At 32.8% G+C, this 72,089-nt stretch overlaps 1 protein-coding gene across 1 annotated transcript; it reads right to left on the bottom strand.

The window, feature by feature from the left end:
* Positions 1-37,244: 37,244 nt before the first annotated feature.
* Positions 37,245-39,592, bottom strand: LOC125753347 (N-acetyltransferase ESCO2-like). The gene is given in 2 exon segments (XM_049099370.1): positions 37,245-37,679; positions 37,777-39,592. Coding segments are annotated over 2 exon segments (1,818 nt in total). The 5' UTR covers positions 39,462-39,592; the 3' UTR covers positions 37,245-37,546.
* Positions 39,593-72,089: the final 32,497 nt, after the last annotated feature.

The following is a 72,089-nucleotide window of genomic DNA, read 5'->3' as shown; positions in this document are numbered from 1 at the left end:
TATACAGTAATAACAAAGTAGCAGCAAGAGAAGAAAGTTATTCCATTTATTAGTGCACCTAAAAGAATGAAATACATTTCAACAACATGTGAAAATTTCAAATTTAATAAAAATATATATGGTCAGTATTTTAAATTTACAAAACAAAAATTAATTGTACATTATCAATATATTCCATAAGGTTATTTTGGTCTAATTATAAATTTTTTTATGAATTTGTAGGTTTAGTTCACTTTTACAAGGCACCTTTAATGGGGCATTTGCATTAGTTAATTGCTTTGAAAAGGCTATTCACCTTATAGAATGATAATTGAACTGTCAAATTAATTTTACCGATTCAAAAGTTCTGCAGCATAAGTGAAAACTTCTTACCGTTAACGTAAATTTTAAATTCTATGTAAAGTTCTAATATATTTTAGAAACAAACTTACATTCCAAAATTATTGTTTTAAATTCATTTAAAATTATCTATCATATTACTTCAAATATATGAAAATTAGTGAATTATTTCTTTAATTTTCTATTCTTAATTGAAGACCTGCTTACATTAATTCAAAGGACTTCTGATTAGAGTGAATTTTTAAAAGATTTGACCCTTATTAACTCACTCATATATTCATTCATTCATTCATTCATTCATTCACAAATGGAGTACATAACTTTGATCACTAAAAGATGAAAAATACAGTGTCCCGGACTTCAGAAAAGTATATGGATATATTATATACATTTATTTGGTTGCCTAATGTAAATGTTTTATTCTCCTCACATTAATAAGACAGTGTCATGAATTTATGCCTTAGATGTTCATGGCCTACTACCTCTGCAACTCCTTTGTTTTCTGTATCCTTTGGACTCCTACTGAAATGCTACTTCCATGTGGCACCATATCCTAGGCAGTCACACCTGAGCCTTATAGTTCCTGTGTCTTCTATCTGCTAATTCCCCTATATACTTGTCTGGTTGAAACCCACCAGTTTTGGGCATCCACAAATTAGGTCACATTTGGTTTGGGGAATATAATAGACTTTTTTACATTAATATCACAATTATAAAAGTTAAAACATACCTCACAAAATAATATCTTATCAGTATAGAAGTAAAACATGAGATTTAAAGACAGTTTTAAGTATAAGTTTAAAAGTTTGTTTTGTTTTACAAGAAACCTCCAAACTATCTTTCAAAGTAGCTATATCATTTTGCATTCCAAATAACAATGAAAGTTTTTGTTGCTCTTCATTTTTGCCAGCATTAGGTCAGTATTCCCTATTTGGCTCTTCTAATAGGTGCATAGTGGCTATATAGCTGTTGTTTTGATTTGCATTTCCCTGATGACCTTTGATATGGAACATCTTTTCACATGATTATTTGGCATCTTTTTGGTGAGATTTCTAAGGTCTTTGACCTATTTTTCAAGTTGGTTGTTTTCTTACTGAGTTTTCAAAAGTTCTTTAAAAGTTTGGATAATATTCCCAAAACATCATATGTGTATTTTTCAAGTATTTTCTCCTAGTCTGTGGCTTGTCTTTTTTGATATTGTCTTTCACAGAGTAGTTTTTAGTTTTAATCAAGTCCAACTTATCAATTATTGCTTTTATGAATCATACCTTCAGTGTTATATATTTAGCCATCATCATACCCAAGATCATGTAGATTTTCTTGTATGTTATCTTCTAGGAATTTTTTAATTTTACATTAATTCTGTGACCCATTTTGAGTTAATTCTTGTAAAAGATATAAAGTTTATGTCTAGATTCTGGTTTGTTTGTTTTTTGCATGTGGATATCCAATTGTTCCAGCACCACTTTTTAAAGATTATTTGTTTATTTATTTATTTATTTATTTGAGAGAGAAAAATGAGAGAGAGTAAGAATAGGGGAAGGGGCAGAGAGAGAAGAGAAGGTGACTCCCCACTGAGCAGGGAGCTGTTGCTGGGCTGGATCCCAAGATCCTGAGAATATGACATCAGCTGAAGGCCGATGCTTAACCAACTGAACCACCTAGGTGCCCCTCCAGCACCATTTGTTGAAAAGACTATCTTTGCCTTATTGCCTTTCCTTCACTTTTTTTTTTTTTTTTTTTGCCAAAGATCAGTTGACTGTATTTTATGTGGATCTTTTTCTGGTTTGCCTAGTTTGTTTAATTGAACTATTTGTCTATTCTTTCACCACACTGTTTTGATTACTATAGTTAGTTTAAGTCTTAAAGTCAGGTAGTTTCAATCCTCCAACCTTGTTTTCCTTCAATATTGTGTGGCCATATTGATCCTTTTGCCTCTGCATTTAAGCTTTAGAATCAGTTATATATATATATATATATATATATATATATATATATATATATATATATATATATTCAGAAAAATAACTCTGCTGGGATTTTGACTGAGATTTTATTGAATCCCAAAATCAATTTTGGAAAAACTGCCATCATGACAATATTGAGACTTCCTAGCCCTGAACATGAAATATATTTCCTTTTATTTTGTTCTTAGATTTCATTAATCAGAATCTTATAGCTTTTCTTGTATAGATCCTATACATGCCTAATTATTATTATTTTTTGGTAATGTAAAAGTACTGTGTTTTTGATTTCACATTCTACTTGTTTATTGCTAGTTTAAGAAAGTGACTGATTTTTATATTAATCTGTATCCTACAACCTTGCCATAATTGATAGTTCCAGGAGTTTTTGTTTTTTCTTAATTCTTTCAGATTTTCCAAAGAGATGATCATGTCATCTATGAACACAGTTTTATTTCTGCCTTCCCAATCTGTAAACATTTTATTTCCTTTTATTTCCTTATTGTGTTAGCCAGAGCTTTCAGTATGATTTTTTAAAAATATTTATTTATTTATTCATGAGAGACAGACATAGGCAGAGGGAGAAGCAGGCTCCTGGTAGGGACCCTGATTCAGGTCTCAATCCCAGGACCCTGGGACCACGATCTGACCCAAAAGCATCACTGAGCTTCTCCGGTGCCCCTGTATAATATTTAAAGGGAATGAGGGAGGGGTGAGTGGCATCCTTACCTTTTACTTGATCTCTGTGGGAAAGCTTCTGATTGTCCACTATTAAGTGTGATATTGGCTTTAGGCTTTTTGTAGATAGTTTTTTTATAAATTTGAGGAAATTCTCTATTCTTAGTTTACTGAGAGTTTTTATCATAAATCACTGTCAGATTTTGTCAAATGCTTTTTCTGCATCTTGATGAGTATGTGATTTTTCTTCTTTAGCATGTTAATTAATGGATTATATTAATTGATTTTCAAACATTGAAAAATCCTTGCATGTTTATTCCAACATACTTGGGATAAATCCTACTTGATCATGGTATATTCTTTTTATACATTGTTGGATTCAATTAGCTAATAAGTTGTTGAAGACTTTTGCAATTATGATAAAGATTGGTCTGTAGTTTGCTTATAAAATCTCTGTCTGGTTTGTATATTAAGGTAGTACAGGCCTCAAAGAATGAATTAGGAACTAATCCCTCTGGTTCTGCTTTCTGAAAGAGATTATAAAGAATTGATATGATTTCATCCTTAAATATTTGCCAGAATTTTCCAGTAAACAATCTAGGCATGGTACTTTCTATTTTGAAAGGTTAATTATTGGCTCAATCTCTTCCATAGATATAGGCTTACTCTTTTTTTTGAATTTGAATTTTGGCAAATTGTTTACTTCAAGGAATTGATGCATTTCATCTAGGATAACAAATTTGTAAACAGAGATTAGTGTATAATATTTCCTTATTATCTTATTGATGTCAGCTCTTTCAGTTGTACTGTTAGTAATTCATGTCTTCTCTATTTTTTTTCTTAGCTTTGGTAAGGATTTATCTAATTTATTGATCTTTACAAAAAATCAGCTTTTGGTTTCATTGTTTGCCCTATTCATTTAGTTTTTAAATTTCATTTATTTCTGCTCAAATTATTTGTTCATTTCTTCTGCTTACTTTGGATTTAATTTGCTCTTCTTTTTCTAGTTTCCCTAGGTGGCAACTCAGATGACTTATTAGGGTCTTTCTTCTTTTCTTATATACATATTCAATACCATAAATTTCCTTCTAAGCACTAATTTTACTGCATTTCAGAGATTTTTATAACTTATATTTTAATTCTCATTTCATTTAAAATGTCTTAATTTCCCTTGAGATTTCTTATTTGAGCTTTGTGTTATATTGAATTGTGTTGTTTAATCTCCATGTATTCAGAAATTTTCCACTTATTTTTCTGTTACTGACTTCTAATTTAATCGCATGTAGTCTGAGTGCAGACATTGTATGAATTCTATTTTTAATATTTTTTAAGGTGGATTTTTATAACCCAGAATGTGGTGTGTCTTGGTAAATGTTCTATTTAAGTTTGAGAAGAATGGAAATTTTGCTAATGTTGAATGAAGTAGCTTATAGTTGTTGTTGATTATACCCAGTTGATGGTATTGTTGAGTTCATCTGTGCCTTTACTAATTTTCTGCCTGCTGAATCTGTTTATTTATGATAAAGGGGTGTTGAAAGCTCCAGGTATAATAATGGTTTCTTTCTCTTTGTATTTCTATTAGTTTTTGCCTCACATAGTTTGACTCTCTGTTGCTAACATGCATACACTCTAAGGATTGTATGTCTTCTTAGACAATTGACTTCTTTATCATTATATAATGACATATTTTATCCATGATAACTTTCTTTGCTTTGAAGTCTGCTCTTTGAAATTAATATAGCTACTCTTAAAATTTTCAATTAGTGTTAGTATGGCATATTTTTCTCCATCCATTTAATCTATATATGTCTTTATATTAAAAATGGATTTCTTATAAAAAACATATATTTGTGTTTTTTAATACATTCTGGCTATCTCTTTTTTAATTGATGCATTTAGACCATTGACAAAGCATTACTGATGTTACTTAATTAACATCTAACATATTTGTTACTATTTTATATTCAAAGCCTTTACTTTCTTTTTTTTTAAGATTTATTTATTTATGATAGACATAGAGAGAGAGAGGCAGAGACACAGGAGGAGGGAGAAGCAGGTTCCATGCCGGGAGCCCAACTCAGGACTCGATCCCAGCACTCCAGGATTGTGCCCTGGGCCAAAGGCAGGTGCCAAACCACTGAGCCACCCAGGGATACCCTGCCTTTACTTTTTATTCCTATTTTTGTCTTCCACGTTTTCTCTGCCTTTTATGTTTTTAGTTGGACATTTTATATGATTCCATTTTTCTCCTTTCTTAGCTTTTTAGTTATAATTTATTTTTTTGTTGTTACCTTAGAGTCTGCAATGTACATTTAAAACTAATCCAAGTACATTTTCAAATAATACTACACTACTTCATACATAGTGTAAGTACCTTATAATAATAGAATAATCCTAATCCTCTCTCCTATCCTTCATATTATTTTCATTAATTTCACTTATATGTAAGCATACAAAAGCATATATGTGTGTGCATATGTATAGTACGTGTATAAGCATAAATAATTAAATACATTGTTGGTATTATTATTTTGAACAAACTTTAATCTGTTAGATCAATTAAGAATAAGAAAAATATAAGTTTTAATTTTACCTTCACTTAGCCCTTCTACACTGCTCTTCCTTGCTTTATGTAGATCTGAGTTCTAACATAAGAATGTTATCACTATTCTTCTAAAGAACTTCTATTTAACATTTATGCAAAACAGGTCTACCTGCAATAAATTCGATCAATTTTTTGATTATTTGAGAAAGTTTTTCTCTTTCAGTTTTGAAGGATAATATTACAGGGTAAAGAATTCTATATTGGTATTTTTTTAATTCTCTTAACCCTTTAAACATTTAATCTTTTGTTGCTTGCACAGGTTTCTATGAAGAAGTCAGATGTAATTTTTATCTTTCTTTTATAAGTAGGTTTATTCCCTTTTCCAGTTTCTTTAAGGATTTTTTTTAATCTTTGATTATTTTCCTAGTGTTGTGCCCAAGATTGAGAATCCGAGGAACCACCAAGGAGCTGACACCTATGCAAGCACACGACACCGATGCAAGCACGCGAGGGTTTATCAGCAAGCTGGAGCTTGGGTCTAAGTATACCCGACACAGCGGAGCAGGGACTTGGACCCTGAAGTGGGTTACAGCTGGGTTTTTTATAGGCTGGTCTAGGAGATTTTCAGAAGGGATGGAAGAATTTCTCAAGTTCTGTTAACATTTTGATATGGGGCTTTCAAGGGATTGAGCTCTGTTCTCATTCTAAGATGGGACTTTCTACCACGGGTGTGGGCTCTGTTGTCTTTCTGATATGGGATTACCTGCCGAGGACATTGAGGACATTCTGCAATTTTTCCTGTAAAGTTCAGCTCTTATTCACAGGGACCTAAGATGGCTGTACTTGTGCTGATGCTAAACTTTAGGTGGGATGGCCTTAATTTTTCTCGGCCTCCACACTAGTATGAAAATAATATTCCTAGTGATAGAAGAGAACTTGCTTCTTGTCTCATGGAGTCGAGAATGAATCTCTCAGACAAGAGAGAGTGAGTAAAGCCATAGAAGTTTATTAAGATACAGAGAAAGCTCTAAGAAGTGAGAGGGGTCCTGACATGGTTGCCACTGAGGGCTTGTAGGGTTGGTCTTTTACTGAAAGCCTCATCAGAGAACCTAAATCCTTTTAACATATCCATTGCTATCACCATTAAGGACTAGTGATAACATCTTTAATGGCTTACTTCCTTTTTAGAGTCTGATAATTTTTTATTGGTCACAGATGATTGTCATAAAAAAGACACCCTCCTCACTCACACCTCGGGCAGGGTAGTCCAGCTTGTTCCCTTATCTCTGGTTTCTTTACACATCAGCATTTTTGGGATTTGTGTAAGCCTGCTTCCATGGCCCCCTCCCTAGCCCTGTCTAGCCTCATTTGTCCCTAAGTCACTAGTATAGTGAGATTTTTTTTTCTTTTTTCTTTTTTTTTTTTTTCTTGACATTTATTCTGCTATGTGTTCTCTGAACTTCCCAGATTTGTGGTTTGGTGTCTGACATTATTTTGGGGAAATTCTCAGCCATTATTGTTTCAGATATTTCTTCTGTCTTTTTCTCTATTCTCTTTCTGGTATTCCCATTACACATACGTTGTGTCTTTTGTAGTTGTCCCACCCCTTTTCAATGATTGTGCTTTTTAAAATTTTCAGTCTTTGTTCTATTTGCTTTTTAGTTTTTGAGGTTTCTAATGACGTATCCTTAAAATTGGAAATTCTTTCCTCAGCCAATTCTGAAGAAAGTCTACTAATAAGTTCATCAAAGACATTTTTCTTACTGTTACAGTGTTGTTTAGCTCTAGCATTTTTTTGGTTCTCTCTTAGAATTTCCATCTCTGTTTATGTTGCTCATCTATTCTTGTATGTGATCTACTTTATCTATTAGAGCCTTAAGCATATTAATCATAATGATTTTTAAATTTCTCATCAGATAACTCTAACATCTCTGCCATATCCGGTTCTGATTCTTTCTCTGTCTCTTCAAATTATATTTTTTACCTTATAGTATGCTTTTTTATTTTTTTCTGGAGAGCTATAAATGATGTATTCAGCAAAGGAACTGTTGTAAATAGGACTTCAGTAATATGGTGAGATGTCGGGGGAGAGGAAGCATAACATGTATGGTCCGATCCTATTACTGGGACTCAGTCTTCTGTGAACCTATGCCTCTGGGCTTTGAACTTCACAAATGTTTCTCAGTTTTGCCTCCCCTGTACCCCAGGTGGGACCGGATGGCTAGAGTTGGTATTTCCCTTTTTTCTGGTCAGTAAGGCTCTGATTAACTAGTTTCTCCAGAAGGCAGGTATTGTTAAGAAGATCAGTATGCTCTGATATACTTCACAATAATTTCTTCTCCCCCCCACCCCACCCTACTCCACCCCCGCTGAGAACAAAAAGGGATTTTTCTTTGATATTTACATTTGGAACCTAATAGAACTCCTGGAGGTAAATCTCATAAAATTGTGAGGGCACTCAATGATTAGAACCTTTTAAGAGTTTTTAACTCTTGGGGTTGTCTACATTGAGCCTCCAGCAATGTGCCAATTATAGTTCAGGATATCATACCCCAGCACTGCTTCCCAGGGTGGTTTTTGTCTGTATGATTCTGCCCCAGTAAGCTGTGACTCATTTTATTCACCGGTCTGTCTCTTCAGTCTTGGGGCAGTGGTTTGCTTTGTGTCCTCCTCTCTCTTAAGAATTTATGAAGCGATCATTTTTTAATCTGTTCAGCTTTTTTACTTGTTAGGATAGAGAGTTTGCTAACCAATCTCTTAACACAGAGAACCCCATCATACTGTTTTTATTCTTTATACCCCAGAAAATATACCACTTTTTGGATGCCATGTTTTCTTCCTTATTTTTTTTTTCAACCAGAATGTGTTCTCATGTGAAATTTTCATTAGGCAACATTATGAAAGAGTTATACTTTCTGAATCTATGTATATCTGAAAATGTCTTCAATTTATCCTTCATTTGGTGGATATTTTGTTGGAATTATAGATCCAAAATTTAGTTTGTTCACAGTTTTATAGCTATGATTTTATTTTCTTTGGTTAAATTGTAGTATTGATGAGAAATTAGATATAATTCTCACTTTTTTTCTGATAGCATGTTGTTACATGTTTTTCTTTCGAAACTTTACAATATATGTTGTTCAGACTTCCTGCCTTTGAATACTGGATTTGCTCCTTCTTGGAACTATCAGTTTAAACAAATTATTTTTACCTCCTCTCAAATTAATTGAATGTACTTTCAATTTATCAGGCTTTGTGGTGTAACCACACCTCTCTCCTCTTTTTACTGCACAATTTTATCCAATTGAAAGGATTTACTTGATTCCAAACACTTAGATGGACTTTCAATCTTAGGCATCTTAAAGCTTTTGATATCATGTATATTGATCATCTTAATTTGATTCTCCACATAAGGATGAGTTTTAATCTGCGTTTATTGATCAAAGGTGTTCTCAGTTTTATTTGTAATTAGTTGAGGTTGAGAAAGATGAGAAAGTTGTTTACTCTAACTTTTAAAGTTCTAAATCTTGGACTCTCTCCATTCCTTTTGTTTCTTGTTTACAAAATTACTGGTTCTTTTCTGATTCTTCATTCAGTGCCTTGACAAACATAGCACATTGAGATGAAAAACATTTAGTATATACATCAGTGTATAGCTTTCCCCAGTTGCTTTAGCAAACAAATTCTATAACAAATGTCTCTTTGCAAGCAATAAGTAACAATATTATTGTTACTAAATTACTGATGTACTATATCTAAAATTTTCCATAAATAGTAGATACATATTTTATAATCAGCTAACCTTATTATCACTATTTTTAGTAACAGAACCTTTCTTTACTATAGAGAATAGATTTTTTTTTTTTTTTTTTTTTTTTTTTTTATAGTTTTGGGGATAGAGCTCAATGTACTTCTTTCTATTAGGACAAAAGGCACCTCATGTTATCCTGCACTTGCCAATTAAAGAATTTCATCTCTCTGGCTCCAAGTGATAAGTTCACTTGCAAAGAAAGACCAGACATGGTCAAGTCATCCATGCAGAAATGAGAATAAAATCTTATTATATGTTTTTAAAGTTTTTCATACTAAGTTAATTCTGGTCTTTCCAAGACAATAATATACTCTTTGAGAATGTAATAACAGTTTGTTGACTATTTAGCTTAAGAAACTTGACATAATAGCCAAAAAAATTATTCAAACTCTAAAATCACAAATATCTACTATTTGTTGTTTTTGCTAGTAAGCAAATTTCTATTATTTTTCTATCATTTTATATACATTATCCACTTTACAATCATTATTTCCTTTTTATTCTGAAATGTAGACTTATTACAATTTTACTGATGAATTTTTTAGGTAATTGCCCATATTTGCATAACTTAGTAATAGGCAGAGGCAGAGCTTAGAACCTAGATTTCTGAGATATCAAATTATTTACTACACATAAGCATACCATGTTTGCTTCATTAGTCTATATTTAGTGTCATCTCCATTTTATCTGAAAAAATGTGCATATAACCAATAACCTCCAGTGTAGTCTCACAACCTAACATCATATTTAGTAAAAGCTGAATATTTTGTATAAAGATTAACAATCCCTAAAGAATCAAAAAGATGACTTCTAGTCTATCTGTAGATAACAATATTCTAGGACATGCAAAATACTAAAGAGGATATATTAGACATTAAAATACAAGGAAACAAGGTATGGATGAACTATGAACTTTGTGGAAAGATTCTATGAGAATCACATTAAAATGGCAGATCTGAAATTTTACTAGTATAAAAGAATGCATAGATTTGGCTAGAATAGATACTATTTCTGTGGCTTGTTATATATATGTCTGAGAAGTTAATCTTTCCCATCTTTATATTAAAAGAGAATGGACATATTATAAGACATTACATATTTATTATTTCTATCTATTTCCTTCATCTTTAGCAGTATATTTTCTTGCCCAGGATAATTGAAATATTTGTAAGTAAACCCTTTTTAATATTTATTTATTTATTTATTTATTTATTTATTTATTTATTCATTCATGAGAGACACTGAGTGGTATAGACACAGGCAGAGGGAGAAGCAGCCTCCATGCAGGGAGCCCAATGTGGGATTCAATCCCAGGATCATGCCCTGAGCCGAAGGCAGACACTTAGCCACTGATCCACCCAGGCATCCCTAATATTTGTAAATAAAAATGAACATTTCCCTAATAATAATAAACACTAATTGTGTGCCTTTTTCAGGCTATCAACCTTTCTAATTATTTTGGACATTTAGTTCATTTAGTCTTCAAATCAACTACAATCTATATATTTTAATCTCTAATTTATAATGGTACAGTAAACTAGAGAGCATAAGTAATTCATCCCATCTCAGAAATAGCAAGCATCAGAGATGGATTGGTAGCCACACAATGCACCTCCAGACTCTAAATGCTTAACCACTCTTCTCTATTTCCATGTCATTACAACAAATAGAGTGGTTTTAGCATGATATTGTTTTGAGAAAATTAACTCAGACTTCTTGACATCGACATACAGAGCAAAATGACTACAGATAAAAGTAACATTTAACCATGTTACTCAGAGTCACATATATAGTGGTAGAAAAAAATATAATGAAACACTGTATTTATAACTAGAGACATAAAACAATGGCCAAAATACTATTTTCTTGTTTAAATGAAATCATCATGTGAAGAAACTTAGTTTGAAACATATTCCATTAGATCAGATCTACAAGTTAAAAGCTGAGAAATTATATGTTATGGTGCTGGACCATAGATTCAATTACTCTTTTCTACTCTAAGAAAATTGGCCACAGATCTAAGGCTACTTTATTCTTTTACCCATTGCAATAATCCTGTAAACTGTGTTAATTTTAGGTTTTCCTAGTGTAAGAAGAGAAAGCTAGATTTAAATATGTGAGAAAGAAACTTTAAAGAAATAAGCTTTCTGTGCAAAATAAAATGAACAAAATAACCTGCTTTTTAAGCAAAGACACATATAAGCATTGGTGATGTTACTAACAAGAGAAGTGGCAGACTTTTTATTATCAAGATTTGGAGGAATTACAATGATGAATTTGTGCAGCTCCTTACAATTTATAGAGCACTTTCTTATATATCATCTCATTTTATTTAATCTTTACACCTTTCAGAGAGACCAGCCAACCACATTTTAACAATGAACTAGGGCAGTCTTTATAAAAATTGGAACAATAGTCCTCTCTAGTTTTCCTAAGCCAAACTCTGTAAGACTAACCAAGGTCCTGATCCCAAGTAGAATTAGGAAAGGGTGGCTTTTTATAGTTAGATGCCAAATTTACCATTATGAATCTTTTAATTTTGGAAATTTATGTTTTCTATGTACTCCGTATTCTTTATTCTTCAGTTTCCATGGTGCTACAGCAACCAGTTAAGCCTGCTGTTACTATGGAAACAATAATGTCTTTCTTTCCATTTCATACATTTTGGTACATTCTTCAGATATTTTCTTCACTTGTACATTCATTTTTTTATGACAAATATGTAATTAAAAATTGTGACAGTGCTGAAGAAGTTAGAGCAACTTGAGACAAGCTACTTATACTTTTAGGACAATAGAGAATTAATAATGAATAGTAATAAATGAATATGTACATATGTATTAAGTGTCATCTTGCTATTTAATCTAAAATTATCAGCTTACCCGTTGTGCATTCTTTGGAGACAGAATTTATTTAATTAAAATGTTTCATGAAAAATTACATTTTTTCTTGGTGTTATAAAACAAAATAAACAGCAATATATTTATTAGCAACATAAACTGGAAAATATGTTGGAATAATGCATGTGATATTTATTCTTTGAAAAGAATAAAGTAGGGGTACTTGGGTGGCTCAGTGGTTAAGCATCTGCCTTTGGCTCATGGCATGATCCTGGAGTCCTGAGATCGAGTCCCACATCAGGCTCCCTGCAGAAAATCTGCTTCCCCTTCTGCCTATGTCTTTGCCATTCTCTCTGTGTCTCTCATAAATAAATAAATAAAATCTTAAAAAAAGAAAACAAAGAATAAACTAGGGTGCTGGGGTGGCTCAGTTGGTTAAGTGTCTGCCTTTGGCTCAGGTCATGATCTCAGGGGTCTGGGATGGAGCCCCGCATTGGGGTCACCTCCAAGCATTCTCTCTGTAACACAAAAAAGCCAACGAAATATATGAATACATACATTTTCTACACATATGATTTCATTAAAGAGATTTCTGAAAAATTATATTTTGCTACTATTGGCATTATGCTGTGAGTTATACCAGTTCTGCATTCAGACATCTCCTTAACATATACATCAAAGAACATGCTCTTTCTGAAATTATAATCCTTTACCACTTCCAAAGAAATTCCATTTTGACTAGGGCAAAGCAGTTATTTTTGAGGGAAAACTGAAACTCAAGATTTGTAGTGAAGCACATTGTCTAATAAGATAATCTTTCTATTTATGCTTGCTATGTTTGGGAGGCCATAATCAATTTAGAAATATTTACAAATATTGATACATCTGTAGATGGAATGATATTTTATTCTTTATAATTGAAAGCATATTTTTGAAAGCATACTTTTAACATAGATTTCAAATTGTTCAAAAAGATATGTAAAACTAAATATTTTAAAGTTTACATTATATTTTATTACCTATAATTGGTTTTTAAAAACATTTTATTTTAAATAAATGTAAGGGAAATCCCATGCACCCTTACTCAACCTCTTACTATGGTAGGGTCTTGCATATGATAGTAAAATTATCAAAGCCAGAAAATTGACCTTGGCATAAAATTTATTTAGATTTATTTAGATTTACCAGTTATACTTGTTGTATTTCATATGCATGGATGTGTGTGTACTTCTATGCAACTTTATTACATGTTTAGCTTCCTATAATAACCACGAAACTCAAGATACAGAAAAACTATACCGTTATTGCAAGACTTGGCCCTAATATCCCTTTATAGTCACACTGATTCTGCCCCTCTAAAACCCTAACACCTGGCCACCACTAATATGCTCTTCATTTCTAGAATTATATTATTTATTGAATGTTATATGCAACTGTGAATTTTTGACATTGGTTTCTATTCAGCTTTTATGAATATCCATGGACAAAGTTTTGTCAGAAAGTACGTCTTTATTTCTCTGGGATATATGCCTAAAAGTAGAATGACTGAGTTGTACAGTGTGTATGGTGCTAACTATAGGTTGTTTTTTTTTTAAATAATATACACATATATATTTTTTTATATAGATTTTATTTATTTATTCACGAGACATAGAGAGAGAGAGGCAGAGAAACAGGCAGAGGGAGAAGCAGGCTCCAAGCAGGGAGCCTGACGTGGGACTCGATCCTGGATCTCCAGGATCACACCCTGGGCTGCAGGCGGCGCTAAACCGCTGCGCCACCGGGGCTGCCCACTATAGGTTGTTTGTAGATACTTTTTATGGTATAGAAAAAATACCCACTCTATACTAGTATTTTGAAGGTATTTACAGTAAATGGATAATGACAAATGTAAATTACATTTATTGCTTTTCAAAGATTAAATCAATCTTGCATATCTGAAACAAAGCCAACTTAGTCATGTTGTACTATTCTTTTTATACATTGTTGAACCCAATTGCTAAAATTTTGTTGAGGGTTTTGTATCTAAATTCATGAGAGATTGGTCTGTATTTTGTTCTACTGTCTTTTTTTATTTGGGTATAAGATAGTTCTGGCCTCTTAAGTTGGTTGTGATAAAACTGACTTTTAAGTCCCTTGATTTCCTTCTCTGAATCATCAAAGGAGTAGATTGGATTTAATTCAAAATTGCTGCTCTTTTTGTATTTAACTTATGTTTTCATTTTATAGGAATTGCACATTCTATAACTTCAAATTTTCCTAAAATTAAATATAGTGTATTTAATATATTTAACACATTCCATTATTAATAAATATAGCTTTTATTCTATTTTCCATACCCCAAATTGCACAAAAAATGATGACCATACTCTTACCTGTACAATTGTGAAGTGCTTTTGCATATGAAGGTGATTTCCATGGCCTTTCTGTAGCAATATAATTTGCTAGAGTGAACCTGATCTGAATTGTGAGAGGCTTTCTTCTTCTTTCCATGCCTTATTTTTTTTTTTTTAATTTTTATTTATTTATGATAGTCACAGAAAGAGAGAGAGGCGCAGAGACACAGGCAGAGGGAGAAGCAGGCTCCATGCACCGGGAGCCCGATGTGGGATTCGATCCCGGGTCTCCAGGATCACGCCCTGGGCCAAAGGCAGGCGCCAAACCTCTGCGCCACCCAGGGATCCCCATGCCTTATTTTTTATATCATTCTGTCACTCATATCAGATTTTTTCAATATGCGGATCTTCCTTGACTTACAATGCAGTTATGTACCAATAAATCCATTGTAAATTGAAAGTATCATCATTCAAAAATGCATTTTTTAATTAAACAAACTTTACCCTCAAAGTGGGGCTCAAACTCCTGACCTCAAGATCAAGAGTCACATGCTCTGCTGAGTGAATGAGCCAAGCACCTCCAAAAATACATTTAATATACCTGTCCAACCAAACATTACAGCTTAGCCTACCCTAACTTAAACATGCTCAGAACACTTAGCCTACAGTTGGAAAAAATCATCTAACATAAAAGCTATTTTATAATAATGTGTTGACTATCTCATGTAATTATTGAATACAGCACTGAAAATCAAAAACAGAGTGGCTATATAGGCACAAAATGGTTTTAAGTATATCAGTTGTTTGTCCTCATGATCAGGTGGATGACTGAGAGCCTGGCTCACTGCCACTGCCCAGCGTCACAAGAGAGTATTAGATTGTGTCTCACTAGCCCAGGAAAAGAGCAAAATTCAAGATTTGAACTATAGGTTCTATTGAATGCATATTGTTTTTGAATTATTGTAAAATTTAAAAAATGCTAGCTTGAACTAGGGTAGTTGGGGACCATCTGTATTAAAATTCATTGCAAGTTACATTTATTAAAAAAATCAGTATTACAGTGTATGTTTAACTGGAATTTAAATAAAAACTTTTGCACCAGTCTTTCAACATATTTTTAAAGTTAAAATATTAATAAGTTTGCCTATATATGCACACTCGTACATGCAAGAATGCTCTCATTTGTATATTGCCTGAATGAAATCGTTAGAGGAATACAACTTTGAAGGAGTGAAAAATATAAGAATATATTCTGGAAATTATGCTATTTCTATACATTATTTACTAGTTATTTTAAACAAGAACTTGGGCAGTGATATAGTAAACTTATTTTAATATTATTTTAAGGCCTGCTTTTTTCTTTTTTCTTTTCATACTCTGATGGCTGGATAAATTTGCAAATAAAAGGGTTTCTGAAAGACTGTATTTAAATAAGAGTAGGTAGGTTAGGTGAATTATATATAGTGCAGGTTTCTCACGTGAATATCTTAATGAACTTTGTTAGGTGAAATGCTAGAGAGTAATCTTTCCATTTTTCTTGCTTAATTTTATTTTTGAGGCAATGAATTTAGTAGGGTGATACATACTTTCAGTATTTCCCAACTCTTTTTCACCTCAAACCATTTTATTGAACAGTTGTCACAGGATGCTATCAGTTTATTTTCTGGGAAACTTGTCTAGGTAATCTAGTTTTAATCCCTGGAATTTGTTGGATGGTCTGGGTAGAAAATATAATCTTGCTTATTAAGGCTGAGCCTAGTCACTTACAGACTTTTGTAGAATATAGCTGGTAAATTACAGTCACTTAGTTGTTAGGGTGTCATCTCCCTCTTGAGCTTGAGTATCATGTCATTAAGGGTGATTTCTGATCTGAGATCCATCCATCCATACCATTTCCTCTGAGGCAGATATTGAGGCACCCTTTAGTTATGCAAGCTGATACTGTGTGTTTATCTCACTACTACCCACCCTGGCAAATCTCTGGCTGCTCAGTTTGGCCTACTTGGGACTCTCAGAAATGAAGAGGAATTCTGAAGCCAATCTGCTATATTGCAGAGAACATCCTCACACTCTTATCCTCCCATGCCATTGTGGCAGTACAAGACACATAACAGCATGGTCCAGGCTCACTCTGGAGCCTGATTCTTTTGCCTTCTACTGATTCTTTCTTTAGCCCAGCAGAAGAGAGGTGAGAAGGAGGAAGAAAAGACACAATTTATTTTATAGTGAACTTCTTCCTTTTTTTCTTCCTGTCTTCCTCCCTCCCTCCCTTGCTTCTTTCCTACCTTCCTTTCTTCCTTCCTCTTCTTTCTTTCCTTCCTTTTTCCTTCCTTCTTTCCACCCCTCCTTCCTTCTTCTCTCCTGTCTTTTCCTGTCTTTTTTTTTTTTTTAAAGATTTTATTTATTTATCCATGATAGTCACACACACTCAGAGAGAGAGAGAGAGAGAGAGAGGCAGAGACACAGGCCGAAGGAGAAGCAGGCTCCATGCACCGGGAGCCCGACGTGGGATTTGATCCCGGATCTCCAGGATAGCGCCCTGGGCCAAAGGCAGGCGCCAAACTGCTGCGCCACCCAGGGATCCCTGTCTTGTCCTGTCTTTTCCTCCGTTCCTTCCTCCCTCCCTCCCTCTTCTTTCTTGTGTTCTTTATTAATTAATGTTATACCTGGCACAGTGTTTGAGACATATACTCCAGAAAATTAAAAACCCTTTTCCCCCTGCCTTTTTGCTGTGAACGTCTTTTATTGGTGGTATAATGGATGTTTCCTGTCTAGAGGCACAATCCACTAAGGTGTGTGTATGTGTGTGTGTGTGTGCACGCACATGCATGCATAGACATATTGGGGGTCACCCAATGAACCATACATATGGGATTACCTACAATTAATTTTATAAGTATGCCTGATATACTGCTTCACATTCTCTTATAAATAAAAATAGAGGTTATAAATTTTTGGTTGTGGTCTTGTCTTGATATTTTTAATAAAAATAATTAAAATGTTAATTATGAAAAATGAAGCCTGTAGGATAAAATGATAACTATTCATAATTATTGTTAGTTAACTTTTCTATTCTTCATTTGCATCATCTGTAAAAATCTATATAGTGTAAAATCTATATCTATTTTGCAACCTCCTAGTAAAAGTTAAATATGTTAATGCATGCAACATATTATAAAATAAAATCTTAATATTTTGAAACTATTGTCATTATAGGGGGTATAAACCTGAATCCACAAACTGAGCTGTGCAGAAATGTCACTTTACTTTATATTCTTCAAGTCAAGTTGAATCAAAATCTAAACCACTATTCTGGGACGCCTGGGTGGCTCAGTGGTTGAGCTTCTGCCTTTGGCCTAGGGCATGATCCTGGAGTCCTGGGATAGTCCCACGTCAGGCTCCCTGCATGGAGCCTGCTTCTCCCTCTCCTGTGTCTCTGCCTCTCTCTCTCTGTGTCTTTCAGGAATAAATAAATAAAATTAAAAAAATAAATAAATAAACCACTATTCTTCCAGAAAAATGATAAATACAACCATAGGCACTGAGGATTCTTCCTTTCCTCTAGAACTGTACAAAGATCTTTGGAAGAAGAATATTAGAGCAACAAAAGAAACTGATATCTTTGGTCTTTGGTCCACATTTTGATTATGGGAATGTGTGTCGCTCAAGGTTACATAGTGCCTAGATGTCTGCTCTCTTCTTTCTGTGCTAGTCTGATGTCATGGGATTATTTGGCATTACTGGGCATCCTTTGATGAAGAGCTTTCTTGTATTTTTTTGTTTGCTTTAACAAACAAATTGTGTCTTCCAATTGCCTACTGTATTTCAGGTCCTGCCACTTTCCTGAAGTACATTAAAATACCCAAGGTCTACTCATCATTCCTTACTGAGACCCAGAACTGCATTTCCTACATAGTGTGGGGAAATCTTAACTTTCCTTTTTTCCCCTCTGTCTGCCTCTCATCTCAAATGGATGTACCCTCCTCTTTGCTCCTAGTATAAACTTTGATGGTTAAAGATTTGAGGAGGAGAAACGCTAATTTCAGGTAAATTCTGCATCAAGTCAATCAGAACTAACTTCTCCTGAGGCAATGAAGCCAACAATTTCCATGGTGACTCAGATAAGTAGAAAACATTGCAGAAATTAGACATCAATTATTATCTTAAGAAATTAACTTTTCCTGTTTTAATTGTAATAATTACATAATAAGAGAGGACTTTTGGCTTTTTTTTTTTTTTTAACTACTTCTTACAAAGGACTATAAAAGCAGATTTCACCAAAATTAAACAGCTTTGGAAGATTTTATGTGGGTCTATCGTAATAGAAAAAGAGACCAGACACGATCTGAACCCAACTCTGATGAAATAAAGATCATAGGAGAGTTTTTAAGAACTAGGGTTCAGAGGGGCACCTGGATGGCACAGTCAGCATTTGACCCTTGGTTTCAGCTCAGGTCGTGATCTCATGGTTGTAGGATTGAGCCCCACATCAAGGCTACACTCAGTGCAGAGTGTGCTTGGGGTTCTCTCCCTCTTTGCCTCCCACTAGTTTTCTCTCTCTTTCACTCTCTCAAATAAATAAATAAATAAATCTTTAAAAAGACACAAAGAACTGGGGTGCAGAAATCATAGACCACCTGATTTTAATTGGCTTTACCTGAAGAAAAGTAAACTTTTTTCTAACTTTATGAATGGAGGTAATTTTATTTTAAGTTGGAAACAGGTGCCCACTGAAGATTGGGAGATAGCAGCTCTATCTTCCTTCATGTTTACATTTCAAAGAAATGACTCCCAGGGCCTTGAGAAAGACATTCTTGGGTTATAAGACTAGCAAGAGGCTTTTAAAAGGATTTATCTCTCAAAAGGATCAGAGAAAGAATTTACAATTACAAGTTTCCTAAAGAAAATGCTCTAAGAAGAGGGAGGTCAGGGCCTGGAGTCAGTAAGAAACTTGTCTAAATTTAGTCAAGCTCAGGGAAACCTTCAGACTGTCTCGGCCAGGGCCTTGTGAAAATCTGGTCTCATGTGATTAAGAAAAAGTCTCCTTTTGGTTTGCTCCAAACTGTCTTTCTTCATCCATTTATTCTGCTGCTCTTCTTTATATACTCCATGAGATTCCGAGCACAGGTAGAGAAACTTTGTCATCCCAGTGTCTTATTGCAGATAACTAACTGTTTGCTAAAACTTACTTATCTCTTCTCTGCAGTTGACTTTACTATAAAGATGAGCATTTTCTCAATTGTATTAGAAAAGATTGCTTCCTCCAAAAATCACACTATTGCTAGTTATTTATTACTCTGAGGGGTGACCTTTCCCTGGCTGTGATTGAACCACTGTAGTACTTCTCTGCTAATCTAAGCGAAGGCTCTATATTCTGTCCTGCTCCTCTCTGTTACCTAGGCTGAACAAACACTGTTCTGTCCCTTTTGCTCTGGGGGCTTTATCCTCTTTCTTTTTGCTATGAAAGAATACCAGGCTAAGGCCTGAGAAGAGAATAAATCGTAGATGCTCTGATAGTACTTGAGTAGTCACTAGACCATTCTTCACTATTGAGGCAGTTGGTCTGCATATTTAGGCCACAATTGTCCACTGACATGTAGGCTATAGTTTTAGTAGGAAATGCCATTGCGAGAAGGGAGAAAGAACTATTAAAAAAAGTGTGACCGTTAAAGTTCCAGAAACCCATGGCAGAGATGACATATTTTATTACTTAGAAAAGGAAAGAAATACTCAAAATCCCAGTTCTTATTTCTTTTGTTTCTCATCAAAAGTTTCTTTTTCTTTTTTTTCTTTTTTCTTTTTTTGCAACTGGACCAATTTTTTGGATAGAGGGATCTCTATCCCTGCACTTTTGTTAATTGTTCTCATGACCTTAGTCCTTGCTCTTCTTTCTTTCCTAGACAAATCTTCTCAATTTTTAAAGACTTGCTTCAGCTTCTCATCTAATTGAAACCCACTTTTGCCTTTAATAATGTTTTCTTTCATGGAATACTAAGAACTGTTTAAAGAGTATTCCATCCATTTGGAAATATTCATATAGATCTGAAATAGACTAACTGTAGCTCATGGATGAAATCCAGCCAAATACCTATATTAAAGTCTTACTGAGACACAGCCATACCTATTTTTCCCCCATTTTATGTGTGTGTCATATATATATATATATATATATATATATATATATATATATATACGACACAGAGAGAGAGAGAGAGAGAGACACCTTGCAGGGAGCCCGTGCAGGACTCAATCCCAGGACCCTGGGCCACGATCCGAGCCAAAGGTAAATGCTCAACCACTAAGTCACCCGGGTGTCCCCATAACTATTTTTTAATATTACTTGTTAAAACACTTTATTGGGGAATGATTGACATGTAAAAAGTTGTAAATATTTGCTGCACCTGACTCGATGAATTTGGGGATAAGTATGCACCTGTGAAACCATCACTGTCATCAAGGCCACAGACATATTCGTCATATCCTAATATTCCCTCCTGCCGCCTTTACTATGTTACTTATGTTTTGTGTATGTGTGATAAGAACACTTAATATAAATTCTACCCTTTTAGTTAAAGCTACACCTATTTTTGAAATATTGTCTATAGCTGCTCTTGTGTTACAGTAGCAGAATCAAGTAGTTGTTACAGAGACTATATGGCCCAAAGAGCTGAAAATATTTGCCTTTTTTTTAAGCCTTTTAAATAAAACCCTTGATATTGAGAACTATTTAAATTTTTCTCCTGTAGACACATATCCTATGGTGAGGTGTGTGGGTGATAGTGCTTTATATTTTCTTGAATCTCTCTATAGCTCATCACACAGATCCTAGTACTGACTATGACAAGATACTGTCTCAAGGAAATACATTTTTTATACAAGTGTAAACTTACATGAAAAATGTAATTATATTTGTTATGATTAAAATATAAAAAAACTACTGTATCTTTCAAATAGACTTTTAGCATTGAAACTTATATTATGATGATTTTATTTTGATTTTATAATATAGTACAGAATTAAAGGAAACAAATAATTAAACATAAAAAATAACACAATTTTGTGTTGTTAGAAGTTCCTTGAACACAGAAAGCTAGGTTTATTCAGTGACACAATCTATATCAATCTTTGTCCCTTAAAATGTGATAGATCCATTCATACTTCTCTTAGGGCTTTTTCAATTTTTTCACAATCTGACAGTCTAAATTGTAGTTAAAAAATATTTACCAACCATATAGAAAAAAATGTTGTTAAACTTTATAAAATGTTCCCTAAGTAGGGAATTATTTTCTTATCATGGGAAATGTCCTCCTGTACTTCTCTATAATTCAGAAATTTTATTTCAAATAATTAGCTTAGTAAGAGAGAGTTACACATGATTGTGGGTAAAAACAAGTCTGTGATTGTTCAGGCTTCCATTTCTTTGAAACTGCTTCAGATAGGATTTTTCTTCAGTAGGATTCTGCTGAATTTTAGGGCTTACAAGTCCATTGAATTATTTAAAAATATATTTCTTTCCTCTGATATTGAATATGCTTTATACTTTCCAGCATGTTTACTTTCCTCACCTAATTTTATCTAATTGGAAAACAATTATTTATCTCAGAAAACCCAAATCCTCTCCTATTTCTTAAAATATTTATTTATTTGAGGGAAAGAGAAAGAGAGTATACAGGGCAGAGTGAGAGGATGAGAGAGAGAAAAATCTCAAGCACACTCCTCCCTGAGCATAGATCCTGAGGTGGGCTTGATCCCATGACTCAGAGTTCATGATGGGTGCTCAAATGAAAAGTCACATGCTTCACAGACTGAGCCACCCAGGCATCCCCAAGTCCTCCATTGTTACTCAGTATCTAACATTGGTCTTATCTTTATGAGTTCAACTAGAGCTCTGAAACCCAGGTCCAAAGAACACTGCTATATTGTCATGGGGAAAACAAGTGGCTGCTGTCTTAATCAGGAAAAGACACCAAGTTTCCCTTTGTAAAGCTGATAAAAGCTGCTGTAAAAACATGTGATTTCCCTCAAAATCATATAGCTGCAAGATTTCTGGTGAAGCATCTGTGTAACTATTATAGGGTCTTAGATTGAATTAACCTATTGAATTTTGGCTATTTTGGCTCTTTGAATTTATTATACACTTGCATATATATCATGTAAATTTTCATTTGAGGCATTTTATAGCGAATTATACTAAAATTCATAATTTAAAAATTATAAATTGTTATAGCCATTACATATCATTAAATTTTAATCAAATTAAATTTAAAATTTAATTCATTAAGATTATTTTATGCCCCCAATATTCATATGCTTAAAATATAAATAATATAATATTCAGATGAAATAGGATAAAGTAATAGAGCTTTAGTTTACTGAAGAGTGGTTAGTTAACACTGTTTATGATTTCTCTATGATAGTATTGTGACTAGTGTGAAATAATATACCCAGCACTTTATTACTTTGAATTATGTAGAGGAAAACACTTTCATTTTAGTACCCAAACAAAATTTAAAATTTTACATAGTGAACATTCTACTGAGCCTTACCACATTATATTTTAGATTATTATTATTTCAATGTTTATCTTAATATAAATAACCATATTATTTGCTCTGATGATTAACTTTTACCCTTAATCTGTGGTAGATTGTTTGATTGTTTTTATTTAACAATTTGGTCATATACAGCCAAAGCTGTATAGATTAGGCAAATATCTTCAAATATTTAAAAATCTGAAAAAATAAATTTACAAAAACAAGACAAACCCTACTATAGAAAGCATGTTCCTTTATTTATTTATTTATTTATTTATTTATTTATTTATTTATTTACATGTTCCCTTATTTATAGTTAATGGCTCTAATGACTGAAAAATTGTTTATTTGAGAAGCTCTTCTCATTTGTAATATTTTTGGAGGCTAAATTATTATTTATTCCATGGGTTTTTTTGTTTTGTTTTTCACTTGCTCTTTGGGGAAGGTATAAAGCACTTATTTCTTCATAGAGGTCATCATCATGGATCACCTCAGGAGGTAGGAAAGCAATTCATATATTTCCTACCCAAACAGATTCTTCAGAGACCTCCCATGGGTATAGCTCAGTTAAAATATGCTTAATTTCATCCTCAGGTGGTTTTAGCAAGGAGACACTTTCATTTCTACACAGAGCTATCAGAGCTATATCTACATTTTAAAGATAAATTTACAAGGATAATCAATCTTACATTGAGATATGTACCCCTGTGTGTCTTTTAATTTCAGAATCCTACTAAACAAAGTAATCATTACTGAAAATATATTTTATCACAATTGAATTCTGGTTATAAATTAAGCAACTCAAAAAAGTATCAGGTAAACAAGTAGCTACACAGCTGCACATTTGGAAATACTTCAGTACAAATTCTTCTCATTCACAATCAATGTGATTATAAAAGTAACTCTGTGTGTATGTTCACTTACAAAACTTTTCAGAATTCTAGGATTTTAATGAGGGAAGATGGGTGAAAGCATTCAACACTGATTATCCAGAATTTCACTTAATTCTCCTCTCTGGAAAATTCCCTCAGCTTTGCTTTGGACCTACCTGTTCTGAGTCCCTCTAATTTGCTCTCTGAAGAATTAGCTTCTAATCTTCTGCCTGGGTGAGATAAGGTGGTTACCCAATTATGAGGAACAGGAAAGGTGATGTGGAGAAAAAAATTATATATTTATTTTTTAGTTGTAGCAATCTATTTGAAACATTGATTCATGGGACTTCTGGGTGGCTCAGCAGTTTAGCACCTGCCTTCCGCCCTGGCATGATCCTGGAGACTCTGGAGTTCTGAGTTGGTCTTCCTGCAGGGACCCTACTCTCTGCCTTTGTCTCTGTGTCTTTCATGATTAAATAAATAAAAACTTAAAAAAAATTGATTCATTATTCTCCTGCATGTGTATGTGAACTATTCTTGAGACTCCAGAGGGTTCTTGTGAAAGGTACAAAATGTCATTTTTATTTTTGTTTATTTTAAATTTTTAAATTTTAAAAATTGAAACATAATTGATATGCAGTATCCTGTTATGTGTACATCATAGTGATTCAATATTTTTATACATTATGAAATGATTCCCACAGTATATCTAGTCAACCATCTGTCTACTTCTTAAGCAGAGTTGCAGAAAAAAAAAAATCTTTGTTATGTTCAGTGATCTTACCCTAGTTTTTTGATATTGGCTTTTTGTAAAAAATTAGCTTGCTTCTTTACATTTCTGTGCTAAATTGATGAATAATTTATCCATGTTCTTTCCAGTTTCTCTTTTAACTGCTCTACAGTTCTGTCTCATTTGTGTGCTGTTCTGGTAATATTAATTGAGTTTTTGGAGGGAGTATAATTATGTTCATTTAACCATTTTAGTTGATTCTCTGTGCATCTTAATTTGGATAAGTTGCTTAACCAAACATCAATTGTGTCCTCTAAAATTAGAATAGCACATACAAGTTCTTTTAGCTTCATTAGACTTAGAGGCAAATGATGGTTGGGCAAAAAAATTTCCTTTTTTGTTGTCATTTATTTGTTTCCTTGTTTTGCTTTCTTTTGTTTTGTTTTGCTCCCAGTGTCCATTGGGCACTGTTTTTTTTTTTTTTTTTTTTTTCCATTTAGGCTGCACCTATTTTCATTTTTGCCTTCAGTGTCCACATATGTAAGACTCTCTTCTGTTTTCAATTGTGAAATACTCATTCATAATAACTTGGTTCTTCCCTCAAGGAAATTATATTATAATAAAGGAAAAAGGCCAAAATGATTGCAGTGCAGTTAAGAGAAAAATCAGTGAAACTAGATGTAGTAATAAATTACACAGGGACAAAGTGGAGTTGTGAGTTAGAGAAATTCTAAATTAGAGCAGGATTGATAGGAAATTCAGATGTTTCCTGAATAATCAAAACATGAAAATTCAGTAAGCTATATGAATGATTTTTTTCATATTGTAAAATATAAATACTAAGGGTATAGCTGGAAAATTGAATCTGTTAAGTTGTATTGACAATTTTAAATCTGTTAAGGATTAGAAATTTCAAGACGAAAGAATATCTTGGTCTTCTCTAATACAATGACTAAGAATAGGAATCACATGATTCCTTAAAACTAATATCTTATACACTATCTTTTTCAGAAGTCCCTAAGATGAATATTACTCAGTGTATTTTTAAAACACATTTTATGTTTGTCATGCAATATCTTTTGGATTTCTTCAACCATATAGGACTAGGCAGTTTTTAATTTAATTAAAATGAAAAGACCAACATGGGATGTCAGTTGTGTTAATTAGATCCAAAATCATATGCATTAAGTCTAGTCCTATTATCCTGGGATTCTGAATGTTTATTAATTCAGTGAAAATACTGATATTGTTACTATAGTGGAGTCAGGAATTTAGGAGTCAGGAATTTCATAATCTCAGGTTGATTGATTTGAAAACTGTTGTGCTCAGGGAAAACTATCCCCTAAAATTTCCAAGATATAAGCAGATTAAAATGTATAAACTGAAGTAATAAAGCAAGATAGTTAATATTATAAAAATAGATAGAATATGAATTAAATACAGAAGTTTAAGAAATGTTTTCTGTAAAAATTATATATATCTGAAATTATGTATTATATAGTATAATTATATATACCACATTTATTAAAATAATTAAGAAAAGCAAACAAAGACAAAAGGAAAACATAAAACACTGAGACACAATCTGTGCCCTGGTATTTTAGTAATGTGAACACATTGTAATATTTTCTACCAGGAAAACAAAATACACAAATAGGAACAACATAATTATTTATATTTCAAAACCAGCAGAAAGCTTGAGGTAAATAAATGAAACTGATTTTTCCTTCATTAGTTATTATGTTCTCTTCCAAGTGATATTAACTATTTTATAATCATATCCTTACATCCTGCTCCTTATCTGTGCTCTATAAGTGTTGTGGATTTAATGTTTGTGCCCAGAATTCATATGTCAAAGTCTCAGTCCCGGTGTAATAGTATTTGGAGGTGGGATATTTGTGAGGTATTTAGGTTTAGATGACTTCATGATGGTGTGGCCGTCATGGTATTAGTATCTTTATAAAAAAGAGGAAAGGATACCTCTCTCTGCCATGTGAGAAAACAGGAGGACAAAATGCAGCCATCTGCAAACCAGGAAGCAGGTTTTCGCCAGGAATCAAATGTGCCAGTACTACCTTGATTTTGAATGTCCCAGCTTTCAGAACTGGGAGAAATAAATTCTGTTGTTTTAAGTCAGCAAGTCTATAGTATTTTGTTAGAGCACCAAGTTGACTAAAACACTGAGGAAATTAGTTTCTCTCAAAATTTCCTGTTTAGCGTACTAGTTTTCATGCAAATGAAAACAGAGAGCTTACCTTTATTCACTCCTTTTCACCTATTTCCTGTTGGATCACCTGGATGAGGTACATTAGTATTTGTTTAGGCAGACTTGTATTGAATTATAATGCTGGTTAGCCATATACACTGGTAGCTTACATATTTCTTAAATCATATCCGTGTAGCACTCTGATGATCCTACTAGTAAAATAAGAAATGTTAATAAACTATCTTTCTTCTCTTCCTTAAGTAATAATTTCCTCTTAAAATATAAATTGTGCCACTTGATTATGGCACCAATTCTTGCTTTTTCATTGTGCCTTATTAGTAATAATTTGTTGGAAATGTAACAAAAAGATGAACAACTACTATTTTATTTTGTATTTTTGTGTAAAAATATACTTTTAAATATTTTTCAATAATTCATTCAGTAATTATTTGTTAAATATTAAGCTTGCTACTCCTGACCATATCACCAACCAAAACAACACATTTTCATTAAAGACTGTATCTAAAAGACTAAGACTTTAGACTTAAAGTCTAAAGTACCTAAAAGACTCTATCAGTCCCTAAAAGACTCTATCAGTCCCTAAAAGTAATTATGTTAATCAGAAAAAAAAAATGAATGCTTACATTTATTATATTTTTCTGACACCTCTCCAGCAGTGAAAGTGAGGTGGGAGGATGTAACCTCATCATTTTTTATAGAAGTTCAGGTTCTTCGCTTGACTTCAGTTGACACCCAGCAGAGGAGGACTCCTGTTACTGCTGAGCAGGGCCTGGAGTTTCAGATCCCCACATGGTCTCCATCTCAGTCTGGTCTGTGTGGCTTTGTTCCAGTTGGGCAGTGTTTGTAAAAGCCTTGCCTCCCCACTAGGCCTCCTCTGATGCCATCCAGGCATGGAATGGAGCAGTATGTCTTTTCTACTGGATGAGGGTGGGATTCCATACTCCCCATGAGGTCTTGTCACCTTATATAGGTGGAAATGAAAATCCTGGGTCCCTGTTTAGGCTTTTCTGGGACTAGGATGGCAGAGGTTTTAGATTCTTTGTCACAGCATGGAGAGTGAAATCTTATCTCCCTCATTACCTTTGCTAGTGTGTGTATGGGAACGGGGTGGGCAAGTTTTTTCTGTGGTGTTTGGCTAGAGCAGAATGACTATTACTGAAACATTTTTTTGTGTGTGTTTCTAGGCTGCTCCTTTTCTGGACTTTTTTTTTTTTTTTCTGGACTTTTGAATAGAGAGAAAAGACTTTTGTTGTACCTTTTATTATTTAAAACTGTTGGAGTTAAGGAGTTGCCAGCTTCTTCAGCTCCAACCTTGGGATATATGTTGCAAACAGAAAATCCAAGGAATTTATCACTATGTCAATCTCCAGATCCTAATGTCCGTAGCTAGACTGCCTTATTTTTCTCTACCTTGTAGAGTCTTTTTATATTCGTTTTATATCTTATGTGACCATATGTAGATATAATTAATGATTAAAGAAAAGTACATCAACTGTATCTACATTTAAAAATATGCATATTTAAAAATTTTAATTACAACTTTTTTATTTCTGTAAGTTTTATGTTTCATTCAACTGTTTTCATACTGATCTTTTTCATGAAGGATTTTTTTTTAATACTTTCTACCTGCATTCATTTTAAACATATTATTTTAGTCACTATCAGATAATTCTATTGTCTGGAGTTTTGGGCTTTCTAAATTTTTAATCCATTCTGTCTTCTGACTTTCACTTTTGAATGATTATATTGTTGACGGTTTGCACTTTTTATTTTAAATTTGTTTTTAAATTTAAATAGTCTTTAACTACGGAAAAGCTTTGGAATCTTGTGTGACAATCTCCACAGTGGCTTTACGTTTGATTCTGTCAGATACCCATATGGTATAACCAAATGTAATGATGTTTTAGGTTAATATTTCTGTTCGAGTTTTATTGGAAAGTCCAGAGAACATATAGATAAACCTCAAGTGTAAAGGATGTTTGCTGTCTTGTTATGAATAAAATATGAAAACGTTTTATACTGGGTCTTAGAATTAGAGAGACAAATCTCCCATGTTTCTGTGCTGTTAAGTACATTTATTTTCTTAATCTAGCCATTCATTGAGGTTGTAGTGCTTCATTGTAGCTTTGCTGTTATACTTACATGCAAGAGTACCATGTTCAATTCTCACTTATATGGGCCCAAGATGATGCCCATTTTTTTTGTGTTCTATAAATTCAAGCACTTTGGTTACCCAAATATATCCACCCCAACAAGTCAACATTGTCACAATGTCAGTACTTTATTTTTCTCAATTATACTGTTACATTTCCTTTCCTTTTTGTGTGCTCATATCTTTTAATATTTATTGAGTGGGCCTATTTCTTGATTATCTAGTAGTAAATACTGATGTAAATAGAATTCTTCCTTCTCTTTTTCACCTAGAATATCTCCTGCACTTCAAAGTTCCATTCATGGAGGCATATTCTCAAAATACATTGTTATCCTGATTCTTCCTGATAGGAAAGGTACATTAATCAATCATTCTACTTGAGAATAACCTCTTTCTACATTTTTCACTTTTTAGGATAAAATATATTTTAACATATATCAGTGCCTCATTAGAATGTGAACTTTTTGCCAGTTGAGGATGTTAAGAAATCTAAATATCAGTTAGAAGAGAGCACAGTTACCATGGTAATAAAGATTGCTGTGACTTCCCATTAGAATGTAAGTTTTTGAGAACAGGTTGTTTTATATGGGTCAAATTTTATGCTGGGTCTTTATCATAATGCTTTTCACATAGTAGTGGATGAATGACTTTAGAAGGAAGTAAATGAAGGAGAAAAGAAACAAAGAGGGAAAAGATAGATTGAAGGAAGGTTTTTTTTTTTTTTTTTTTTTTTCTGGTGACATTTTGTATTTAATGTCTGTAAATTTTTCATAGTTTTAGTTATTCTTTGTTTTATATTTATTAGATTTACACTTGATTACTAAAACCCTTATTCACCTATAATTATGTGTTTAAATATCAGACTGTCTTCCCTTGATTTTTTAACCTAACCATGCACCTTCTCCTAATATCTTTTAAAAAAATTTTCTACTTTAAAAAAAAAAAAAATTCTTCTTTGTGGCACTTAGCCACAAACATTATAATATACATTTCTTTATATGATTATTTGCTTAGTATATGTCTTTTTCTCCTAGACTCTAAATTCCATAAAGCATATTAATATATTCCTTTGTATCCTCATCCAGTGCTCTTCATAGGTTTTCAATACTATTTTTTCAATGGAAGTATTAATGAATAGATGGATTTTATATCATGAAATTGTATTCCCACAACAACTAAATCCGTGCATATTAAATGCATAAAGGACTGGATGATTCATAATGGATCACAAATATTTCACAAGTGAAAAGGGATGTTGAGGCAGAGGCACCTAACATACCATAATTTTAATCCAGTTTGTATTCAGAAGAAAGTTTATTGTTAATCAATTAAAATGTTAATGATTTGATATTTTAAAAAGTGTTTGAAAGAATTAAGAGCACATTTCTGAGATTGTAATGAAAACATCAAATATTAGAAAAAAATAAGAAATTTAGTTATTTCATACTTGATATGAATGGTTAGGTAAAATTTGAATGCTTTATTTTTTAATTTATAAATATAGTAAAATCAGTAATGATTTTATTGTATCCCATGTAAAGTTTGTAGTGGTTCAAGTGAAACAATTCTTAGAACATTGATTAAAATGGTAGTACCCATTATCTGCCTGTAATAGGAATCTTCATTCATGTTCCCTGTTGTCTTATCTGTCTGCTTGTTTGTGTGAATATAATGTGCTGAATTGTTCATAAAACTTAGCTGATGCTAGTTTAAAGTTACAATCTTGATCAGAGAATTGAATTAAGTGTTAATAAAAGAACAGAGCTGTGGGAACGGCAGACCCAGATAGACAAAGAATAAGAAAACTGAGATGAATGCTGACTAATGTTATTGCAACTTAACTGTTTTATGTATTTAAAAAATCAATAAGCAGATATGTTATATTTTCTTATCAAAAAGGATGAAAAACATTTATCTAGTTAAATTTTAATTGATTGAGCTTTTATGGTTATCTTTTTCTTTAAGTAGCACATTATTTTCAAAGCTGTATGTTGTGTTCTTAATAAAACTCAAACTTAATTCAAACTCAGTGAAATCTAGTTTTCTCTTAAACTCTGTTCTGATGAATAATTGCTATTTAAAATAGATCATGTAATGCCATCTTGGTATGAACTAATGATTAGGTTGTCATCTTTTTGAGGAAAGAAATTATATTTAATCTTTGAAAAATCCTCCAAGGGAAATTGTATGTGTTCTGAAATGCTAATTACATGGTGTTAAATAATTTATATATCTTACCAGTTTTATGGCATGGATACATACTGAGTGACTACTTATATATATGCATGCATATTTTATATGCATATATTACATATTTTCATATAGTTTTACTCATCTAAAGAAATAAAACACACCACAGACTCTATGATTATAATTTTTTTCAGACACAATATCTGAGTTTTATCAAAATACGTGATAATAGAAAATGCTTTGTTAATAGAACCCAGTTTTGCTGCAGTTAGTGTGTTATAAAATTTTTTTAAAAGACAACAGATGATTTTCTCTGTATGATTCTTCTTATTTTCTTTTTCCAGCTGTCAATATATTTATTTTTATATTAATAGCCTTCTCTTTACTGATCAAAAAGTCACTCACCTTAACCAAGACCCTTAGACTTCCATCACATACTATTTTCAGCCATCCTAATGAGTGCCCCAAACTCTCATTAGACTTTATGTATAGAAAGAATATAGAAACTTAGAAACATAGAAATTACATAGAAATCAAGAAAATTACAGAGTTTAAAAGAATAGTCCTTGCACTCAACCATATTCCAGCTGTCTATCCATAAAACTACATATTTTAAATAAAATAGTCACCACATTTATTGAGCAACTTTTATGTACCCAATGAAGTCCAGGTGTTCAAGATACAACAGAAATAAAGTAGGCAGAAATCCCTACACCTTGAGAATTACATACTTAGTATATTGTCTATGCAGAATAAGTATCCAATCTCTGCTGCATAAAAGGAGTTTCCAAAGTTCCTCTTGTTCTACAGGTTTATTTAATTTTCCAACTCATCATGGTTATTCTTTAATTTTAACCTGAATTACTCTTTATTTCAGTTATTTAACTTCTCGATTGTCATGTCTCACTGTGAGAAAAACAGTAAATTACAGATCTACAGAAAACAGGTTGCCAGTTAGTATACTTAAAAGACAATTTATCAGGGGCACCTCGATGGCTCAGTTGGTTAAAGCATTCAATTCTTGGTTTTGGCTCAGGTCATGATTTCAGGATCCTGGGATAGAGTGCTACCTCAACCTCTGCACTCAGTGGGGAGTCTGCTTGAGGATTCTCTACCTCTCCCTCTGACCTTCCCTTTTCCCCCTCAAATAAATAAATCTTATTAAAAAGAACAATTTATCAAATGGATAGTAGTGGACTAAAACATTCAAAATAATTTAATAGCACATTCCTATTAGAATTATTCATATTATTTTTCCTTTTTACTTAAAATAATGAAGAAAAAAATAAAACTTCAATATTTTAAATGGTTATTTATCCTAAGTGATAGTTTTTATAGTGGTATTGAATTGGCATGCTTTTCTTGTGACTCAAGAAAGTGGTTTGAAAAATTGCTTTTCCAGAAATCTTTGGAAGACCAAGAATAAGGATTCCAATAACTAGGGGTATGCAAGGAAGGTAATAATGGAAATGTTGATAGGCCAATCCAGACCAAAAACATGTTTTCTTAAAAAATTTCAAGATAAATTTAATTGGCCTCTTTCAATTTTCATTTAAATTCACTAATATAGCATTTATTTAGAAAAATTCTCATCATTAGATTTCTATACTATATTTCTATACTATACATACTATATGTGTGTATTAAAGGTCTAACAGTGAAATATGCAAATAAGGGTGATAAAAGTAATATTGTAGAATGTCCATATACTCATATTTAGTTTTTAAGTTTCAACTATTTAAAAAATCAAACTACAGATAGATATGGGAATATCATACATATTTTTTACATTTAGAGCAGAGGTTTGTTACGATTGTTAGAATTTATGAATGATGTCTAATCTCCTTTACATAAGCACAAGCTCATAGCCATGCTTCAGAAACATGTTTTCCTTTAACAAAGCAATAATAAAAAAAAAGCAATTATATACACAAAGTACATGATCAATGGTATTTGTTTTGATATTCTTTTTGCACAATACTATTTTGCAGGAAGTGTAATATATATAGATCATGAAATCTGCTGTGTTGTGCTGAATATATAACAGTATATTTAGTTCACTACTGCTTCAGTGTCATTAATAGCACTCTAGAGTATATAAGATTTAAAGTATATTCTTAAGTCCTTAACTTACTACCAGGCACTGCCTCGGGCCACAGGGAGATAAAAATCCCTTTGGCGTGATACTTCAAAGGTCACTAGGAACCATCATATTTTAGGAAATCCATTACAAAGTTCCAGGTCCTTAAGATGAGAATGATAAGAAAGAAAATATTAAAGAAAGCAAATGAAATTGTTGGATGCCTTTGGCTGACCTTACATAATGCACACAATACAACAAAATATCATTGGATAGTGTTGAAATCAGAAGTGATAGATGATGAAGGGAAAATTAGATAGAACTGAGAATAATGTCCATGTGTAAAATGAATGCCATTAAGACCAACCAACTGTGCTGATTAAAATTATGATAACAATTTGATCCTAGCACTTTAAAGACAAAGGGAAAAAAGTTAGCATGAGTAGTTACATGATCTACCATGTTCCTTAATTTCCTATTGCTGCTAAAACAAATTACCACAAGATTAATGGTTTAAAATAACAGAAATATATTGTTTTATAGCTATAGAGGTCAGAAGTCTGAAGTGGGTTTCATTACTCCAAAACCATTTTTGGTAGGCCTGAACTCCTTTTAGAAGCTTTATGGAAGAATCAGTTTCCTCATCAATTCCAGCTTCTAGAACTTCAGTCATTAGTCAGTATTCCTTTCTTGGACATCTTTAAAGCCAGAAATGTAGCATCATCAAATCTCTCTGTGTTTCTTTGCTTCCGTGATCATTTCTCTTTCTTCTCTCCTGTGGTCAAATTTCCCTCTGTCTCTCTTTTTGAAGGACACACATATTACATTTAGCGTCTGCTAGGATAATGCAGAGTAATCTACTCACATATTCAAAATTCCCTTTGCTATATCAAGTAATATGTACAGGCCTTAGGAATTAGAATCTCAATATCTTTGGGAGCCATTATTCAGCATATCTACCAAACTCCAAAATAAAATCATTTACTCAAGGGAAAAAAAAAAAAAAAAAAAAAAAAGCTCCTACAATTGAAATTAAGAAGATTTATGTCATTCCACAAGGGGAAGACTTAATAAAAAATATACTGATCTCTGACTTGGAAATCATCCAAAGAGTAAGGTCTAAATGATGTAATTGCCCTTTTATCTAAAAATTCAATTTTGGTACAATGACTATAGAATAGCAAATAACAGTATAGTTTTTTGAAAGTCATCTTAAAGGTTTCCATTTTAATACATTATTCTCTTGTAGTTTGGCTTAATTCAGAGATGGATTTTGATGGTATGAAGCCTTTCCAAAAATAAATTTATGTCTACTACAATAGAGGAAATCTATGTCTACTATACTACGGCCACATACCCTGGAATGCATGTGTAGTCAAATCTAATTTAGTTATACTTAATTTTTCTAATCGCAAATAGATATTATCACTCAAGTATATAAAAAGAAATGAGTGTATTTATTATAACATTCTAAAAGCAGAAGGATTGTAGAAAAAAGGACAAAATATTTTTCTAGCTAAAATACAATTAAATATTATACATTATGAATGCATTATGAATCTAAAGATAATTTTTCTTCCTAAAAATAATCTAACTTCAACGCTCTGGAAAAACAATAAGTATGGAAAATATGTCATATTGCATGTCATTGTGACAATGGTAGAATGTTCCCCAAACTTGCAAAAATAGGAAATATTTGATTCATTTATTTTTCTACTTTCTTTTTATGTTGGATTTTTTTACTTAATATAAGTTATATTTTCCTATGGTTGATGTGTTAACATGTGTTGGGAGTAAAACATCCTAAGGTTAAGGCTTATTTCTCAAAGAAAGATCTAGAATAATAATATATCCACAATTCTGGGTTTTTCAGGCACCCTATTGAGATATATTTTCCATATAGATATATTATTGTAGACTTTCTCTTCATTTTTATTTACCTGCTTTAAATAAAATTAAAATCCCGAATTTTAAATGGCACAATATAGGTCAGTTCCATTCATGAAAGATTATACAAACACCAGTCATTAAAGCCATATTTAAGGAAGAAAAGGGCTGTGTGTTCCACTGTGTGTTCCATACAAAGATTGACAAGGGAGTGTAAAACTGTATCACTTCATTCATAGGTCATCACTATTCTAGCAATTTGTTATAAAAAGTGAAAATCATAGACAAAAATCTCCCATTTCTGTAGTTTATATTCTACTTAATGAGGCAGAAGAAATAAAAATTAAATAATATTATGTTATTAAAATAAGTACCATGAAAGAGAAAGGTCAAGGAATTAGAGGAAGGATGAGGAATATGACTTATGGTTAAAAATTGAAACACTATGAACCTTGTACCTTCAGGCCATCCAGTTTGAAAACCATTCCTCTGCCTCTTAGTTACTCTCAGTTTCCAGGGGAAAAGTAATTGTATCCTGAACATTTTTGTATCCCTGATAGGTAGTGTACTGCCTGCTAAAAAACAGACCTTCAAAATTAAGAGTTAATGGATTGAATGGATGAAAACAGAAACTTGGTAAAAAAAAAAATCAAGGTAAATGATTCTTTAGTTAGCAATTCACCAAGTTTGTTTAGTGAGGATAACTATATTCTTTCTACATTCTACATTTAAGCAGAGTCCATTATTATTTTTTCGTTGGAATGAAATTTATATAAACTTGAGATTACTTAAATTTGTTTAATTTATTGGAACAGTCCTGAAAAGGAAGGTACAATTGGCTTGTTCCCTAAGGTTAGTGATTATATTTTTACATCAAAGTATTTTCTGCCATGGTTCATCAAATTAAAAAGCCAAGTTTCAGTAACTCATAGGAAAATGTGATCCCTTTCTGAAGCTTACTTCTTTTGAAGTTTTTTTTTTTTTTTTTTTTTTTTTTTTTTTTTTTTTTTTTTTTTTTTTTTTGACAATTGAAAGGAATTTTAATCGACTCATCACAAAGCACTGAGCAAGCAAAATAATGTTAATAGAAAATTTTAAATAAAATATTTAAAACAAAAACAGCAGTGCAGAAAACAGCATTAAAATGTTGGCATAATCACACACATTTTAACACTTCCACATTCTTTTTGGAATCCAGGCTTTTAAACTTGGGGAACATGTTGACTTATAGGAAAATAAAAGAATGCAGATGAACTGACTCTACAGAGTCACAACACAGAAAATTTCCCTAGAGTCCTATTGCCAGATAAGCAGTTATATGAATTTTAAAATCAAAACAATATGAATAATTCTTTGCTCTTTAAAGTAAGTATCCAAGAATTATACTAGAAAAATGTGCACATACTGAGCTGTATTTATATAATGTCATTACATTCTCTGGCCCATCAGGCTAGATACATTTATTTACTAACCTCAGTTATATATTACTCTTCACTTTGTCAGAACGTTTGCCAGACTTCTCAGAGCAAGATATATCTTAAACATTCAAACATTTAAAGAATGTAACCACAGGAATCATCTAATCCAACTGGGGATCCATTTTGTTAATGACACTGATCCTCAGTGACAAGCGCACTAAAGGTGAGTAGCACAATCAGCATTTTCACACACTGAAATTCATGAAATGACAATAGTGCAACTATTATGTTTAACTGTAATTAAGTCTGAAGACAGGTATGTTTTTCAAAAGGATTAAAACCCTAAGCTACAGAATTGTGTTACATAAAAGGATATGGAAATCTTACTCATTCTTTACAATAAAGATGGGAGAGTCCTCTTAAAAATTAAAAATTCAAGACACTTTCTAAATACTTTCAAACTGAGTTGCTCTTGCCAACACCTATAAAGTGAGAATTTTGTGTACAGAATTCAGGAATTACCTTTAAAGGCAGGGCATGGAAATTATTTGCCTGTCTTTAAATTTTGCTATTTGCCTCTGATTGGGCATGAGATAATCCTGGTGCCAAAGTCTGCTTTATAAAAGATAAGTGGTCACATATCTGTGGAAACCACCTTGTTTTGTCAATGTTTTTATGTAGTAGGCATGTCATTTTCCAGTTATAGCTACAAAGTTTCATAATTAAGGATTCCAGTGCTGGACAGAATTTTTTTTGAATACCCAGATAATTTTCAACAAATTTATCTCTCACTTTTTAATTCATAAGGAACAAAACTGATACAGGTTTATGTGTCTCTGTGTGCATCTTAGTATTTTTGTTTTGATATTTGTTAAATAGTTCACATTTAACAAATGTGTCTGAAGTCATCCACATAGTAACTGTTCTATAGTAGACACTGGGCTCAACTATTAAAATTGTATACAAGGAAATTAGGGGTGTTGCAGTATTTTGTTGCAAATAACTTGCCATCTGGTGTTGGGTCAGAAAATGCTATTTCGTCAGTCCTGAGAAAACAGCCAAACATGAAGCGGTTCCTGCATTTTAACAAGATCCCCAGGTGATTCATACAGACTTCTAAGTTTGAGAAACATCAGACTAGACTGGTGGAACTAGGTTAGATACTGGTATTACCCATGCCAAATTTATGCATTCCTGAGAGTATCTACCAATCGTCTTGCGATGCGCTTTCTTCGTTTCAACCTGAAGACCCAGATTCTACTTATTCCACATACTGCAGGCTGTGGCACATCTGAACATTGCCAAGCCCGGTGACATTCTTTAGAGCTTGCAGATTCTGGACCAGTTGGTTCAGAAAGGACACGGAAGGCCTGTTTGATGGGCTCTGCAATTAAACACCCAACTACTTTCTTATCATCAGATATGAAGAGAAAAGTCTTGGTTTTGTTTGGACATCTGGGAACAACTTGGTGGAAGCCCAATTCATTATCAACAAGTTCTTGGACATCTTCTACCTTTCTGATAGCATAACTTGGATCATGTGGCAGGACCAACACAATTTTCCCATCCCAAAACTCTGCTACAACACGTTCTTTTTTCCAGCCTGTGTATTTGATTCCCTCCAGAAATCTGTGGTGATGCCTAACATGCTGCAGTTCATCTTCAGGGTTGGAGGCAGTATAGATCATGCCACAGGACTTACACACAGTGGTTCCAAAATGTTTCTGACCTGCATCAATGATGAGCTGGTCTTCTGTTTCTTTATTTGTATCCCTGGCATTAGTACTTTTCTGCATGTTGATCTGTTTCAAGTTAGCAGATATAACGGATCCCACAGAAGACTGTTCTTCAACTAAAGATCTTTTTGTATTGACTGAAGACACACTGAAGATAGGATAGACAATGGACTCAGGAGAAACCGCCTTGTTTTTACTGAGAGAATCCTCTGAAGGAAAACACGCATTTTCATTAGGTTTACATTCTCTTAAAGAAACTACTCCACCAAATGAGTCCTTTGTTAATTTCTCTTCATTTTTACTTCTTGTATGAAGCAACTCAATGTTTGGTTCTTTTTCTAGTAACAAGCTCTTTGGCACTTGCCTTGCAGTCTCTGCATAAGAATCTTTGATCACTTTTGATATATTCTTTTCTGTGAGTTCCAGTAATGGCTTGTTTTCCAGAGACAATTTTCTAAGACAGGGCTTTTTTCTAACAAAAAATGCTGCTCCACCCTGGAGTGTAACTTGTGGTTTGACTTTTTGGCTTAGAACCCGAGGAGCATTCAGATTATCTTGAGCTGAATAGTAATTATTCTCTTTCTCTACAATTGGCTTATAGGCCACTCGATTTTGCTTGGAACTTTTAGAATTTTTTGATTGAGGCTTGATGCATTTGTATTTTGGTTGACATTTAGAAATTAAACTCTTTTGTGGCCTTTTAATCATCCTCTTGGAGCAGACTGGTTTTCCCTGAATTTTTTCTGTCACAACAGGAAAAGATTGGTCTTCATTATTACTTTTTAGACAAGTGGGTCGACTTTCTTTTATCAGCTTTCTCTCTAATGGGTTGAGGTACCACTTATCTTTCTTATAAAAGGATACAGTAGACATAGTAGATTTAAGTGGTGAACCTTGACTTGCAGATGGCAATCTGGTTTTAGTTGTTTCGGATGGATTTGAAAGGAAATGACTTTGCTGAGAGCAATGAACCTTCTTTTCATTGCTATCACTGTAATTTTCATCAGGTGATGGAAATGTATTTTCAGCAGAGTCCAAAATTAATTTCTTCGATGGAATGTCTGATAATAAGTTGTCACAGTTCAAAGGCTGTTTCCTTTTTCTCAGAGTAAAAGCTGACATCTTCTTAACTGAACTCCTCAGAGTGCGGAGAATCCCTTGCGTGGCTTCGGTCTCGAGCTGCTGAGGCGCCAAGCCCTGAGCTAGAGCTCGTTTTCCTTGACGTTCACCCCCACGTTCCACAGAATCCCCCGTGCTCCTCCGCCTTCCGCCCCACGCCTCCACCCCGCAGCCCCGCGCAGCACCTACCTGAGTCTTCTTTTGAAGTTTTGATAGAAAAAAACATAATTCTTCTTATACCCATTACCAAGTGCCAATTTCATGATATTTATATCTAGCAGATTTTTTCTTTTTTTGTAAAATATATCAAATAAGAAATTAGGGAAAAGAGAAAAGAAAGAAATGAGTTATTCATATATATTCTACATTGAAGAACTCTTGAATATTTTTCATAACTTTTGGTAGAATAACTTCCTACTAATAAATGAAACAGTAAAATATTTTATCTCACAACTGTCAGAAATTTAACCTTTTCTCATTCCTCTGCAGACCACTCCAAACCTGAAATTATGTACAACATACATTTTTGGTAGCACTGCATAATAGGAGGGAAAAGAATTTAAACTCAGCATAATATTCTAATGTTTGCTCTGCTACTAATTTCTATTTGAAATTGGGAAAGTTATTTAATATGACTGTATTTCTTCAATGTAACATGACAATTATGATAGTATATTGGGAAGTTTTATAGACTAGGATGACAAATGTGGTTATTTAGTATGTATTAAACTACAATAATACATTTTCTAACTGCACTTCTATAAACTCGATCAATTTGGAAGCGACTTATATGAACTTGAATATCCTTTTTTTTTTTTTAAGAAAAAAAGATTTTGTTTAATTGAGAGAGAAAGAGAGAGCTAGAGAGATCATGAGCAGGGAGAGGGCAGAGGAAGGGGGAGAAGCAGACTCCCCGCTGAGCAGGGAGCCCAACTCGGGGCTCAGTCCCAGGACCCTGGGATCATGACCTAAGCCCAAGGCATATGCTTAACCCATTGAGCCACTAGGTGCACCTAAACCTGAATATCCTAATACACATTTAGTAGTTCAGTTTTTGTATTATTACATTAAATAGTTAAGTATTTTTTTTTAAATAGTTAAGTATTCATTGGCAATCCACCCAATTTTTAGAAAAAAATTACTATTGTATTTTCTTCTTTTGTATTTTAATAAATATTATATATATATTTGTTATATTTCAAGATATCTGTACATATCTATAGATATTTCTATATTTCTATATATTTGTTATATGTGTATATCAGATATAATGTTGCCCATAATAGATGATAATGTATTAGTTAGATATATAATAGTGAGAATCATATACACATACAAAATCTTAGTATGTTTGAAGGTTTATACACCTAAACAAAGACCTCACAAATACAGAACTAATGAAAATTAAAATAAAAAAAGACTTGTGTTCTCATGTAATACATTTATCCTTCTGATCATTGACTTTATTTGTTTTTGGGTGGGGGATGAGAGATACTGAGAAACTCAGTTACAAACTGAAAAACTTTTTAAGAAGGGATCTGGACAATAATTTCTGATCATCTAAACAGTAAATATATTTGATTATATTATGTGAGAGTTCATGTGTTGAGAGACATCCTTAGTATTCATGTAGAATATTATGAAAAATTTTGTGATAGAATACATTTCATTTCATTTTGCTCATTTTATTTTTTAAAAGATTTATTTATTTATATTTAGAGAGAGTGAGTACAGAGAGAGTGAGTACACACAAGTGGGGGAGAGGCAAAGGGAGAAATCGGCTACAAGCAGACTTCCCACTAGCGGCTCAATCTCATGACCCATGAGATCATGACCTGAGTGGAAACTAATACATTAGTAATATAATTGTAATAGTGTACATTATCACTTTACAATATAACAAAAGATTTTTGTATGCTGAGTATAAACACACAAAGAGATATAAAAACAAGAAAAATCAAACGGATGGAATCTATAAATAAAACATTTAGCTTGCATTTGTTTGCTTATCAAATGACCACTTCTTCTATCTCATTTATATTTTTAATTCTATTTAATCAAAACACTTCCCCACATTCAATATTGAGTAAATCTCCACTTAATGTAATTTATCAGACATCGTATACATTTTTAGCGAATTCTTGTAAAGTACTTTCAAGTTCTAAACTACACTCTGGAGATCAAGAGTATACACAATGGATATAGCCTTGCTCTCCTCTAAACTGCAGAATTGAGAAAGAGGATGCTTTCAGTTCAAAAGGGGCATATGAGTGCTTGAAACTCAGATTTAGGAAGTGATAGAAAATTTCCAAAATTAAAAAAAAAAAAAAGTTCATCTTAGAAGGGGAGTAGGCATTAACTAGCTAAGGTAAGGAAAGGGAGAAGCATCCAGGTAGATATGGAGCACGTACCATGAAGAAACAGTGAGGCAAGATAAATACTATTGTGTTTAGGGGACTGGAAGTAGTTCAGGTGTTGAAATATGAAATGCAAGAAGTGATGGGGGGATGGAAGAGGTTTGGGAGAAAGGAAAGGCCAAATCCTGAAGGACTGTGTGGCAATGTCAGGCAATTTGAGTTTAAACATTCCAAGTAGTAGGATAAAGTGCTAGTTGGTTGGGAAAATGTAAATTTTGCTTTTGCACTTGTTAGTGAAGTTAAGTAAAAAGTCTTAGTGGAAAATTAGGGTAGTCTGTATGTGGTGATTTGAATAAATGTTCTAAAGGGATTTTCAGTGCCTCAGATCTTGGTACACATTGTGTCTAGACAATGCAAAAGGATTGTCCTGTAGCAGATACAAAGGCACTGAGTATGTGGAAACTACTTAGGTAGTGTGTTTTCTTTCACTTAACTGTGAAACTGTATTAAGAATAATTTTAGTGGTAAACTAATGGAATACTTCACATAACGTGGGGTTCAAGTGATATGTTACAAATATCTAGAAAAATAAGTTAGTATAATTTGTTTTATACTAATTTTTAAACTGATAGTTACATATATGACTCTTTAACTTATATTTAAGTGATTTTTCTTTTATACAATATGTGCATAATATATTTTCACCTGAGTTTTCTATAACAATCTATATATTTCCTTTGGTGAGAGGATAAAAAAGAGAAGAGAGATGATAATTTTCCATTATAAAGAAAAAAATCTTACTCCCTTGATTTACTAAAAATATTCTAGCATTTGAAATTAAAACCCAGCAATAAAGAACTTGCTTGGGGTTTTAAGGAAAATGAATCTATATGTGAATTAAAATTTTGAAAAGTTGTTCTTTTTTATATTTAGAGAAACTGTTTTAAGGCAGTTTTCCTGTCTTTAGAATCTGATTTTAGAAACATACAGAGAAATTAAGAAAATCCCCCAAAAGTTTTCTACACTGATGGCTTCCAAAGTTTTGTTTGTTAAACATGTGTATCTTGTATCATTTGTCTTATAAATTTGATAGTTGCAAGTTAACAAAACATGAAATGTTTTCATTATTACGTGAAATTCAAGTCTAAGAATATGGATCCCATTTAAAATATTCATTTGGTTTCTGAATATTTACTTAATATTTATTGATGACATTCTTCTGTTGTGTAATTGATTACAAAGAATAAACTGTGTTATTTTATTATGACTTAATTGTGATAATCAACAAATATTTATTGAATGTTTCATAGATATTTAGAACTATCTTAAGTATATAATTAAGTTAAAGGTCTCATATTATTTATAATAAACCTGCTTAGGGAGACAAGAGTAACAACAATGAAAAAAAGGAAAATAAGTCTAAGCAGTGTTTAAGTTCTAAATTGTAGAAAAAGTCCATTGTTTAGTCTCTGGTTGCAACTAGAATTTAACTTTAAAATAATTGCAGACTAGACTTCTGTGATAGTTTGCAATATAAAAAGTACAAACTAAACCCCTGAACTTCATATTCTATTCACAAAACCAACAGTATCAGAATTTGAATTATATAGTTCATGTTATATAATGAATACATAAAATATTGCATATATTGATCAAGCTTAGGAAGGTTTTAAACCACTAAAAACAATACATGCTGTAAACGTATATAGGTATATACATAACTTGAATTTGTTCTGCTATAAATTACAGGATATGAAAAAATTATATTTCAGGGTTTTTGTGATTATACAGTATAAGATTATTTTTGTTAGTGGCAACTAGAACTACTTGTAAAATTACTGGAGTTTTTATATATTATCCACATAATTCAAAATATTGGAACTGTTCAATTTAAAACACTACCTGAATCTCATCTTATAGATTATCCTATATAATTTATACTTTGAAAAATTTCAGAATTATAAAATAGATGTCCTAAAGATGAAATTTTCTTTCCTATTTTTATGCCTTGTAAACCTGTTTAATGATGCAGTTTTATAGCATTCACTGAATTTATACACTTTAATAGTTACATGACATTCCATGTCATCTGCATTGAAACAATGTACTAATATGAATTTGAAATAAGCTACAATTACTGACTTACTTTTTTTTTTAAGATTTTACTTATTTATTTGAGAGACACAGAAAGAATCAGAGAGAGAAAGCAAGCTCACAAGCAGAGTGAGGGATAGAGGGAGAAGCAGACTTCCACTGAGCAGGGAGCCTGCTGAGGGACTTAATCCTGGAACTCCTGGACCATGACCTGATCAGAGGCAGGCACTTAACTGAATGAGCCACCCAGGCGCCCTGATTTAATTAAAAACATTTTTTTAAAAAATATCACTAGAACATAAAGATATGTATATGTTTCCACAATATTATTATTAATTACTCTGTATGTTTCTAAAATCAGATTCTAAAGTCAGGAAAACTGCCTTAAAACAGTTTCTCTAAATATAAAAAAGAACAACTTTCCAAAATTTTAATTCACATATAGATCCGTTTTCTTTAAAACCCCAAGCAAGTTCTTTATTACTGGATTTTAATTTCAAATGCTAGAATATTTTTAGTAAATCAAGGGAGTAAGATTTTTTTCTTTATAATTGAAAATTATCATCTTGTTCACTTACCTCACCATCTGTCCTTCTGTTTTGACCTATTCTGCTGGTCATTTGGGCTCTGTTGAGTTTCTTTCAGAAGGCATCATAGCTGTATACAGATGAGGGTTAGCTTGAAAATCCCAACTGCAGCTGTGTTCAAACAGACCATGACATATAATGTCGATAAATCCCCTCTTTTACAAATTCCATGGCATTTTGATGATTCTGATTAGAGCAGCTGCTCCTTGGCTTATACTTTCATGAAAGTTTTACATTATTGTAAATGAAAAGTATTATTCTAAAGTTCTAAATGCTTTTAAAAAGTAGGCATTTTAATTTCTACACTGATGGCTTCCAAAGTTTTGTTTGTTAAACATGTGCATCTTATATCATTTGTTTTATAAATTTGATAGTTGCAAGTTAACAAAACATGAAATGTTTTCATTATTACGTGAAATTCAAATCTAAGAATATGGATCCCATTTAAAATATTCATTTGGTTTCTGAATATTTACTTAATATTTATTGATGACATTCTTCTGTTGTGAAATTGATTACAAAGAATAAACTGTGTTATTTTATTATGACTTAATTGTGATAATCAACAAATATTTATTGAATGTTTCATTGATATTTAGAACTATCTTAAGTATATAATTAAGTTAAAGGTCTCATATTATTTGTAATAACCCTGCTTAGGGAGACAAGAGTAACAACAATGAAAAAACACAATATTATTATTTCTCAAATAGTGACTGTTTTAGTACTTGCAACATATTTTCTGAACTATATAATTCAAATTCTGATACTGTTGGTTTTGTGAATAGAATATGAAGTTCAGGGGTTTAGTTTGTACTTTTTATATTGCTAACTATCACAGAAGTTCATATTTTCTGTTTTCAATAGTTGCAAACATCTACCTTTTGAGAAAGCAAAGAACTTTGGAGAAAAAATCATCAGCTCATTCACAAGTTAAAACCAGAAATTAAATGTTTGGTAGAGCATGGAATTTGACTTGTTTTAGCTGTTCTTTAGCTAATCTGTTCTTCTATCAGATTAGTTAGATTATTCTCTTGGCATTGCTGAGTTTCTATTTCATTATTTCATTTCATTCATATCTATTTGATTCATCATATTTCTGCCTCTGTCTTTCATGAAAAAATAAATAAAATCTTTTTAAAAATTATATAGTTATTAGGAGGAGACATTTCCTGTTTTGTTGTAGCAAATGTCACAAATGATCCACAAGACCTGAATGTACATCATGCCTTCAACTGATTTCATTAAAATTGCATAGGATAATGGCAGAATGACCATGGAAATGAGCATCAAAAATAATAAGACACCTGAGAAGTAAGGGGGAAGCCTTTTTGAACATATGTTTGCCCATTTCTTTGTTTTTTTAAGATTTTATTTATTTATTCATGAGAGACACAGAGAGAGGCAGAGACATAGGCAGAGGGAGAAGCAGGCTCCCTGTGGTGAACTCAATGCAGGACTCGATACCAAGATCCTGGGATCACACCCTGAGCTGAAGGCAGACACTGAACCACTGATCCACCCAAGCATCCCATGTTTGCCCATTTCTAAATATGATTAAAATATTATTTATCGAATGGGTTTGTTGTGAGAATTAAATATGATATGAATGAATGTAATTGACAAGGCACAAAAACAAAAATTGTGAAAGTACATAGTGCATGTTATCTAGAAATAAAAAAGTAAATTGCACATTGCAATAATATACAAGACACTTCCATGAAAGCCATTGAGAATTAAACAAAAAAGAAAGTCCGTGTGATCAACATGCCCACGAGGAATACACTGAATAAACCACTGCATGACGCATGATGATTGCTTAATAAATATTTGTTACATAATAGTTGAACAAATGAATAATAGGGACTGGTCACCATAAGTCTTCATAAGAAACAGACCATTATACTGCTTCAGATCACTTCAGATTATTTGGGAATGTTGAGAGTATTCCAGAGGTTTATTTCCTTTGTTTTATTTGCTTTGTTTTGGATTATTCAGATATATAAATATGTCTTGGGCAGATTGTTGAATGGAAGGCAGGGTACCTCAAATATCTCCTGGACCATATCTATCTCATTGTACTATATATTAGAGTTCATATGTTATGAAGTGGTTTTCCAGTTTTTAACCGAATGCATATTGGGTCTTCACATTAAATTTTCAGAATTTGATGAGGGATGCCATGTGAAAGATGATCTATAGATGAGACATATGTTATTCCAGTTTAGTAGTTTGATTTAAAAAAGGGGGGGGGAGAGGAAGATGGACTGCATTTTGTAGATAAAAGTTTGTTATTTCCCAAACCTGAAATTGTTCTAGTTAGCAATTAGCATTCTTGTTTCCATCTGGGTAGGAGATGTAGATTTGTAAGGGAAATGATAAATGGATATCAGATCAAACTTGGAAGATCTCTATAGTACCTATAGACTCTCAGGGTATGGTTTCTAAAAATTAGGCATGCCAAAGAGTGTGCTATCTATCTACATATCAGATATTGCATTGGTAAACTCTGAATTTACCAGAAGATGTAAAGACACCTAGACAGGAGGCCATGTGATGACAGAGGCAGAGATTGGATGATGGATCCATAATCCAAAGAATGCCAAGGATTGCTTGCAATGCTGAAAGCTAAGAAAAAAATCATGAAACAGATTCTCCCCTAGAGCCTTCCAAGGAAGTATTGCCCTGTGGACACCTTGATTTCAGACTTCTAGCCTCCAAAATTATGAAAAACTAAAACTTTGTTACTTAAGTCAATGGTACTTTGCTACAGCAACACTAGTAAACTGATACCCATACCAACTCCCATTGTCTCTTACTTGTAGCAAATGTTGGACAATACTTGGACAATATTACTTGGACAATAAATTCCTTGCTGCTGGGTTAACTGGTCCCTTTCTGGTTCCCATATAATTCACACTGCATTCTCTACACCAGCACTATCCAGTAGAACCTTCTGCAATGATGAAAATATGTTTGCTCTCTAACCAATAGCCACATATGGCTATTGAACAGGTTAAAATGACTAGTGCAACTTTCTTGGCCAGGACAGTGGCTATTATTGGAAAGAACAGTTCTAGACAATGTAATCATGTCAAGAACTAAATGTAATTATCTCTTCTTGTGCCATCTGTTTTCTCTTAAGATAAAGAATAAAACATTTAACATAGCCAGTAAGACTCCCCAAGCATTTCTAACAGCTATTTTTCCTTGCCAAATATTAATCTACTTTACTCTCCATCTAGCAGCCCACCATGGTCTGTTGCACCTCAAGACCTTTGCCCATCAATACCTGTAATTTTATCTCTTCTCTGTGATAATTAGCTCCTGTTTAAACTTTGGATGTAAGTTTATTATCTCTATCCTGAGATGGTAAACTAGACCATAACCACTTTATGATATGCTACCATCTCCCACCCTCTTTGTTGTACTTATCAGAGTTAAATCATCTTTTGTGTGATTTTATGTTGTCTGCTTCCTCAATAAATATCAAATCTCATGAAGCTTAAAACACTTATGATTCTCAGTCCACAATTAAAAATGACAACATGCCTGGCAGATGGTAAGCATTTAAACTACTAGTTGGAAGAATGAAAGATAAAGTCACCTTGACTTTGACATGGATTTTTTTTTTAAGATTTTATTTATTCATTCATGAGAGACACAGAGAGAGAGAGAGGCAGAGACACAGGCAGAGGGAGAAGCAGGCTCCATGCAGGAAGCCCAACATGGGACTTGATCCCGGGTCACCAGGATCACGACCTGGACTGAAGGCGGCACTAAACCGCTGAGCCACCCTGGCTGCCCTGACATGGATTTTTAATCAGTAATTTTTACCACTTCATTGCATTCTCTAACTTTTAAGATGTAGAAGGCATCTTACCTAAATTTAAAATAGAATCTAAGTCATCTAATACTGACTTATTTATTTTTTAATTTCTATATGCAAATACAGAAAAAAAAAAAACTTCCTCAATAGCATTGGAAGTTAAAAATCATAAGCAGTTAGTACCAAAATCTGGGAGGATTGATACTGATTAAAAGCAGATGGAATGGACTGACAAAAAACTAACCCAGGCTTTTGTTTTTGCCATAACTAGGCTTTATTCTTTGAAAGAGAGATCATGTTGAGTAGATAAGAAAGTGCTTTATGCCTCTCCTGCCAGTGTCCACTGACTCTGATCTAGTCTATCTTCTATGTAGAACACCTGACCTCCTTCATTACTTTGTGATGCAGAGAACTACTTTCTTCACCACCTCAAATGCTACCAGAATATTTGATAAACAAAATATTTTTGTAATAAAAGAAAATAACTTCACTTACTCAGTTAATGCAAAACTGATTAAAACACTGTATTAGGGAAATGAATAGTAGTAAAAGTTGCAGTGTGTGAATATAGGATTATTTTGAGGAAAAGACACTTGGTGGCCTATGATGTAAGAATTACAGAAGAGTAACTCAAGCAATAGTAGAAGCTATGTATCAATTTTCTACATGTTCTGCTTATGTAGAATAAAAATGAGCCATGAGGTAAGGATAGAAAGAAGTCAATGGAACGGTGGTTGATAATGCTATATAATAAACTGCAAACAAGGAGATATTCAATTCTGTCAAGGTGAGAATGTGATTTAAGTAATATACCCATATTTATCTGAGTTGTTCCTCCTGCATTGATTTAAATGTCCAAGTTACATACAACATGAATTTTGTGATACAAAGTGTTTAGTAGTTTTCCTTTCCTACATATACCTTCTAGCTTGCACACATTTGTCAATTTTTATAATCTTGGCTTTACACTATTGTCTATACACTACATTATTCAAAATGAACTGTAGTATAGTTACTTGGACATATCTCATCATTTCACAGATTTAGTAATGAGGTTAGAAGAAAGTTAATTAGAAAAATGTGGTGCAAAAAAGAAAAATGTAATACATGAAAGGGAAAAGTAAATGCATCTAAGAGACCCAGAAGTAGTAGATACTTCTAAAACCATAATCATTTGGATGCAGGATCAAATTTTAGGAGACTGTCATGATTCAGATCACTATAAAAGAGTTTTGCCTCTGTAAAGAGGTAATAAGCTAAAAAAACATAGTGAAGAAGGAATGAGGAAGGCTTGCAAGTGAACTGAGGCATAGTAGTAGTTAATGGAAACACTAGAACTGAGAAAAATAGTCTTTGGGCAGAAGAGAATTGATTCTACAGAAAAATCAAATCAACAATATGGAAGGCAAACTTGAATAGCATTCTCAGAATACAGAAGAAAAGTGCAAAGGGATAAACTTGATGAGAAAGAAAATGATGTACAAGAACAGGAAATAGGACTCACCATATAGAAAAATGTGTATTTTGAGGGAGAACTCAAAAAAAGTTAAATTTGCAGTGTACTTGGATTGAATCTTCCTTGCATTAGATAAAAGCTGTATTCAAACTGTATGTTACATCACTACAATGCAAGCAACGATAATCAGATGATCAATAAAATAGATACACTCTAAAGTATACGACTGGATTATAACCTGAAAAAAAAATTCAGGTAGATAAAATCCAATTCCAGGAGGATCCTTTAAACGCAAAACTGTTTGGGGGTTTTATGAGGTAGAATCAGAAGTGGGGGGAATAGAAAACAGGTAAAAAAGCAAGTTAGGGGAAAGAAAAAGTTTGAGGACACTTTTTGGTTTTAAGAAATTTGGTGGGATACAGGATGTGGATGAGAAAGAAGAAAAGTAATTTTAATGAATGTTGTTATGGGATGTACATTTCTCCCTCACATTTTGTGTAAGATCATGCATGTGAAACAAAATTAAATAACTTGATTTCTTTTACTATATTTTGTTGGTGGACAGAATATCTTTGGATGTGAGATCTCCTGAGGATATGTTGTAAACCTCAGAGTAAGCAGTATAAAAATACACATGCAAATTAAAGTTCTATTTAAGAAAACATTCAAACAGTGAAAACAGAGTGCAAAGAGAGGTCAGATGAACAACAAAGAAAGAAACCAGAGAAAATTTGAAAACAAAGTAAAATAGTAACCCAATCTTATCAATAATTACATATAGCTATGTTTGCATTATTACATACATATAATAATCAAAGGCAGACATTTTCAGAATAGATAAATTAAACAAAGCCCAATTTTATGTGGTTTATAAGAGATACACTTTAAATATAATCTCACTTTTGAACACTTTTATTGCAAACTCCATAAAGTTTGGAGTTTTCCATTTATTCTGTGTTCTGATTCAGCTTATATTACAGTCTTAAAATTGGCAAAACTATGATTTGTCTTTACATTGTAATGATTACATGTAATAATACAAGCTTATATGATAAAGCTTTAAGACAGTGCTGTAATTTTAGTCTTAGTCAATTATATGTTTTATAAAAAATAAGAAGAAAGTGTCAAAAAAGAAAAGTTTTTGGATTTACACATATATTTACCATTTCTTACACTCTTTGTTTTGTTATGGAAAATCAGGAGGCCATCTGGTATCATTTCCCTTTCAGCTGGAACAATTTTCTTCAGCTTTCTTGTAAGTCAGTTCTTCTGGCAACACATTCTTTTTGTTCTCTTTCTATCAAAAATGTATTTTGCCTTCAGTCATGAATTATATTATTACTGAAATTCGAATTTGGGGCTGACATTCTTTTTTTTTTTTTTATCAGCTTAAAAATGTCCACTCTTCTCGTGACCATCATTTTTGACTGACTCATTGATTGGATTGTTGTTTCACTGTATGTTGTATGTCATTTTCCTTTTGCTGCTATCACAGCTTGCTTTTTATCTCTGACTTTAAACACTTGACTATACAGTACGTGGGTATGGCCTTCAGGTTTATTTGCATGTTTTGTTTTCCTTTTTAACATTTATCTACAAATCCTTTCTCTTAAGAATTTGGGAAACTTTTAGCCACGACATTTTGTATTTTTTTTTCCTGTCCTATCCTCCCTTTCTGTCATTCTAGTTCCATTTACTTGTGACCTTGTGATGCCATTTAGCTTGTCCTTAAAGCTCCAGGTATTATTATTTGAAATATTGTTTTCTTTTGTTCTTCATTTTGGATTATTTCTGTTTTTCTACCATCAAGTTTACTTACCCTTTTTTCTACCCTGTTCATTTGGCTAAGTCTACCCAGTACATTTTTAATTTCAGAAATTGTTTCTCATTTCTAGGGTTCCCATCTGTTCTTCTTATTACTATTAATATTTGAGGAAAAGTATAGAGTATTTAATTTGATTCAAGGAGAGAAAAATCTGAATTTCAATATTCCTATTTTTCTTAAAAAATGAAAGACATTAAATCAATTGTTGAAATAGGATTCCAGAAAAGATTATGAATGGGTACTTTTATAAATTGATTTTTAAAAGAATATTGGCAAGATAAGAAAGTCCTTAGCTACATAGTTTAGCTAACAACTTGAGTATTAATTTTTTATCTAGATTTTGAATCTGATTTTAATAAGGTATTTATTAATATGCATTCATATCTTCAATCCAGTTATGATTATCTTCTGTAATCTATTTCAATACCAGCCTACCAAATACATAATGAAGGTAAAATGCATGCAATACTTAGTAAATCATCATCATCATAAAACAGTTTCATATTTGATTTCAAATGATTTGTAGAAATGTTATCCTTCATTAGAGCAGAAAATTATTTCATAATTTGAAGCAACATTTTGTTAACAGTTTCATGCACATACATATACACTATTTCTATGAATTCAAAACATAAAAGGTTCTTTAGAGCAAGGATACCAAGAGTTCTAAACAAGTGATTATGAATTGTATTTCTCAAGCTTCATTGACCAAGGAATTAGTTTCAGGAACATTTAATGGATCTTATACTTATTAAAACTTCCATTTGAAGAACACTAGTTGCTAAAAATTTCTCCTCTTATTTATACTTAAAATTATATAAAACGTATTTTATGGGTGCATGAGTGGCTCAGTCAGTTAAGCCTACAACTCTTGATTTCTCCTGGGGTCGTGATCTTGTAGTCCTGGGATGAAGCCCCATGTTGGGCTCTGTACTCAGCTAGGAGTCTGCTTGAGGTTCTTTCCATCTCTCTCTGCTCCTCCCCCCATTTTTGCCCTCCCTTTATTTCTCTCTGAAATAAATTAATCTTTAAAGAAAACCCATGTTATTCACTTTCTGAAACACTATCAGTGATTTAAAAACAAATCTTTCAATGATGACTGATATTTTATTGTTGTTGTTCTAGTTTTTGGGTATCTAAGCTCTTTGAAATCTGTGAATACTTAATTTTAGCTCATATTCTGATAGCAAAACACTTGACATTCAGTAGCTTTTAGATTCTAGGATAAGATAGCCTTTCAACATATTCCATGAATAGCATTTGACATTTTAAAAGAACATTTAAAAATGCCCTCTTTCAACATTTAGACATTGCATTTTAAGGGCATGGTGCCTGACACTGTTGCAACCATCTTGTCATAATGAGGGTGTTAAGAACAGGGTGGTATAGAGAAAGAGAGGGAGAGAAATACAGGACAGATAAAACTGTTTATTTTATTATTCATAAATAAGGTCAAGAGCCTTGTATATAACCAGAATTTCTTGCTGAAGACTGTCGCAAATGCCTGATAATCTTAACATAGGACTTTTAAAGTGTTTTTTGTTTGTTTTCCTTTGAGAAAAAGGAAAAATCTGAGCCACTTCATTGTGCTATGGGCAGTGGTATCTAAGTAAGTGCCTTTCTAAATTCATCAGCAAAAAAATTGGTTTCTGAAAACCAACTTTATTTTTATTATTATTATGAGAGTAAAATGGAGGGTTTCATGCTTTACACTACTAAATTTTTACTATACTTAACTTCTATGTACTGAATAATACAATGTTCTTATTTTCATTTTTTTGTCTTTCTTTAACCATCTAAGTCATTTGCACAAATATTATCAACATTTTTTTTATTCACTTAGCATGTGGCTTATTTGATTTGTGAAGATTATATATTCCTTATATCTTTATAGTATTAAATGCACAATTAAAGGAAACTGTACATGACTTTCAGATTTCTCAGCATTTAGATCTTAGGCTGAGGACTTTTTTTATTATGTCAGTGTTATAGTAATAGTACATTTAGTCTTGTTATTAAAATTGACATAGTTTTTTATTTTTTTCAACTCTAAATCCTCATGCACAGTATTGGCAAGGAAAATGCAAAAATTACAATGCTATATTCATTCAAATAATCTCCATTCTTAGATCTTCCTAGCTCTACCTGATATCCTGCAGGATTTGACATCTCAGGGGAACAAAGGACTTTATTCATCAGTAGGATAAGAATTCATCCTGTATTTGTCAGTAGGATATGTAAAGAGAAAATCTTAATCAATAAATTACACTTTACTATAATCAGCTACTTTGCAGTTTTAGAGAGTTTGGATGATAATTTACAGGGTGTTATACATAGCATTATGATAAAGCAGTGGATAATGACACCAATTGTTTGTAGAGAAGGCAGAAAGAATTACCACTTGCATTGGGAGCAAAAATGAAAATACACAATGAGTTTCAGCTCAGAGTTTATAGTTGCTTTTTTTCTTCTTGAAGAATCTGAACAGTTCTCCCACATAGGAAAATCAAATTTCAATAGTTTTTTTTTTTATTTCATATAATTAAAATGTTAAACAATTTTGTTTGAAATGATAAAATATAGAAGAATACCAAAGCACAGTGAGAATTGTACTTGTTTACTACAGACTTTGCTTTGGCATTTTGTAGGCATAAATTAATCTGCTTTCAGGACAATTACAAAAGGGTTAGATTATATTACATTCATGATACATACAAATATATAGTAGCTGTAGCGCTCAAACTCACGTAGTCACTGTCCTTCTACCCCCATTGACCTGCATCAGTTTTTCCTAACGATTGATGTTGTCTCTTGGAAAACCCCTTGTTTCCTTTCTTGGACTTAACATTCAGCTTAGTTATTTGGCTAATACCACATTTCTTTTTCCATGAATAAATTACAAAAGCCCCCCAGTATTTTCTGAGAAACTATTCTGACCAGGTATTAGAATGTAAGACTGGTAGTATACATTGAGTCTGGGAAACTGGAGAAGCTGCTAACCTAGTTGCTGTATCTTTGTGTAACTCAGAATGCTCAGATTCAAGTTTTCCCAAGTCAGATTACATAGAAAACTAAAGGCTTTAGCAAGCAAACTCTATAAGGCATTTTCTTTTAAACTCTTTAAGGCATATTCTTTTAAAATTATCTATTTTATATATAAAAAATGAAAAAGATATTGTACAATTTTTTATTTATTTATTTATTTATTTATTTATTTATTTATTTATTTGTATTTTGAGAGAAAGTACATGTGTGGAGGGGATGGGATGGAGGGCAGAAGGAGAGAGAGAGAAAAAATCCTTAACAAACTCCACTTCCAGCATGGAGCCACATGCAGGGCTGGATCCCATGACCCTGAGATCATGACGCCAGCTGAAATCAAGCGCTGGACACCTAACTGAATGAGCCACCCAGGTGCCCCCAATTTAAAAAGTTTTAAAAATGTATAGCCATGCAAACGTTACTACCATTTTACATCACTGTAATTAAACCATTTCTATCAAGTTAAAATTTCCAGCTTTTTTGCACTCATGCCTCTCCTAATACTGCTCCCTCACATCTGACATAGAGTTTTGCCTTCCCCAGAATGTCATTAAAAATTCAATTAGGGATCCCTGGGTGGCGCAGCGGTTTGGCGCTTGCCTTTGGCTCAGGGCGCGATCCTGGAGACCCGGGATCGAGTCCCACGTCGGGCTCCCGGTGCATGGAGCCTGCTTCTCTCTCTGCCTGTGTCTCTGCCTCTCTCTCTCTCTGTGTGACTATCATAAATAAAAAAAAAAATAAAAATAAAAATAAAAAAATAAAAAAAATTCAATTAATTGACTTAGAATTTTTTGTCTCTAAATTATTTTACTTCTCATAATGCTTTTGAGAGTCATCCATGTATCAGGAATTCATTCTTTTTTTATTCCTGAGTACTATGCCATTGAATGGAGAAAACACTATCTTTTTATCCATTCATCAAGTGTTAGACATTTAGTTTATTCCAGATTCTGGATATTATAAACAGTATTTTAATTCATATTATGATCACCAAAAATATTTAGCTCTAGTGTTTTGTTTTGTTTTGTTTTGTTTTTCTTTCTTCCTTTTTTAAAAAAATATTTTATTTATTCAAGAGAGACAGAGAGGGAGGCAAAAACATAGATGGATAAGCAGGCTGCCTGTGGGACTCGATCCTAGGATCACGCCCTGAGCCAAAGACAGATGTTCAACCACTGAGCCACCCAGGTGCCCGTTGTTTGGTTTCTTATGATGTCTTTCTGCACATGCTGTGTTACTCTGTAAGGGTAATATCAAGGTAATATTGCTTTCATAGAAAGATTTGGGAATTAGTTCTACCTCATCTATTTTCAGGAAGAATTTTTGCAGAGCTGGTATTCTTTCTTAAATAATCAGTAGAGTTTTTTGTTGAGGTCATCTGCATCTGCAGTTTTATTTACAGGAAAGATTTTATTTTTTTATTCTTATTATTTTTTAAAGATTTTATTTATTCATTCATGAGAGACACACACAGTGAGAGAGAGGCAGAGACACAGGCAGAGGGAGGAGCAGTCTCCACGCAGGGAGCCCGACGTGGAACTCGATTCGGAGTCTCCAGGTTCACGCTCTGGGCTGAAGGCCACGCTAAACTGCTGAGCCACCCGAGCGACCCTAAGGGAAAGATTTTAGATGTGGATTATATTTCTTTAATTTATATTAAAAATATGCATATCTATTTTTCTTGATTGAATTTAGGTAAATTCCTTAGAGTATCATATTTTATATTATTATTTCATAAATATCTAGCAGGAAGTGTTTGGGCCTTTAGGGTGTTGTTATATTTGTTTATTCTTTTCCTTAAGATACAGAGTGTCTGCCATACCTCAGGAATCAGATTTTTTTTTTTTTTTTAAGATTTTATTTGAGAGAAGAAAGAGAAAGCGTGCACGCGCTAGCGGTGAAGGGGAGGAAAGGAAGAATCAGGCTCCCTGCTGAGCAGGGAGCCCAACATGTGGCTTGATCCTGCCCCGAGATCATGACATGAGCCAAAGGCAAACAATCAACTGACTGAGCCACCCAGGCACCCCAGTAATCAGATTTCTTAACCAAACACAGTAGAGCCAACCAAGCACAATTTATTTTAGAGTAGGTACAGATGTACTCTGGGTATTAAAGTTCAAAGTATCATTTCCCTTAAACCAGATAATAACTATAAATTGTATTTATGATCCTGAGCCACAGCATGGTTTTGACTATTTTCAGGCTTCACCTGAAAAACACCATGAAACTTTTGAAATATACTGGCCAGTTTCATAGAATTCCCTTCAATTTGGATTTTTCTGATGAGTTTCTCATTATTAACAATTGAAGCTATATATTATTAAGGAGGATACTATGGAAGTCGTGTTACCTCATTGCCTCGTATTAGGCAGTGTGTTATGTCTGTATATGTTAGGGGTGACATTAACCTTGCTCATTTGTTTAAGGGGCTGTCTGCCACAATATGAACTTACTATTTTTTTCTCTTGGGACTTATCAAATGTGTTGAGGAGATATTTTGACACTTTGCAAATACTTTGTTTCTGTTTATATATTCACCTTCTAAATTTATCATCCATCAGCTTCTGTAGCAATTATTCCTAAGTTATTCTAATAGTGGTGTTCTATTTTCTTTTACATATCTGAACCAGAATTCTTCTGTAAAAAAGGAGTTGTCACTTCTTTGTGTATTTATTTATTAAGCCATTTATTTGTACAATTATGGATTCACATTTTTTTACTCTTTCAGGTGGATTCTTATGGCATTTTTATTATTTATTTGTTTGTTTAGCATTCTCTTGCATGAAGTACAATATGTTTGTAAAATTCTTTTTGTCATTAGGCTTAGAATATTTACCCAAGCCAGTCCCTATCTTCCCCATCCCTTTCACTGTGGCTATGTAATTCATTTGCAATACAATTAGATTGATTTATCACAGTCTACATTTCCTTCTCCCCGCCCCAACATCCTGGTAGATTTTTAAATTCAGTAAAACTTATATTTTGTGGTGTACAGTTCTATGGATTTCAAAAAAAATGCAAATAGTTTTAATACACAACTATGGTTCCATACAAAACGTATTATTATCCATAAAGTTGTCTCACAGTACTCCTTTATATTAAAGGCATCTCCCTTTCCCTCAAATCCTGACAAGAACTAATCTTTTTTTTTTTTTTTTTTTTTTTAGTCCCTATAGTTTTGCCTTTACCAGACTGTTCTATAAAGGGAGCATATAGTTTTAGCCTTTGGTCTAGGAGAACCACTTAGAAATATCTTAGAGATTCTCACTTAGAAAAATGCATTTATTATTCATACCTGCTATTACAACAATTGTTAGTATGCTCTTTTTTACATTTCTGAGTGATATTCCAATGTGTGGATGTCTTGGATAGTAGATACATTCTGCTAGGGTTCTCTGATCTCTTTGGAATTGCGGTCTGATATATATCATTAATTTTAAGAAACTTGTAGCCATTGTTTTCTCAAATATTTCTTGCACCTATTCCCTCTTTCCTCAAATTCAAAGTGCACATATATTAGATGGATTGATAATATTCTATGACTTTTGGATAGTCTCTTCTTGTATTTTTTCATTCACTTTTCTCTTTGTGTTCCTGCTTGAATAACTTATATCGCCTTATCTTCAAGTTCACTGAATCTTTCCTCACCTGTGTTTAGGATACAGATGCATACATCAAAAGCATTTTTTCCCCTGTATATTATTTTTAGCATTTCCGTTTCACTGTTTCTTATGATTTCTATCTGTCTGGTGAAATTGTCAATTTGAGTTTGCATATTGAACCACCATTTTCCAATAGAACATTTAACACAGTATTAATAATAGTTATTTTATAGTTTCAGTCACACAATTACTATAACTTTCTCATAGTTAAGTATGGTTGTGATGATTTCCTCATCTTTTCAGGGTGGGTCTTTCTTTGCCTTTTCATATCCCTTGCAATTTTCTTGAATCCAGGCATCCTGTCAGGACAGTAGAGATGAGTTGAAAAGCTTTTATGCCCCACAATGGTCATGGCTTTCCTTCTGATAGGGCTTTATTGTGGGTGTTTGAGATAATCTAGGTTTAGAAATTGGAATAGGTCTGAAGGTTGTTGTTGCTATGGCTACCACCACTATGCCCTAGGTTGAATATCTGTTCTTTAAAAAATAAAATGTGGCCTTACATGTCACATGTTCTTACTTTTGAAACTGAAAAAAATATATACAATTGCTTTTTAATGTTAATAATTTATTAAATAATCCAAAGATAATTTTCTCCTTAAGAAAAGCCAAGCCTAAATCTCAGTAAACATATTACTTTACATAAGGAAGCCCAACCTTACAGCATGCCTTTTAATGGTAAATGTTCAGTTATTTACTTGAAATGCATTAAAAAGTCTTTATAAAATAGATTTGAAAATCAGGAAGAATGATTAGAGAATAAATAACCTGGATAATATATATTACAGATTCTATTAACTCATTATTAGTCAATCACAACTATACAATATTTTTATTCTGCTTAAATCAGACATAACATAATTTAAATTGTATAAGAAATCTATTATTATGTAATACTCTTGTTTTAAAGTGTATAATTCTATTAATTGCTATCTAGGTTGGTATTAACAGTTTTTTAAAGTGTATAGGTACACTTCACATATATTTTTAGTAAAGTATCTGAAATAAAAATAAATCAAATAATTAAATCAATAGAGGAATTTAAGCACTTTTTAACACCATCAGAGTATTTCTTTTTTTTTTTAAGATTTTTTAAAAAATTTATTTATTCATAGAGACACAGAGAGAGAGAGAGAGAGAGGCTGAGACATAGGCAGAGGGAGAAGCAGGCACCATGCAGGGAGCCTGACGTGGGGCTGGATCCAGGGTCTCCAGGATCACACCCTAGGCTGCAGGCGGCACTAAACGGCTGTGCCACCTGGGCTACCCCAGAGTATTTCTTATATAGGTTTTTTTTTTTTTTCAATTTGATATTAAGTAGTGTTGTAATTGACTACACAATTTGATTGAATTTTCAGAAGAAAAATAAAAGGAACGTGTAGGGCAGATGATTTAGTATATCCCAAATAAATGAATTGACTCTACCCCCTTACCACTACCATATTTAAGATAATTAAGAAATATAGTTTAATCAATTAAGATGACTTAGTCTTAGTGTTTATAATACTAAGATATTAAAAAGTTATATTAAAGAATTCTGTTATAGAGGGGAGGTGGGTGAGGATGGGTAAAATAGGTGATAGGGATTAAGGAGGACACTTGGTATGATGAGCACCTCGTATTGTATTCAAGTGTTGAATTACTAAATTCTACACAGGAAACTAGTATTACACTGTATGTTAACTACCTGGAATTTAAATAAAAAGTTGGGAAAAAGTAAAATAAAATAATCATCATCCTTAAAGAAAAAGAGTTCTGTTGTATTTTTCACCCTTCATGATTACACATGGGAGTAAAAAATTACTGAAATTATTTTTTGACATTTTTCTTTAATTGCTTATTAATAATTTATTATCTATTGAAATATATAGATTAAATCACCCATGTTAAAAATAGTGGCATATTTTTACTTTAAATCTTTATTAAAGTATGATATTGGAAATATTTACATTTGATCTTTCTGTGGATAGTATCTACTTAAATATAATCTCTATTTATATCAAGCCTCTTGTTTCAGAAGTAGAGAATTCCTATCCAAATTTTATCAGAATATAGGAATTGAAAAAAATATCCATTTGAGAAAAATAAAACAGTGGAATAATTTGAAGTTGATAAAAATATGTTTGCCTCAAAATATGGTTTCAGTTGAACTTAACTTGTAGTTTTAGGGTTAGCTTACAGAAATGAGGAAGAACTTCTATAGAAATATTTATCAGTGGGACACCTGGATGGCTCAGTGGTTGAGTATCTGCCTTCAGCTCAGGACATGGTCTCAGAGTTCAGAGATTGAGTCTCGCATCAGGCTCCAGCATGAAGCCTGCTTCTCCTCCCTCTGTATATGTCTCTGTTTCTCTCTGTGTTTCTCATGAATAAATAAATAAAATCTTAAAAAAAAAAATCTGTGAACTATATTCACACAATAGAGTTTGCATAAGATTTTTTCAACAAGCCATTACTTAAGCAAAACTAGGAAGATTTAAGTTTTTTATTTTTTATTTTTTATTTATTATTTTTAAAAAATTTTTATTCTAGTTCAGCAACTAAAATTTCATCTCATTACAATTAATTTGTCTTCAAATTCTATATTAACTAAAATTATCATACAGTGTAGTACATGTTATTTATTGGCACAGAATTTGAAAATTTCAGTTCCCTAAAGTTCCATATGGTGCTAAAATGAATTCTATTTGTGTTTTTCCATAATTCATTTTAATATCTTATATATTTCATTCCTTCTGGTGGCAGAGACCAAATTTCCATCAGTTCAAATGTACCCTGTCTTTTCCTAGAGCTTCATCATATTTTCAGGAAAATTATATACCTAACATGACACATTTGGATTTTAAAGTCATGTCTCCTCTTAGGTGTCATGGAGAGGTCCACCATCCTATCTGCTGTTGGTTATCTGTTCATATGGGTATCGATTAATAAATAATTTGTTATTGTCTGTTGATTTAATCCTTTCTTTCTGTCAAATCAGTTTTCTCTTTCTCTGCCACACTGTGGGTATGGGAACTTATCTTCTGCTTCTGTATTCATGGAAGCATATAAATCACTGCTAGATTATCTTTCTAGACTTACTCTGCATCTACATAGTCTGAGGTGTTGCTGGCTCCAGTGAGCTGAATTCCCCTATTCATGGAACCTAATAACTTCTTTTGTTACTTATTTGCCCTCTTTTATTTCTTCCTCTTAGCAATGGGATTATTGTTCAGATATAAGAAATGTGCATCAGTGTGGGTTTTTTTCCATGACCATGGTTATGTGTTGTTTTGTTTTGTTTTCTCTAATATTTCATTAATGCCTGAAGTATTTACCAAGTTATATTTTCCCCTAAGAGCCTAAGTTTTGAAAACCACAGAAATGTATGATGAGTATTTCATGTTCTAGCCTGTATGACTATGAGGTTAAGTGATTATTATAAATGAGACTAGTTTGGAAGGTGTTATTATTCTTGGTTGTACTATTTGTTTTTGTTAAAGTTAGGGCTGCTGGGTCTTTTTTAGCTTAACATATATATCCAGGAAAGGGAAAGATTAATTCAAGAAATGGACATCAGAAGAGACGTAATACCTCATAGAATTTTAGAGAGATTTGTACAATTTTCCCATTTGTACTTTAGAAAAACAAGGAGACCACTTTTGAAGGACTTTGCTGTTGGTTTATTTTTATTTGGTTTAGTAGATATTAATAAATAGCTCAGTGGAATGTTGGCTGCTTCTGCCAATGTCCTAGTATTTCAGTGGCCATGGTGATGTGGACCTTCATTCTGTATCCAGACAGTATACTTTTCTAAGGCCAAAGACAGGACCTTGACTTCATATAGAATTTTCCATGTCTGAAATTTCACACTTTCTAATCACTATTGACTTCTGATTAGCTTAGTTTTCAGCACTAAATATTTACCTAAGATGACAGTCTTAGGATTTCCCCAAAGGTAGATCCTGAAAAATAAATTTATATGCAGATAATTTTTGTAGAAAATAACCTCAAAGAACAGAAGTGAGGGGCTTGAGAAAGTGGAGGGAATGAGGAAATGCAGTATTAGATGCGTTAATCAGAGTATTTATCAGCATCACTGCAAAATTGGGCATTAGCTCTCCGGAGACTTTTTAAGGAAGATGGAAACTGATTCTCGAAATTGTACACTGGACAGAAGGAGTACTTACCCATTGGCTTTTGTTCCCAGTGAGTGATGATTAACTATAGCATTAACACATTTTAGTTGTACATACCTATGTGCTGATAGGGCTTCCCCCAAAGTCCACTTCATCAAAGAAAGCCAGAGTAGAGAGCAAAACTATACTGTTTGCAGGGGAGAAAATATTGTAGATGATTTGAATTGAAACCCTTCTGAAACTGTCTGCAAAAGATGTAGGAGAACCAGAGATAAAGCAGGCAAAGATGATGAGGCAACAAAAGCTCTTACACAGAGACGCTGTTCTTCTGAAGACTACAAGGTATTGGTAAAAAAAAAACAAAAAACAAAAAAACAAAAAACAAAAAACAAACCAGCTAGTAAAGAAAGAAATGGAAGATTTATGCTAGACTAAAAAAAAAGTTTTACCACATTGTAGAAGATGGACTGGAGAGCAAGAGGGAATACATGTAGATTTAGAGAGATCTGTTTGAATTTTAAGAGCCTAAATTATTTTGGAAATCAAGTTTAATATAAAATTTCTATTGATTTGTTTATTTGTTCTGATTTCAATATTCTCATAATTTACAGCTACTGTGTAAAAGTTTCAAAACTTAAGAGAACATATTCATTTTCTAGAATTTCTAGAATATGGATTATTCATGTTTCTATCAAATAAAATATAAACATAATATGTTTTTCTTCATTTCTTTGCTTTACTAAAAATAAAATTCTAAAACTCTCACTTAATCGGTTCACTGAAATGCTCTAAAATCCATCAGTTCCCAAACTGTAGTTGAATGAGACTCAAGCTGAAAACTAGATATTTCAAACACTATGTTCATTTGTTTTTCCCTTGGAATAGCCCAAGTTGCTGGTGTTGTACATGACCAAGGGAGATGGAAGACACAAGGGTTAAAAAGACAGCAGTTTAGGTAACCTAAAATAGGCTCACTGTCATAGAATTAGCCCTTCAATACACCATCACCATATCAAGGCCTAAAACATACCTTTTTCTTGTTTGTTTCTTATAGCACACCCTGTGACTTCTTTAAGAATTTCAGGTCTTGGGCAGCCCCGGTGGCCCAGCAGTTTAGCGCTGTCTTCAGCCCAGGACATGATCCTGGAGACCTGGGATCGAGTCTCACATCAGGCTCCCTGAATGGAGCCTGCTTCTCCCTCTGCCTGTGTCTCTGCCTCTCTCTCTCTCTCTGTCTCTCATAAATAAATAAATAAAATCTTTAAAAAGTAATAATATAAAAAATAAAATAATTAAATTAAAAGAAAGGATTTCAAGTCTTAAAGTTGAAGTTTTTGGAAAGAGTCTATATAGAGAAGGTTAGTGAAAGATCAACAGAAACAAAAGATGGAAAAGAAAATCAATGTCAAAGCTTTCTTTTTTTTTTTCTTTTAAGGTTTTATTTATTTATTTATGAGAGACACACAAAGAAAGGCAGAAACATAGGCAGAGGGAGAAGCAGGCTCCCTGTGGGGAGACCAATGGAGACTGGATCCCAGGACCCTGGGATCACAACCTGAGCCAAAGGCAGACACTCAAATGCTGAGCTACCCAAATGCCCCAAAACTTTCAGTGTAAATACCATTGGTTAAAATCTTATGAAATATTAAGTTATTAACTATTTTTTTTATCACAAGCAGCCTCCAAATAACCTCTATTTTTTTGCAACTTTCTATAAGAAACTATTTTAAAAGACATCTCATAAGAATATTTTCTTTCATTTTATGATAATTAGAAACATAATTACTGTACAGTATTTTAAATAATTATATACGGAAAGAAGAAATTTATTCACCTATATTACAACCTTTCAAAACAGTTTAGGAGTGATGACTCCCCACATACACATGAACACGATTTATGTTTTTACATTTCTCAGATAAAATTAGAGATGTTTAGTACACTGCCATATTTTACATAATAATGACTTAGAAACATCTTGTACTATCATTGCATATTATTTTACCAATGGAATGGGTATGTGTGTATGTATGATTGTGTGTGTAAAACTATTTCCAATGACCTAGTCTTAAACATTTTGTTCTTTTAAAGTCTGGCTGCTATTGATTACCATAGCAGATAATCCACATCAATGGTTACTTTTTAAATAGGTTATTAAATTCATCCTCATGTGACTTTCAAATTTTTATTAAAGGTAACTACATTTTTTAAAATTTAAATTCAATTTGCCAACTGATAGTATAACACCCAGTGCTCATCCCATCAAGTGTGCTCCTTAGTGATGTCACCCAGTTGTTGTAGATTAAAGATATGAAACCACATACATGTTATATATACATGTCATTATATACAATAATGACAGTTTGGGGCCACTAATTTTTACTGTACTTGCACTGTACAGTTTTTCTACTTATATTTATTTTATTTTTTCCAGTTTTTCTACTTTTAAAGATTGAATGATTTTGCTTTTTTACTTTTTCACTAAAATGATTGCAAAGTATAGTTATTAAATTTTGGTATTTCTGACAGTCTGCTAATACATATAATTTGATGCTGCATTTTTACTCAGATCATAATATCCAATTAAGGTAATATTTTTATGAGAAAATACTAATTCCTAAAATTGTTTTATGACTTCTAAATACATATTTCTAGGAAATCAGGATCAACGTTCAATGTATATCATGTTGTAATGTAAACCTCGCTGATCTGCTTATTTATACACCACTAGGTCCATGAGAGGAGGGACAAATCATCCCTATTATATTTTCAGATTATGTGCAATAGGCTCAGTTATATTGAGCGTAAGTATCAAATATTTATTTATTATTTATTTTGTAAACTAGTCGCTTGCTTCTGTATTTTGAGAATACATTTATCTGCTTTTTAAATTTCTCACTAATAAAGAGGTTATCTGTGATTCAAAGTAACTTTGTAATAGAAGAGTGCTATTTATTTTATTAAAATTTTCAGCCATTCAATATGTGAAATGTAAAGGACTGTTTTGATTAAATCCAGAAGTGGTCACAGCATGTGATCTCTTGAGCCTCTTCTCCTCAATGAAAAACTGAGTGGTTCAGTTGAATCTGGCTTCATCCCAGCTTACCCGGACCCCTACATATCCTGGAGAGAAGTCTCCCTTCTTTAGAGAAGATCTGATCTCTTCCTCACAGTAGTTACAATACAGCCAGTGACCAAATATTAAGACCACAGTGCTACAAATTTTCTGTTCACCATCTTTAAGGAACAATGAGATTCCACATTTGGGGCAATGCATAGTTTCTTGGTTTCCTCAATTTCATCAGTAGGAATCAGGGAATTTTGGAAACCTATCTACTTATTTTTCTCATTTTTCAGAGCCTCATCACCCTTATCTGTTTTGCATTCCCAGGATTGATGTCATTATGTCTTGTATCTCTGTAAACAAATAGTCTTATATCTCCACAAGATGCCTCAAATCCTCGACTCAGCCCTTATCTCTTGATTTCTAATTGCTACCAAGTTATTCACACATCCTGATTATGGTTACCATTTCTCATCTCTTGCCATCTCCCGAATTCTCTATCTGGCTACACTGAATTCCACAGTCCATCAGCAGCAGAGTCTTCTCTTTTCTCAACCACTTACCTGAATATTTACTTTATTGCTTGTTTTAATAAAACTCAGATTCTTTAGGGGTTCTGTTCCCCATTTAGCCCTTTTTACTTATTCCCCTACCAGCATCACACAGATGTACTTAGGAACGGAAGTGCAGTAGTGACCAAGAGTGCCTCAACGTTTTCCTCTGCTTGACTAACTTTAGATAGGTTTTTGTTTGTAAGTTTTGTCCCTTGACCCCGGGCCTCTCTTTTCTTAGAGCAACTGCTTTAGAAAACTTACTAAAGGTGGCCTCTGTGATTCTCATTGCTTTTTCATGGATTTCCTCCCCCAACAACCAGATTCTGAGCATAAACCCTCACCTCACCAGTTTTTATTATTAACTGTCTTTCCTTCTTCTAATCATTCATAGGTCCCTCTTACACTTTATTTCTTAATTATTTTAGCAAATGCCTCACTATCCTTTTCCACCAACTACTTCAAATTTGATTTTAGTAGTTTAAATACACATAGATGAAACTGAAATCACAGGGCTGTTAGCTTTTTAGACTTTTCTGTTTCAGCAATCTTGTCTATTTTACCTCATATTCACTTCTGTTCAGACTTTGGCATTACCAATAAATGCAACCCCTATATAGTGTCAATTTATGCATTCCACTCTCTGACCACCCACCATCTCCTGTCTTTTTTGCTCATTTTCTATTACCATTAAACTAACAATTTTTTTAAGATTTATTTATTTGTTCATGAGAAACACACCCACACACACACACACACACACAACAGAGGCAGAGACACAGGCAGAGGGAGAAGCAGGCTCCATGCAGGGAGCTGGTTGTGGGACTCGATCCGGATTCCAGGATCACCCCTTGAGCTGAAGGCAGAAGACACTCAACTGCTGAGCTACCCAGGCATCCCAAACTAACAATTTTTCTACACTATCTTTCATAGTCTCTTATTATCTATGGTCATTTCTTCCCTCTTTACTCAGGTTAAATTCCATGGTGAATCTTTAAAACTATCCTCATATACAATCCCAAGTAACTTACTCTTCTGTTACATTTTCCTACTTGATGGCAAATTTCTAATGCTATTTAAATCAGCCCTTCACTAGTTTTGTGACTGCTCTGGTGAACCGAACCTGAATGTGGCTGGAGAAACACACAAAACTATATAGTAGTGGGTGATCTCACTTTAAATTTATAATGATAAATCTACTGTGCCTGAGCAATCACACTGTATTTCCTTGGATCACTGATTTATTTTCTCCCCTAGAAACTACCATACTTTCTACTTTCTCCTCACATTTCCAAAGTCTTTTTTTCTGCCTGTCTTTCCAGCTAATGAAATTATATTATATTTCACTTAGAAAATTAAAACAATCACAAAAGCAAACATAAACATTTGTGGAATCCTGGATATCTTCAGTATAGCATTATGCTCCTAATTTCCTGCAAGATTTTTAATAACAGCTTTTCTGTATTTGATAATGTTCTACATTGCAATGAAGTTCTGAGAAAATCCACAAATCTTTGAACATGATCTAAGGCTGTATCCCACAGAAAATTTCTAGTGGATTCTAGACTTTTTTTTTCATAATGTATTTGTTTTCATAACCCTTGTTATGGTATCATCATGAAGTACTTGAAATTGTTTGGCTAATGATATACTCACATTATTAAAGTTTATTCTTTGTGATATATATTATTAAAGATTTAGTGCTTTTATCTTGGCATGGATTACCAATAATCTTCTAGGAAAAAGTTCTTCTAGGTTTTCAGAAGTAATATACATATATAAACTTTGTTTTGAAATATATACAAGATTATTTGCCTAATGATGCAGTGAATTTTCTTTCTCTTTTGCTGTTCCTCTTCCTCTTTTTTTTTTCTGTCTCTTTTCTAGAAAAGTAGAAGCTTGATTATAAAATATTGTCATTTACCAAAATACTTTAGGGAATCATAAAAAAATAAGTAAGCTTTGAGAATATAACTTATCAATTAAATGAGTATTAATTTATGAAACAACCCATAGATGTTTCAGTTTACATATGATAGTAAGAACACAACATTCGCAATATGTCTGTATTGGAGATCACCTGAACTCTAAGGTAAAAAAAAATATTTTTCAAGGTTGAAAACAAATTGTAAATGAAAGTAGGTGCATTTTGATAAAATGCTTTGGAAGGAATAAATCCTGGAAATGTCAAGAATGACTCTGGATGGAATATGTCATACCTCGTATATAAGCCATAATACAACAGACAGCATGAAATGAAGACCGAATAAAAAGTAAATGTTTTTGTTGTCATAAGACATTTTGTCTATGAAACAAAGAATTCCAAAGAATAATGTAAAACATTTAGGTACCATAAATCTTCTTTATGATACATTTTGGGGAAACCTATGAAATTGTTTTTTTCTATTCCATATGTTAGAATTTCTTTTAAGACTTTGAGAAGAAATATCTATTTTTCTCTTCTTTCAAACACCACTCCTAGAAAAAACTTAAATGAAGTTACGAAATGAGATTAATTTCTATTGATGTCTAGTATGTACTAAGAACTTTAAATAATTTTTTGAACTTCCCTTCAAACCAGTACCTCTTCTATTGTTTTCTATCTCAGAAATGGAAAAACTATCCATCAAGTTTTGAATGCCACAATCCTTCACACTTTATTCTTCTTCATCCTGTATACTTCCAAATCCAATTTTGGGTTTTATTGGATTTTATTTTTTTTAAAAAACATTTTATTTATTCATTAGAGACACACAGAGAGAGGCAGAAACCTAGGCAGAGGGAGAAGCAGGCTCCTTACAGGGAGCCCGATATGGCACTTGATCCTAGACCCTGGGATCATACTCTCAGCCAAAGGCAGATGCTCAATTGCTGAGCCACCCAAGCGTCCTTCAATCCTTTATTAAAACATAATAACTTAATAAAAAACCCATAATACCTTAATTTTTTTCTTGAATCATCCCATTCAAAGAAATCTTTAACTTTCTATCATACTTTCCCTTGGATATTGTAATAGAGATCTAACTGATTTATAAACTTGTACAGTGTGTGTCACAATCATTCTTCGTGATAAAGTCATGGTGGGTTTTTTGATTGTTTTGTTTTGCTTTTATTATTTAGGAAGGGGGGAAAATCAGATCATGTCATTAATATCTGTTTATTTACTCTTAAAATAAAGGCTTATGTTGTAAAGCCCCAGACCTTCTAGAAGACAACTGCTTCACTAGACTTACCTAGCACTAGTCCCTTCTTTGTTTATGCCATTCCTTACCCACACCTTTTGGATATTAAAATTTAACCCAGAATATGGTGGTTTCATTTAGTGCAAAAGCAATGAAATAAAATTAAACCTTATCAGTTCAGTTAAAAAAAAAAAAACTTGCATGCAGTGCACTAACCATATTTCAAGCCTCTAGAATATTTTTCTCATCTCTATTTGAAGATAAAAATAGTATCTAGCTCCTAGAAGTGTTGTAAAATTTAAATGAGATACTACAAGTGCCTAGAATAGTACTTAGTATAGAGTAAATGCTCATTATAACAGAAGTGACATTGTAGTGATCAATATCACCTCATCCAGAGACAGACTGCAGGTATGAAATCCCTACTCTGACCTTGTGTATACATGGCTATGAGTAAGTTTCTTAAATTTCTTATATCTCAGTGCTTTTTAATGTAAATTAAAATAATATTAATTCCTTTTTCACAGAATTGCTATGAGGATGAAATGCACTAATAAACTGAGAGTTTTAGATCTATGTCTTCCACATTGTAAGCACCTATAAGCATAGTCTTTTTCTGTTTTTTTCAAGTTTTTTTTAAATTTCAGTCAGTAAACAGTGTAATTTAGGAGTAGAATTTAGGATTTAGGAGCATTTTCTACTGTTATTTTAAATTATAGTTATTAATATAATTATTAAATTTGTAATATAAATATATAACTAATTTCTCCATTTGTCAATGTAAAAAATCTTTTTTCAAATGTAAAGGGAGCTATTAAGATTTGAATGACTATCTCTTAAATGGACAAATAAGGGTGGTCTTGAATAAATCTTAAATAAATAAATTCTCAGTACACTATAGTTAAGGGTGGTTAAGATGTGTCTTCTCAAGTGCCATATGATTTCACTCATATATAGAATTTAAGAAACAAAACAAATGAACAAAGAAAAAAATTAAACAGATTCTTTATGTAAATATAGAGAACAAACTGATGGTTTCCAGAAAGAAAGAAAAGGTGAAGGAATTAAGAGAACACTTATCATGATGAGCACTTAGTAATGTATAGAATTGTTGAATATATTGTATATTTGTCAATTATGTTAGAATTAAAATTGAAAAACAAACAAAAAATAAAAAGTTCTGGTTTGAAAAAAGAGGCTGTCTTCTTAGTTTCAGTCAAGGGTTACAGAATTTCTCAGGGAGAGGCTGCCCTCCAGCATTTCTGATCTTCCACACATTTTGTGTTACAAAGCCTAAGTTCCAGGTAATATGGGAAAGAGATTATGGGTTACTTTGCTTGGGGAGCCTGGGTAGTTCAATGGTTGAGTGTCTGACTTTTGTTCAAGTCATGGTTCTGCGGTCCTGGGATTGAGTCCTGCATCAGGCTCCCCACTGAGAGCCTGCTTCTCCCTCTGTCTATGTCTCTGCCTCTCTCTGTGTCTTTCATGAATGAATGAATGAATGAATGAATGAATAAATAAATAAATAATAGTCTTTAGAAAGGGGGGTTTACCTTCCTCAACCCACCCATGATTCATAGATGCTGGTTTTATGCCTAGGATAGCAGATAAGAAAAATTGATTCTCAGTTGTCTCTACCTTAGCTACTTTTAGGATGGAGGTTCCATGTCAGAAGAGATAAGCCAAGAAGAAAGATACAATTCCCACCTAGCACTTTGTTTATCAACAAAGTTTAACTCCAAGAAAAGAGGCCACTGTACTCATCATAACCTCTGAAATAGTGGTTCAGAAATTTTATCCAGGGGTGAGAGAGATCATAAGAACAGAGAGCTCAGCAACAAAAACTATCTCTATAAAGGAGTCAAGTTTGTTTGTTTGTTTGTTTATAATTTTTATTTTATTTATTTGACAGAGCAAGAGAGCACAAGCAGGAGAAGCAGCAGAGGGTGAGGATGAATCAAGCTCCCCACCAAGCAGAGAGCCCAATTCGGGGCTCCATTCTAGGACCTTGGGATCATGACCTGAGCTGAAAGTAGATGCTTAACAACTAAGCCATCAGGTGACCCTAAAGGAGTCAAATTTAATTGAATTAATATAGAGTATTTATGCTCCAAATGAACTGCCAAAAATAATGAGGAAATCAGCTAGGTATTATTGAATGCTAACAACTGAGTGAGATATCACTAGAGACAGACAAAGATAACTTAATGGAGAGATTAGGGAAGGAAGTGATTGGAAGGAGATCTGTTAAACCATTCTCATTCCAGGGTGACAGAGCACATGCCCAAGGTTACACTTTCTGAAGAGTGAGCTCAGGGGCTGGATACTGTAGTAGGCCTACAATTTATTAAAATACTATAGCTAAGTCACTAAAAAAAATAAACAAAAACACAAGTCCTAGAGAGGGGGATCAGTATCCAGATTTGCTATAATATGTTATCTAAAGTATCTAGTTAAAAGCAATAGTAAGGCATGAAGAAGGCAGAATTATTACATACACATGAAATATAACACAAGAAAAACTGCCTTTAGAAGAGATTAGATGTCATACTTAGCTGGCAAAGATCTCAAAACAGCTATTATAAATATCTTCAAAGAAATAAACCTTTTTAAGAAGTAAAGAAAAAGCATGATGACTAACTGTACTTACCAAGGAGAAAATTTTGATAAAGATGTAGAATTATTTTTTTAAACTAATTTGAAATTCTGGAGCTGAAAATTTAGTAACTGAAGTAAAAATTTCACTATAAGGATTCAACAGTAGATTTGAGTTGACAGAAGAAATAATCAGTGACTTGAAGATGGATCTGTGGAGATTTTATAGTCTAAAAACAGGAAGAATGAAATGAACAAAGCCTCAGAAAT

The sequence above is a fragment of the Canis lupus genome, chromosome 22, assembly GCF_003254725.2.
Source record: "Canis lupus dingo isolate Sandy chromosome 22, ASM325472v2, whole genome shotgun sequence".
NCBI lineage: Eukaryota > Metazoa > Chordata > Mammalia > Carnivora > Canidae > Canis > Canis lupus.
This window is presented reverse-complemented; position numbering and strand designations above follow the sequence as displayed.